The sequence below is a fragment of the Carassius auratus genome, chromosome 6, assembly GCF_003368295.1.
Source record: "Carassius auratus strain Wakin chromosome 6, ASM336829v1, whole genome shotgun sequence".
NCBI classification, from domain to species: Eukaryota; Metazoa; Chordata; class Actinopteri; order Cypriniformes; family Cyprinidae; genus Carassius; species Carassius auratus.
Window position 1 is genome coordinate 2,189,523 of NC_039248.1, and position 72,089 is coordinate 2,261,611.

At 36.6% G+C, this 72,089-nt stretch overlaps 1 protein-coding gene and 1 long non-coding RNA gene across 6 annotated transcripts; both read left to right on the forward strand.

The window, feature by feature from the left end:
- Positions 1-1,310: 1,310 nt before the first annotated feature.
- rtn4a (reticulon 4a) lies at positions 1,311-17,338 on the forward strand. 4 transcript variants are annotated; one of them, XM_026256291.1, is made up of 8 exons: positions 8,095-8,166; positions 8,730-8,755; positions 9,748-9,955; positions 11,948-12,086; positions 15,406-15,475; positions 15,594-15,640; positions 15,738-15,796; positions 16,378-17,338. In XM_026256291.1, the coding sequence occupies exons 2-8, from the start codon at positions 8,731-8,733 to the stop codon at positions 16,418-16,420; spliced, it is 591 nt and encodes a 196-aa protein (XP_026112076.1). In that variant the 5' UTR covers positions 8,095-8,166; position 8,730; the 3' UTR covers positions 16,421-17,338. The 4 variants fall into 4 exon arrangements, with proteins under 4 accessions (XP_026112061.1, XP_026112062.1, XP_026112066.1 ...); XM_026256276.1 differs by lacking the exons at positions 8,095-8,166; positions 8,730-8,755 and adding an exon at positions 1,311-1,874; XM_026256277.1 differs by lacking the exons at positions 8,095-8,166; positions 8,730-8,755 and adding an exon at positions 3,236-3,414.
- A 29,524-nt stretch (positions 17,339-46,862) lies between these two features.
- On the forward strand, positions 46,863-50,958 carry LOC113090499 (uncharacterized). Of its 2 annotated transcripts, none has more exons than XR_003287125.1 (5): positions 46,863-47,163; positions 48,000-48,047; positions 48,207-48,367; positions 48,888-49,030; positions 49,738-50,958. It is a non-coding gene; the product is annotated as an uncharacterized LOC113090499 (long non-coding RNA). The 2 variants fall into 2 exon arrangements; XR_003287131.1 differs by having other exon boundaries at positions 49,897-50,958.
- Positions 50,959-72,089: the final 21,131 nt, after the last annotated feature.

Here is a 72,089-nt window from a genome sequence, read left to right on the forward strand (position 1 = left end):
AGTCAATAAATAAAGAATAACTAAAAGAATGTAATTTATTGAACCTTTGGATGAAATCTAAAAAACATGATTTGTAGCCAATGTTTTTGGTTTGTTTAGTATTTTTCATTTCATAGCATTGTGCCGTAAAAGACATAAAAGGGAAAAAAACATCTCAGTTTTATTAAGAAATATTCAATTTGTCACTGTTATTTATATGACCAAAAAGTAGTGCAAATGTATGTGTATGTAAATCAATTAAATCCATATAACAGTATAACAGTTTCCACTCTGTAACTCTTAATCTACTGTAGTAAGATTATATTTAAATACTTAATTTTATAATCAAATCCCTGTAGTTTTCATTTTGGGAGGGCGAAACATATAATGCAGTGTAATGATTATGGAGAAAAAACCTATTAAAGTTCCACAACTGCCTTTTGTATCATATTAGATTATTAACATTTTAACACTTTGATATTTTATTTATTAATTTTCTATGTTGCATCAACTAACCTAAGTTGCTTCAGTCCACCAAATGTTTATTAGGGCCATATTAGGGCATACTAAGAATGTAAAAAATATTCTTATGTTTATTCAGATAAAAATCATCAGAAATTTCAATGTGAAAGACACATAATCTGAATGGGGAAATTTAATTAAAATTATAAAAGGCCTGTTACTTGCTAAAAAAGTATGAACCAACAATAAGAGGGCATAAGGCATTGAAAATGGTGTGAAATAAGTTTTATCAAATTAAAGTGATATGATGCAAAACACTTACTGTGACTCAGATTCATTTGATCACACAATACTACACAAAAGTCTTAGTTTATGTTTTAATACATCGACAAACAATGACTCATCTGAATAAATGTATTCTTAAAAATATTCAATGATTTCACAATCAACACACAAGATGTTATGCTTGTATCATGAATATAGCCAAGGGTTAGAGATTGTTGCTTGCATGGCATCAAATTTCTATTTGATTTCATTAAACAGATGGCTACATCTTGCAAATATTAAGCGCATTTAACTATTATTTACATATAAGAACAAAGGAAATCTACTAGTGCATTTTCAAACCACTGTGAATTTATAAACTGCTCGAAATGCATCACTCAGCCATTTTCCACATTTCTACTAGGGAAGAGAAAGCATTTGGGCGCGGCTACCCCGCCCCTTTCACCACTCACCCAATGAAATACTCAGAAACTTTCAAACTCCGCCCCTAATTAAGCGAGTAACCGTGCACGCAACGAGGTTTCACTGTTCAGCCAATAAAAGAGTTGGCAAAATTTGCATATACTTCCCCTAACTAAGCGTCTAAACAGTTGCGCCTATATTCTGCATTTTAGGTCCGTGTTTAACCAGGCGAACACTTGGTGAAGTTTTGAAAATATATTTTCTCAGACATTTAAGTCGGAAAGACTCCGTTTTTGAATAAGTCCTCTTACATAACGTTGTGAAATTATTCTTAACAATGGATGATCGGATGGATATTAGCTCCACGACACCATCGCATGGTTTTCAGCGTGAAGAAGAAGAATTATACCGAGCAGACAAACACAAGAACTCGTTGACGAATGAAGGAGCCGATTTCTTGGAAAGAGAGGCAGATGCTAATGTTCTAGAGGACGATGATATATTAGATCTGGCCGGAGGAGCGAAAGATGCGCTGGAGAGGCACAGGTCCACACTGCCACGTACCGAAGAACCTCCTCTGTTGGACTTTACAGATCCAGAACCATCATCCACCTCGAAACCAGAACCAGAAGCTGTCAAACCAGCACCGATCACTGCGTCTGGAGACGCAACAACAAAACCGACGAAATCAGAGGAAAAAGATGAGAAAATAGTTACGCCATTCAAATCGAAGTCTTGTTGTTCATGTAAGTAACGTTACATTATGTTTTTGTGATTTATAAATTGGATTTGAATCGATGATCTGTAAGTATTATCACTAACTAAATAACGTTAAGTATAATACACTTTTTTTCTTTCTTTTAATCCACCCAACATGTTACACCACATGACGTCAGATCCGTTTGAATTATTAATGTTACATGACCATGTTACTTTTTACCTAGCTTTTCAATTGCAGTAATACAGTTTGAGTTTTCGGATTTATATTTAACGTTGTCTCCGATTAATATTTGTTAGGCTTCTCAAATTTCTTAATCGATGCAGCATCAGTTAAAATAAAAGTAACTTTACAGTCTTGAAATTTCCATATAGTACTGACTCATCTAATGTGATCATATTGTTTGTCAACTACGTTACTGCTTCGTTTGAACAGCATTTTGTAATGATGATCATTGGGGAATTATAAAAAAAAACTTCAACGTCTTCTTGGTGGCTTTCCTTTACTGCCATCTGGTGGAGTATGTGTTACTGACACGAAAAATACAGAAACCAACTAAATTGTGCTAGCTGTCAAACTGTTTTTATTAGATTTTTTTATTTATGCGTCTGCTTGTATAAATCTGTTGTTAATTCAGCTCCACATGCTTAATGGTCACCTCCCTGTTGTGAGTAAAGGCTGGACAAAGGTCAGTTTAGATAAGTGACAGAGTTTACTCCACGTGTCTCTGACCGTTAGGAAAATGCAATGACCCATAGTCACAATGGATTTCATAAATCATTCATTAGACATTCACACTTCACTGAAAGCCAGTCATAATCATTTCAGAGTATATATGAACACTAACCTGTTTTTCTAATTTTTCGTAATGTCATATTAACCAAAACTTGGCACCCATCGGCTTCACAAGTGAATGGTAGCTAGGTCATGATGAAGGGTGCATTTTTCATTTATTCAAATAAAAGGCACTTATAAAAATATGTATGTTAAATAAGCATTATTGACATTTAAAATTAGCTTTAGTTTTTTTTCACTTTTAAGACAAATTAATTACACAATTAAGCAGAATTCCTTTTTATTTAATAATAAGAATCTTGCTGCTTATTGATTCTGTAAAGAAAACCTAAAAAATTGACACCGATTGTGCGCGATAGCTCATAGGAACACTGAGGACAGGCCAAATGGCATCCACGTCAAGTTATTTTTGATAATGCATTTTGAAGAATTAACTGTGACGGCCCCCGGATTGTAGAGCGACACAGCTGATGTTGTGCTGAAACCTCATGTTACTAGAACACGGCGTTCAACACCTTTGAATGTGGTCAGCTGACCTCAGCAGTGCTGGCCTTTGCAGAACCTGATCAGTCTGCTCTGCTAGTAGAGCCCTTGCGTCTCTCTCTAGCCTTCAGTCCTGTCCTGCCCCAGCCAGAGACTCGTGCCTCCTTCCTCACCCCCGACCTCCTCTTCTGAACACCTTTGATTGGAATGTATGACGATGGACGCCAATTCAGATAACACACCTTCTGTGACAACCTCAGGGATGGAGATAAAGCACTGGAAAGAACAGGGTACATGCTTGTTTTGCCCTTAAAAGCCTAACAATGGACTAAGTACAACGACCATTTTTTCTGCTTTCTTTGTCCATAACTGATATTGGGTAAAGCTGTGAGTAAGATTTGCTCAGTTTTGAGGTCTTGCTTGCAAAGGTGCTTGTGGGAGAGAATGTTCTAGTTGTGCTGAGTAAATGGTCAGGGGTGTCTTGATTACAAAGCATATTGCAACAGCAAGCATTTATCCCTCTGCCAGAGAATTCTCTTGGCCAACTGCCTGTTTGCGGCAAAGAATGTTGTACTGACTGCGTATTCGGAAATCAGTGCAGTTTTGAAAGAAGTTAAAGAATATATATGATTCAGTGTGTCATATATAGCGAGGGGGTGTAGATGCTCCAGACTTTTACATGGTGTGGAAATGAATGTGTCTTTATCTTAGCTGAAGGGAACGACAATACGATTGCAGATGAACAAACAAGCAAATATGACACACAAGCATATTCAAGAAAAAGCCTACATGTTTTAGTTCTGTGAAACGAAGCAAAACCAATGTTACTCCCCTTTCGACAAGAAACAAAGCGACCTCGGCGTCCGATCACAGGGCTTCCTGCTCCTTGAGTTCTCTCCAGCACTGGAAAGCTGATCCGCTGTTTACACGGATCCTACTTCTTGCCTTACCGTGAGCTGCCTTTTGTTCCGCAGACGTTTTCCTCTTGTTTTTTATCCACCATCTCTATCTTTCTGTTGTCGTTCGGCTCTGCTAATGTCCGCCCTGTGCACTAAGCGCTCTCTCGTCCCCATCATGAGTAGACACGCCCCTTACTGCTGATTGGCTACAAGTTTGTTTGGTACTCGTCCCGACTCCCGTTTTCTGAAGCGTTTTTGGAAAAATACATTCAATACTATTCATCACTGAATCCTGGCAGGGAAAAAAAATCAATTTCTACAAAAATATTAAGCAGCACAACTTTTTTTTTTTTTTTTCATCGACAATGAGAAATATTTTTTGAGCACAAATTAGCATATTATAATGATTTCTAAAATACCTTGTGTAAAATCCTGAAAATTTTGCATTGCCATCACAGGAATAAAAAGGGCTCCCACGGGTCCTTGAAATCCTTGAAAGTTTGTGATTTTTTTTTTCAAGGCCCTGGAAAGTTTTTGAAAATAAGCATACATTGAATCAAGAATCAGGTCCTTGAAAGTGCTTGAATTCATTTTCTGCAAGAAGTTTTCTGGAAAAAAATCCATATTATTCCCTCTGGTCCACTAATGTGTTATTTCGCCAACAATTCGTGGCCTCTGCCTAGAAGCTTGCTGAATTTACATTAGTTACGTTAAGTGTTTAGCGCGTGAGGTACTTTGTGTTCTATGTTGCCATGATTCTAGAGTGACCATATTTCCTCTTTTTCTCGGACATGCCCTTATTTTGGACCTAAAAAATTATTCTGGAAATACACTGAATAGAATATCAGACCCTGAATCAGCCAAAATGTTGGGAATTCGACATTTACTTTCTACAGTCGCCAGTGTGTTTTTGTATTAGAGCATTTTCTTAATCCCACTCCAACTGAATTTCGGACCATTATTGCCCGGTCCCGTGATTTTTGTGTCCAATCCACTGATCTAAACATTATAATATTAGGGATGCACCGAAATGAAATTCTTGGCCGAAGCCGAAGCCGAATAATAATGAAATGCTTGGCCGAAGGCCGAATACCGAACGCGGTGTTTCGCATTTTTTCCATTTATTTTGCCAATCTGTCACCTTTTTCAGTCCTTCTGAGTTTGCAGGTATGGACATGAGATGCAGCACTAAACAGTCTCTCACTGTTGGTTCTTGTGCATGGAGCAGACAAGTACCTGCAGAATAGTTGAAAATTTTATTGCAGTTTTCTGACAGTTGCTCATTTCAAAACGAACAATGTCTTCAAGATAATGAAATGGTTGAAACCCAGTGTAGGCCTACTATTTTACTACACTGAAAATAGTTCAGAATTTTCACAAAATACATATAAAATATAGGTAGTAACACTTTACAATGTTTGTTAACATTATTGCATTAACTAACAATGAGCAATACATTTGTTATGGTATTTATTAATCTTCATTAATGTAAGATAACAAAAAATATTTAGTTCATGTTAGTATAAGTGCATTAACAATTTTAACAAATAGGCCTACCACTTTTGATACTTTTTAATTCAGAAATTACAAATGTGATACTTAATTTTAATACTGTATTAGTAAATGTTAACATTAAGATTAATAAATGCTTTTAATAAGGGTTTTTCATTGTTAGTTAATGTTAAAAATAGAAACTACTTATAAAGTGTTACCATAATCCAAAATATAAATAAAATCTTAAATTAATTTCCCATACAAGGAGCCTACCTGCGTGCCATCTGCGCCAGGTCAGGAAAGCGGCCTTGATTTGTCTTCCAAAATTCGAGAGGGTTATTGCTCCTGGGGATGGGGACTTCTGAGAGATACCCATCTACAGTGTTGGGAAAGTTCACTTTCTACATGAACTAGATCAAAGTTCAATTCACAAATTTTAAAATGAACTAGTTCAGTTCATAGTTCAAACTACAAAATTTTGAACTAAGTTCACTAAGTTCCAAAAATGAACTAGTTCATAGTTCTTTTTTTCCATATGTTGCTGCAAGCTATTATTTTTCACAATTATTGCCACAGCCCATATAGAATCACAGACAGCAATTATTTTATCAGTTTTAACAATGAAGCTATGCTCAGATTTCATCTTCATATAATATCCAATTTTGAATCCTTATCCAACCAGGGTTTACATTAGGATTGAGGGGACAGCATTCCCCCATTGTTGCTTTAATGCTTTGTCTCCCATTCTCACCGACCTTGTCATAAACATCATAAAAAATTATTTTAAATGATCATACACCTTCTTGCTACATGCTGCTGTCGCCTTTTTTTTTTTTTTTGATGCGGCGGACGACTGTGCGCCACTGGTGGCTGGTGTTGCCAGATTGGGTGTTTTTTCGCTACATATTAAGACCCGTTTACGGTGTGTTTTAGCCGGGCTTTCGCCAGGAAGGCTCTATAGAAATCTGGCACCCTATTGAACGAAGTTAACCTGAGAGAGCGTGCCGTTCACAGACACCAGAATGAACGAGTTGACTAACGTTCATCGGGCATTAATTCAGCACGTTCAGTTCACGTTCGCCCAAAATATGAACGAGTTCATGAACTATCGTTCAATGAACGCGTTCAGGCACAACACTGCCCATCTAACTGTTGAGCAGTCGAGCTTGTCCTCTGTCTTGCAAATGGGTTATTCTCTTGGAGGATCTCATCGAACATGTCAGACAGCGAGACTGTGCGCGGCTCATCTGTAGTACGAGCCAGTTTACTCTCTGAGCTGTTTTCATCTCCTGCACTGTGCATCACCTGACAGTCTCCATCACCTAGCGGCTTTCCCAAATCCAGAACAATGTCTGCAAACGGCCGTTTTTGCATCTTTATCTGACACTTTTTAAAGTGTTTCCACACTGCTGACATGTTTGCTGCATAAAGCGCGCGCCTATCACTCTACGCGGGTTATTTGATTGCGTCATTAAAAACGTCATTGTTCGGCAAAATTTATTCGGCCTTTTTACTTATTCTTAGCTTTTTTGGCTATTTTCGGCCGAATAATTTCGGTTGCAGAACATTCGGTGCATCCCTATATAATATTGCATATTTTCCGCGCATCAGGGGCCGCTATCAATACGCAGAGTATTTAAATCTCTTCTGAATTTGCCATCTCTCTCTCAACACCCCATGAATCAGTCAGATCTGACTCCTGCAGCTTGTGTTGAATGCAGGGTTGCCAAGTCTCATTTTCTTCTATGGCTACTTTTAAACTGTTAATGGGTTGATTTCCCCCGTGACTTAAAGGTTTGAAATGTTGCTTAATTACATTTGACTAAAATGCTTGTATTGAACCATTTTGCTTTCTGCCCATGATAAAACTGTGCTAGATGTTAAGTTGTGTGAAGTAAGGCCAGTGGTAGGAAGCTTTTCAGCTGTGTTTATGATCAATATGCATAACAGTGACTTTAAAATGTGTATTTTAGGTATGGAAATGACAGATTTTTAGTTTTGATATTTGGGATATGGTTATTGCACTACTTTTACCACCAACCAACCACACCCCAGCCCCCCGGCCCGCCCACACCCACTTTCCTCTTTTTGGAAACATAAAATATGGTCACCCTACATGAAGTTAATCATCTGTGTACAAAAATATTTGGATGGTACCTCTGTTTCACAGACACTCCTGGAGTTTTATTTTGAATTGCTTTGCTTATTAAGATCATGTAAACCCATGAGGCAAGAAAAACGTCTGGTTACATGAGCCTAAACTAAATAAATGGAGAGACTTTTTTTTTTTTTTTTTTTTTTTTTTTACAAAAGCATTAAAAAATCTGGCCAACCGATGACTGTCTAGCAATCTGTGCTGGACATAAAATAAATAAATACATTTTAAGTAAAAAAAAAAAAAAAAAAAGGTCAGCTGGCCAAACGTGTTTGTTGTGGTTGTTTTCCTGATGGATGCCCGTTCACCAATATTTTTGTGGACCTTTATTTTGTATCTGTGCTTATCTGAATGTGCCGGATTACTGAAGGACTTTTGTTTTGAAATCATGCGATTTGACCGGAACTGTAATTTTTCATTGGTGCTGCCTGCTTCTCCTGTATTCTTGGCCCTGTCTGTCTGATCGCAGATGAGCGAGATGGATTCCAAACAAGGTTAGTTGGTGAATTAGACTGTTAAACGCTCTGTTATCGCATCCCTCCTCCAAGTATCACACCTGATTTATGCGCATTTACATTCCAATTAGTGTTAACACGCGTTGTCGATGATTTGGGATGAAATCATGATGATAAAATTCAGTTTTTATTGCGGGGGGTCTTGTGGAGGCCGCAGGATAGAACGTGTTTTCAGGCGTGCGTCATAACAGTACACATTAATATGAATATTTATGAGCAGATCTATATTAAGCATTAAGTGTTGGTTTGTGAAAATGTGATTCGTCAATACTTTGTGAACTGTTCAGTTTCGATAAGATTATGCAACGGTCTGTTGGCAAGAGTACAAGATGAAGGGCAGCATGTTCTGCTGAACGAACCCAAGTGTTTCTGAGTTACTGATTAAATTCATCGGATTTTTGGATGGATGAGATGCAGTGAGAAAAGATACCGCGTGCTTGTTTGCCATGAACTCTGATCAGACATATTGGCACATTTTGTAGATGAGGTTTAATTATTGAATGGTATTTGACTGACTCTGTCCTGTTTTTATCCTTCCTCAGCATGAACACACTAGATTTGCTGTCAGGTCTGAATTCATCTTGCTGGTGTCCTTATTTAGTGTGTGCATGAGTTATTTTCTGTTTCTGGAAGTTCTGGAGTTTTGATGTTCTGTGTGGTCACAAATAATTTGAATATTGAGATGATCTGTTCCATATGCTCATCTGGGAAGCCACCAGCAGACTTCCACACATGTATCCTTTTTCCAGTTCTGCAGCTTCTTAAAGGCTGAGCATGTTTTTACTTGCACATCACTTCGTGATTAAAATCTGTATTCTGTCTAAGCCTCTACGAAGAAAAAGTGTAATGCTCAGCAGCTATTAAAGCATTCCTGTGCAAACAACATTTCAAAATAAAAAAGCACAGGCCTTCACAGAGCATTATTTTGGCCATTCTGAGTCCATGATTAATATTTTTAGAGTATCAGAACTGGTTAAAAACGGCCTAATTGGACAATTTACTGAAGGACCAAAAAAAAAAAAAAACTTTTCTGCTTGCAATGAATATTATAATGAAAAAGAATTGTTAAAATACTGTGCAGAATTACTATGAAATAATAATTTTATGAATTAAATACTTTACAAGAATTTAATACTAGTGTTTAAATTCAGCAATGTTGTATATTCAGTAGTTTTTGACAGGTTTTATATAGAGGGTATATAAATTGTATATATATATTTTAGGAAACGACTGAATTTAAACATTTAAGACATATTTAAATATAGAAGTGTTGAATTTAAACTTTTTTTTTTTTTTTTTTTTTTTTTTTTTGTGTGTGCTGTTAATTTTTGTTTACAATATTGATGAATTGAAACACTTCAAGCAATATGTAAAAAAAAAAAAAAAGTTGTAGTAATTTTATGCATCAATGCAATTCAATTCTCATTCATCCACACTTTGAAAAAGAAAGGATGTTTATGTACTGGTACATGCAAAAAGTGTTCATTCCTTTTTTTCATTAGGGCAGAAGGCTGCATCATCTGACTGTTTGGGGCTGACGTAACTTTGTTTCTGTCGCAGTGGTGGACCTGCTGTATTGGCGAGATCTGCAGAGGACGGGGGTGGTGTTTGGAGCCAGTCTGCTTCTGCTGCTGTCCCTCAGCGTGTGCAGTATCATCAGCGTGATCTCTTACGTGGCCCTTGCCCTGCTGTCTGTCACCATCTCCTTCAGGATATACAAAGGCATTTTACAGGCTGTTCAGAAGTCAGAGGATGGACACCCCTTCAAGTGAGGACGCATATTGTAGTGACATCAGTCTCATGTATTTCCACACCATGTTTTGTTCACTTTGTGTTCCCTGAGTGTAAAACGTTTAGGATAATCCTGCTTTGATCAGTTTGTGTTCCAGTTTCTGTAAGGAGGCAGATCTGTGGAGCTTAGCTTCTGGGCTTACATGAGGTGCTTGGTTTTGATTCCCTGCCAAAATTTTAAGCCTGGCTTATGAAATGGAAAAAAATCCAGCCCCTTAAAGAATCTTAGAGTTGTTTTGGAAATAAAGTGGTTGCAGTATCTCTTGTATCTCTCAGAAAGCCTGTTTCAGGCTCTGTTCCAAACCTAGTGAGCTGGTTTGCTGTCTACTGCATAGTCAGCTACCTTCAAAGGCAACATCTTAATTGAAAGGAAACCTCTTAAGTAGTACATCTGAAATGCTCTGCATTGGCAGCAACTTTCTTGCTCTACACAAAAGAGGCTTCTTAAGCAAAGCGCACAGGAGTCCTGTCTCACAGTTCGATGTTAGCTTGTTTATTTTGAAAAAGCATATGGCTAATTGTTTTGATATGGCCAAAACATAGGCGGTTTGTCTGTTTTTTTTTTTTTGTTGTTGTTTAATGTGTAATAGTACAAATCTAATTGTAACAGCTTTTCTCTAAGAAAAGAGAGAATTATTTACAATGATGTTCACTCCAGGAAAATAGTGGTAAATAAAAAGATCTAAGTGATTTTGAACTCGCTCCACTGTCACAGCGCACTGCGTCACCAGTCAGAATGAACGATAAAGCAGAGCAGTTAGAAAAGTGTTTGTAATTTTTTATTTTATTTTACTTAATTTACTTCAGGAGATATAACTTTAAAACTGCGCGTGGGAAAGAAAATGCACAAGATGAGAACACAACAATCTGTTAAGTCTAAACACAAACATTTTGACTATTTATTAGATACATAATTTTAAATGTAGTGTATTTGAAAATAAAATTAATTACATTATATAATATACAACCCCATTGTTGCCTTTCTTTGAAGTTCCAAGGTGTTCCAAATGAGCGATTATTGTCAGTGAAGTCCACTTCACCGGATATCTTAGGGAGCAGGGGGCAGTAAACACTGCATATGGACCCTGTCAATCAGAACGCACCCAATGATTCAGTAGCCCTTAGAGAGCCATTTACTGAATTCTTGAATCAGCATTTGAACAAATCGACTCGAACGAAAAAGACATTTACTGTCATCAACTGGTAGTTTTAGATTCTACATCAGCATATCATTTCGTTAATTACAAATGAATAAAAAAACTGACCCTCATGTTGTTTCAAAACTGAATGACTCTTTCTTTTGCACAACTTAAAAGGTATTATTAATAGCCTGCTGGTGGTTTTCATGAACAAAAAAATGCATTGTTTCTCAAATTATTTTCTTTTATGTTCCATACTTTATTGCTAGCCCATTGTAACCTAAACATTCAACATGATAATAGCTTTGAATGTTCTTTTGGGGGTATTTTTACAACCAAATTAATTTGCAATTAATTAATCCCAGCACCCTGAAATTAATTGGATTAAAAAATGTAATCGACTGAGAGACTTTACAAATAAAGTGTCTTGTGTAATTACAGGGCTTGTATTGTTTGTTGGATAATCAAGCCAATAAGAGTTTAACTACAATTTAGTTTTTTTGTTATTATGCAAATGTCATTTAAAAAATGTCAAATACAAATTTGTAATACTGATCTGTGATCAGGTAAAAGCCACATAGAGACTAGTTCATCGGAGATTGCTTTCTAGCAGTCAATCATTGAAATTTTGCAAAGAAACGTTGTTACTGTAACCTTTTTACGTTTTACTAAATCATGCGATTTTTGGCAGTTTAATACATGCTTGATTGCTGGTTTAAAACTAAGTTTTACGAAGCAGTTTTTCAGAAGCGCCATCACTAGTTGCTAAGTCGGGAGGTTGGTGGAACAGGGCTGCAGTCTCATGCTAAACCCTCTTTCTCTTCCCACAGGATGTATCTGGATAAAGATATCGGGATCTCTTCGGAGTTGGTTCAGAAGTACAGTGACACGGCTCTGGCGCACATCAACTGTGTGATTAAGGAGCTGCGACGACTCTTTCTGGTGGAGGATCTGGTGGACTCGCTCAAGGTTTGTTCTTCCAGGAGACCAGAGGAAATGAAAACCTGAACCTGCTGTTTTCAGCTTAGCCTCTTTTATTTGATTTGGAGCTCCATAACTGCTCTCAGGGTGAAGATTGGAAAATAAATCTTGTTGTCTTGGTGTTTTTCATGAGGCTGGTGAACAATAATGCCTCTGTTAGCTGTACAGTTCATGCTAAATTTGATAAAAAGAGTTTTCTGAAGAAGTGGGCTAGAAATTGTCCTCTTGTGTACAAAACACAGAGCTCAATACAGATGTATATGAAAACAGTTCTGCTTATGACATGTTGGATTGACAGATATGCATTAATATTACAGTCCGGCCAATGTTGTGATATTTTAAAATGAATGAGCTAGCTTAAATTAAATGGACTGTTCAAAATCTGAAATCCTCTTAATTCCTTAATGCACATTTCTATTTTCTTGAGTAATTGAGTTACAATTGAGTTGCAATAAGAGACTTTTAACAACTTTACCATCTCCAAACATTAGCAAATGTTACTTCATATTATCAACTGTATTCTCTCCCATAGTTTAAAATGAGTTTTATCCTTAAAACATTAAGAAATAAGGTTTCCCATTTGTTCTTAGTTGGGTTGGTGGTCAGGTTTGGGGTGTTTGGTCACGTGATGCAGAAGCGGGTCATGAACGGTTCCACAAAGAAGCCTTTGTTGATCAGGCCGAGAGGATTTGGACTGAGCTCTGATGGGATAGAAATGGTGCCATAGAGACCTCTCTAGCTCTCTCTCTCGCCGCAGCCAGCAACTCTTTTTATTGGAGGTGGCGGGGTTAAAGTATCAGCTGTGATATAGCTTTGAGGAATTCCAGTCATGTGATGCTCTCTGTTTTTAATGCCGTCACATGACAAGGTTCTCTCCAAGGCTGAATGATCGTGAATGAATAGCTGGACTACACTTTCCACCCCACTGTGCATTGTTGCTCAAATGCCCACGCTGCCATGCTGAGGGCATTCCAGTTCTGATGAACTGGTCAAAAGCAAGACATTTAAATATTGATAATAATAATAATTATAGAAAATCAATAAATATACATAAAAAAAAAACACATTGAAGATATTACTTCAGAAAATTCACCCTGGCCCTGTAAGCCTGAAATTGTTGACAGGAGCAGAACTAGAGGTCACAAGTCATCTGGTTTACTAAAATACATGTTTGGATCCAGGGATAAGTGCTTCTTAATTATGCGTCAAAGCATCTGACATTTTAAGGAGTCGCTGTGTTCGTAGCACAGTTTGTGGTGTAATGGAAAAGAGCCTCTAACATCAATGTTAAATCAGCATTTCTTGGCGCAGCATTGACCCGCGTCTCAAACGCAGCGGATGCAAGCATCCGTGTAAGGAGATTTAGTGCCCTGTGAAGGGGGCGGTGGTTGTGGGCTGTGGATAGAGTTACAGTCATACCCCGCTGCCCTTTCAGCGCTCTGGAGGTCTTCCACAGCTGGACGGATAGATTCGTCCCAGCATTCAGTCTCTCTGTGGTCAGACGGCTATATTGAGTGACGTGTCCAGTTACGAGTGACCCTTTACATGCCGCTGGGTTTTAAACAGTCTCTGGCATTTGTTGGGTCAGCTTGCAAAAAAGTGGTCGGCCTTCTATTTTTGAGTTCAAGTGAAACATTTTTGAGCGTACAATGACAATCTTTGAAAAGTGTATTAAAAATACACTTTCAAAAGGCTAATGATACATTTATATAAATTATAATTAAACTTTCATTACAATTTTGACCATCTCTCTGGCTTTTGAGAGTTAAGGAAATTGTTCAACCAAAACACACAAATTTCAGTTTAATAGTGGTTTTTTTTTTAATTAATTAATTAATTTTTTTCTAAAGGTGTTTTTTCTTTTTTTAGTTTTTTTTTTTTTTTTTACACACTGGACGAGAAGAGTCGCGTTCGCATCGCTTGTAGGACAACTCTCAATATCGAATCAAGTTCTGAGCAGCAAGATGAATGAGCTTTAATTCATTTATTATGATTATTTAAAATATTATTTTAATTTTGAACGTTAATTAATGAAAAGAATCTGTGTTATAATTTAGTCTAGATTATCACCAGCATTCTAGATTCCCATTCATCAGTTGTTTTGTATTTATTAAGCAATTTCAACATTTCTAATGCTGTAGCTACTATTATTGATTTGTTTGCTCAATAAAAACAAAGAAGCTAAAACATTTTTATATAGGTATGCTCATTTCTTAACGTTTCTAATGACTCGCTGAACATTTTACCTCAGATTAAAAATTAGACTTTCCTACAAGAAAAGCCGATGTCGCACACGATTTTCCTCTGTTTATGACTTCCTCATGTTGTCTTTGAATAATCTATGGTTGGTTGCATATAATTCTGGGTATTTCCCTGCGTTGTTGATTAGTTTTTCATCTATTGCGGTCCACTACTCCACTATTTAAGTTACCTGAAGTATGTTGTGACCTGGTAAATCCAGTAGGTGTCTGGCGACGACATTGAATGTAATCACGACAGGCACATACTGTAATATTTTGCGTATGTAAAAATGTCTCAAGAGAAAAATAAAAGATTAAAAGTACTATGTTTATTATACATTTCATTATACATGTTTAGATTTTATTCAAGCCTTTTAACTAATGTATGTAGTATTTTGCAGCAGTGGTATCTTGGTATAATTTATGAACAATGATTTGAAACAAATATGATGTTATTTAATATAAAACTATGCAAATGGCGCTCTGTGGCACAGCAGGAATTTGAACGGCGTTCTGAGTCTGAGCCGAATGGCGCGGCTGGTGTGTGTACACAGTTTTACATAGAGAATAAGGTGTCAGAATTTTAAAGACTTGGTGTGGCACTACGCTTCTCATCCGGGGTGGGACCCCCTTAAGGGTGCATTTATCTAATAAAAGATTCAGACTAAGCAGTAATATTTTCTAAGATATTACAATTTAGAAGAACTGTTGATGTTGGATGTTAAGCAGTCAATATTTGATTATACAGAAATCATTCCACAAAGCTGATTTGGTCAAATATTTCTTGTCAGTGATGAGAAATATTAGGATTAAGGTTGCAGCTATATTTCTTGATTTACTTGATTGATTGAAACTGTTTTATTTTTTTTATTAGTAAGAACAGAGCACTTTTTTTTTATTTTTTACTGTCTATACTGTCAGTTTTCATCAATTTAATGCATCTATGAATAACTTTTTTGTTAATACTGCTACACCTTGCATAAGTTGTGAAAAGCATTTGTCACAGTGTTTCCTCTGGCTGGTTGTACTGTGGTTCTATGTTGACATGGTTTCCTCTCTTCTTCCAGTTTGCAGTTTTCATGTGGATCCTGACTTATGTTGGTGCCTTGTTCAATGGTCTGACTCTTCTTATTATGGGTAAGTCCATTTGGAACTCTAGTACTCTTAGTTTAAATCGAATTCATTTTTAGCAGTTAACTGGCACTTGTCAGAATTATAAGAATATGCCATAATTTTCAAAATGTTTTTTCTTTAGGTCTCATAGGTACTTTCAGTTGGCCAGTGATCTATGAAAAGCATCAGGTATGTTTGACATGTATATGCAGAGTCAGTAAACACTAGAATAAATCTATAATGTATACCTGAATGCCATAATTATTCTATTTCACTCCTAATGCAGGCACAAATTGACCATTACTATGGACTGGTGAACAAGCAAATCAAAGATGTTATGGGAAAGTAAGTCTGTTTATTTTGCAAAATATGACGCGTTTTCTTCAGTAAACCAGATGCAAAAATTGTGTTTTGCATATTTGAAATAACAGTAGTCAAAATAGGGTTATTTTATAATCCCTGATATGCTCTTTGTTTTTATTAATATTTGGTTTTATTTTAGTTTTCCATTTTAATTTTAAAAGTGTCATAATCTTGGGTGGTTGTCACTTTTATTTTTTTCTTTTGTCTGTGTGAAATAGTTTATAAATTTAAAGTTGAAGAAAAAAATGAAATCTATCTATATGGTTTCTATTAATATTTAATATAAAGTTAATTAAATGAAAATAAAACAATTCCTTGGCAAATAGCGTGTGTGTGTGTGTGTGTATTATGTGATTTTATTTATAAAAGTAACAACTTTTATATAGATAGATAGATATTATAGATACATAAACAGTACTGTGTATATATACAGTAGCATTTTAAGTTTTTGACCGTAGTATAAATTTACTACATAAATTACTTAACAAAACTACTACTAAAATGATATATTGATGGTTTTCCTGTTCCTTATGACACATTCTTTTGTTTATGTGTCATTCCAGGATCCAGGCCAAGATTCCCGGAGCAAAGCCTAAGACTGAGTGAAGAAAGTTAGGTAGTGTGTTATTTCCGTGCACGAGAAGTGATTGTGGAACAAGCGAAGATGGACAGAATCGTGTTTGGTTTGGACAAAGGCCTTCGACGATGCAATGTAAACTTTACCCCCCCCCCCCCCACAGTGTTTGAATTGCTAGCCTAACTGAGAATGAAATCTTTTTAAACCTCTTATCAGTTTCTCTCACAAGCAGAGTCATCAGTCTTTCACAGTAGATCTAGTTCTCCATGTTTGAAGTAAACGCAGCTATGTAACACCATTACAGAATGTAGTCTGAGGAACTGATAACTGAAAAGCAGGAATCAATGAGGTTTTTTCATTTACTATTCGGTCATTTTGATTAATTTCAGTATGATAAAGGGAGTGAATTGTTTTGGGTACGAAGTTCCTTCACAGCAAGTCTTTTGTTTTTAGACGTTTTTTTTTTCTTTTCGTTTGTACTTGGCATGCTAGGACACAGTGGTGTTGTGATGTAACTGTGTGAAAGTGGATGCAATTCAGTTGTGTTAGAGGTGAAGAGGCTTCTAGTCTTCTGTAGCAGAGTTTAAGAACAGTTTTATTTCACACTTGTCTTCAAAGGGATCTGTTACGGCATGTTGCACCCATCTATTCATTGTTTTTAGCCGTTTAGTTAAACACTTAAAAGCTAGAATGTATGCTTTGTTGGCCGATCACCTTCGTGTCATGTCAAAATCAACAACATGTTTGCAGAATTTGCCGTCTCCATCGTAGATCGAATACCTGAAACGGCACACGCTCTAAAAACTCGCAAACTTCAAGCACTGTTTCTTCATGCAGGTCATTTGTAAATGATAATTCAGTTTTGATGAAAATATGCTGAAGACTGTCTGTGAAATGCATTGTGAAAATAAGCCAATAAAGTACCAATAAAGCTTGTAGACAAACTATTTAGAGTTTGTGCCTAATTTGAAGCTTTGTTTGAGTTGTGTGTCACATGTACTTTGGCGCCATCCAGTGGTGATGTGTGGAAGTGTAGGATTTTATATGATTTTGTGCGTCAGTTTTATTCCTGGCATTAACAAGAAATTTGATCTATTTCAAATCTCAGATATACTGTAAAAGACATTCACCTTGTATAGTCCCTATGGAATGAGATATTTACATGGAAAAAGTAAGCAGGTTTTTCTGTGAACAGAAATCAGCATTGTTCTACCCTTACAACAGTCAGGCTCTTTAAATGAAAATCACAATTTCCTCTCACTTATTTCCTCATTTTCAACACATTATCTTTGGATAAAGGTAATTTCAGAAACTGAAGAAAAGAAAGAAAAGTGATGGTATATTCTGATTCTATTTATACGCACACATTTGACATTTGGCCATGTCTAAATACTTTTGAAAAAAAAAAAAAAAACATTAAAAGTTATGTAATATGTAAATATAAAAGAAAAAAAAACTTGTATGTTTTAGTTGAATTAAAACTATTATTTTCTCTCTTTCTCCACACAAACATCTATAAAAAATATACATATGCATATATATATATATATGTGTGTGTGTGTGTGTGTGTGTGTATACAGGGGCGCTGCACAAGATCCCAGTCCTAATGGACTGTGTGTGTGTATGAATGTGTTTGTGTATAATGAGGTTTTTGTTATTATTCAAAGTATGACATGTTACATCACTAAAAAATTAGATTTTATGTAATACTTAAAATAGAATGAGTTTCACCAATTTCAACATGTTCATGAAAAAAGATATAAAAGAAATAACCCCTGCAACAAGCAGTTTAAGCACTGATAAACCGCATAGGCCTATTTTCAGAAGTTCCCATTTTCTATCTCAAAAAGTGCTGTTCTTTTACCTCACTGGACTCAGTAACTCAGTCTTTCACTGGCGTCCAATCACTCTGTGTGTGCTAGAGAGAGAGTGATAAAGTATTGTCCGTGTTGTGCAGCCATTCATTTGAATGAAGATTAGGTCATCCTGTTGTGCTGGAAAGATCATTAGGGACAGGTGCGTGTGCAGCCAAACAGATTACCAGACTGCCTTTCTGAAATGAACTTTCTATTGATTGCTGTCCTTTTTTAGGGAGCAGGAGAGGAGAGGTAAGCCTTGTTTTTCTCTCGTCTCGGCTGAGCACAGATGCTTCCGTGCTGGGAAGATAATTTGCTGCACGGAGGGCCGCTTTCCTCTCATTGGCACGCGCCTCAAGCCTGCTCTTCATTCCATTCGCATTACGACTGCTATTTACTCAGGGATAAATTAGAAAGTTACATCAAATGAAAAATACCAGGGGGCTTAAAGAGTACATTCATATGGCACTTATAAAAATGGGACATAATCTTGTATTCTGGCTTTTCTTGTGTTTTTCCTGAGTTTTTTTTTTTTTTTCACCTGAGGCAAGAAATCAGAAGAATAAAAAAAAAAGGAAATAAACCAAAAAGAAAGACTAAAATAGGATGCAAGCAATGTGCTGTCAAAGTTGATTTTGATAGAGAATTGTCAAAATGATGCTGAATAATATTTCCATAGTGCTTTTCCAAATATGTGACCTTATGAACCTTGTATGTGCCCCTGTCAGAGCCGGTTAGCATCTCTCCAAATATGATGAAACGAATACAGACAGCAGCCGACCGACTTTGCACCCCCCACCCCCCCAATGCAAACACACTCTTGCAGTGTATGACAGCAAAACTATGACATTACTGAAGATTTCTGAAGTCACACCACCAACCCATAATTCTTGTAATAACAGTGTCTGCATATGTGTCCAAAAGGAACTTGAAGCAATAAATTAAATGAATTTGTGTCACAGGCTTCAGAAACCATACACATTTTAACACTAGTTTTGGTCCTGGCTCACACTTTCAAAAAGGCTTCCTACATGTAATAAGCGTGAGAAGAGAAGTCTATAACATCACATTACTGCTCTGTGGATATGTGGGCTTCAGACAGGCGCGGAGAGAGGAGTAGATTAAGGCTGTGCATTTGGAGCGGAAATTGGGTTCTTTTAATTTCCCTCTGACAATGCTGACAGATAATTGAAAATGATGCTAAGGTAATAGACTCACACACACATACACACTTTGTGTCACATTGAACCTCGGCTTCCAGGATAAAGGTATGTCATACATGAATGTTTTATGTGTGTGTGTGCATTTCAAAAGAGCATACTAGCATACTATTTCTCCAGTAGGCTGACATAAGTACACTATGCACAATGCAATTTTTATGTATGCATGGAATAAGCTCTGCAGTTATGTATTTTATTAGGCCAACCTGCGAGTTCATATCAATCTAGTTCCCTTTAGAAAAAAATAGTATTTTTCTTCTGGCTTTTAAATTTATTGAAGAAAATAACCTCCATGACCAACAGAAGTTTATGATTAACACGTTTTGTTCATCACAATCTCAACAAATGAGCACAATTCTCTGAAATTTAAGGCATATAGGCAACAATACATATACGTATACAAACATAAGCTATAAATAAACTACATCACTATAAAATCACTACCACAAAATTTCTTAAAATTTTCCCGAAAGTTTTCAATAGCGTGATTATAAACACACGCGATTATAAAGGCTGCTTCAAGTACTTTACTTGAGAATAAATGTTTCTGTTTACTTTTTCATCTCTATATTTTGAAAAGGAAATGAATACTTTTACATTGGAAACATTTCTTCAGACGCTTTCTTAACATTTGCTACTGTTGCAAACAGGTGGAAATGTAGACAACAACGTGTCGATACCTAAATCGCGAATGAATCAGTTGAGTCGAATCTTCGCTTAAATTCGATTCTTTTGAATCTGTCGAACCGGTTCGCAAAGAGTCTAATTAAACCGGAGTCACGAATCTGAGTTTAAATCTCAAGACAAACACGCCAAACAATCTGTGGATATCCATTAGGGAATCTAAAGATGATGCACCTGTAAGTTTTCATTTGTAATGAGTCTGAATTAATTTGATGCGTTTTAGCTTAATCATTTTGACTGTTGTGAAGTAGGCTACTGATGACGTTATGGAATTTATGGTGCATTTCTCTTGTTTCTCTGTGTTTTCCCAGCATTTTTTTTTTTTCTAAATGTTTTTTAAAATGTTTTTTTTTTTTTTTTTGGCAAGAATGTAGTTGTTCATACTTCAGATATGCAGTTTGTTAATAAATGTAATGCCTATTTTAATATTTGCGTTTTCGGAGAAGTGAGCTTCGGAGGGTGTGAGCAGCTGCTCATAAACCAACCGAGATCACCTCACCTCGGGCGGATCTTCTGGAATTTGCTGACAGCTCACATGTTTCTATTGTGGTTAAACATGAGAGATAATTTGTTTAGGGTAAATCTAACAGGCAGTCTTCGGTCTCATTGATCTGTTATTTGTCCCAGAGCAAAAAGTTTTGTCTGAGGGAAAGTCTCATAACAGTTTAATGCTGTATATCAGAGCACTGCCTATGTACTTTTGAAGAATGAATGCAGTAGCCTATAAGATGCAGGTAATCACATTCAATCTCTCTCTTATAATCTTCTATTTTACAAAATACAGCAAGCTTTTAATACAGTAATACAATAAACGTTTAAAGGGACACTGAGTAGGAATTACTCCCATCTAGTGGTGAAATTGTATTTTGCATTCAAACTAATTTTGCTCTCCAGCGCCTCGCTTTTTCAAATGCGCGTTGCATCTACGGTAGGCGATATGTACCAAAAAGCTTTGACAGGATGTCTTCTAATAGCACTTCGTCGAGTTTTCCTTCAGGTGAACAGGTGTGTTATCTCAAACAAACTGCAACATGACAACTAACAAACGAATGTTACAGTATGAATTACTGACTGTGGAAAACATTAAATATTGTAATTAGTAGTTATGTCTAATTTATTCGTTATATTTTCTGAATTATATGCATTGTTAGATATAAAAAAAATATTATAATATAGACTGTAACACTGACTTACCTGTCGAGAAGAAAACTGGCCACTTCAGCGTCTCTTTTGAAATCTTTATCCAGCATTAGCTCTTTCCACCTAGAAAAAGCTTCCCCGACATTAACTCTTGTTTTCTGTAATCTACAGTCACGTTTCCTTTTACGTTCTATTTTTGACTGTTTTGGCGACGATGTTTTCTTCTCCTGTGGCGAGGCGTATGGTCCATAATAAGAATGCAATCCAGACTTTTAAACTTGCTGGTGCAGTTTCAAGCGCCTCTCACTGCTCTGCACCTGCGTTTCTGGCTCTGACCGAAAACGCGCTGTGGAAACGCGTTGGCTTAGTACTTTTTGTCCCTCTCTGCTATTATAGTTTTGCAAGATGGCGGAACTACATGGAAGCCTCCATCAACCTACCCGTCCCATGTATATAAAGATAATAAATTCTTCATTTACAAGGATTAGTTTAAACATTGGCATAGGTATTTGTACACCATTGAGGGCATATTTATGAATAAAAATATTGATTTTAGATAATAAAATACCTAAAAAGTTACTTATTGTCCCTTTAATGAAGTAACTCAATGTTCAATCACTACTATCTTTGGCTCAGCTGTTAAACTGAGATTTGAATTTGTGAAGAAAGGAGGTTTTTTTTTAAAGACACTTTTTTCTTACTTATTTATACACTCATGCCATCAAACTGTTGTATAACTTCAATATCACACTCGTAGCAGTGCAATATGACTGTATATCAGCATACTGTGATTACCTACGGCTGAATCACGGTAATACTCATATACAGCCATATCAAAAGCCATCAGTTAATTTTTTAATGACTGTGTATAGTGTCTCTATCAGCTACATGCTGAGGCTATGATTAGTACAATTAAAGAAGCATTAAAATAATATGTCATTTGAGATTTTTGGGATAAAAATGCATCTCTCCAGCAGGTGGCAGTATAGACTGTGTGAATGGTAGTTGGCATGACGCCCTCAGGACTGGACCTCAGGTGAAAACACCTCACCGGGCTAAAGAGAGCGTGTCTGCTTCATCGCTCTGGTCCACCCTGTCATTTCAGATCTGTGCAGTGGTGAGACGACAGACAGACAAAAGGAAAAGAGAAATACATTCTGGTACTCTGATGGATGAGTGTATTATCTGTAGTGATTTTATTCGCATTTGAACCGAGAATAGAGATGGTGGAAATAGGTGGCCTGTGTCTGTGGTAAACATTTGTCCACTGCTGCTAATACATTTATTGCTATAGTTAAACAATCTCTTTTCCATCACCTCTATGAAACAAGCCTGTGTTTTTGTTAACATATACTCACCTTTATATTGTGATTACACAGTGCTGACATTTTACTTCTTAAACTTTTATTTTGACATATTTCACCAGCCTGTGTGATGTTTGTTTGTGTCTCGCTAAATAGCCAATCCCCACAGTGTCCAAGTCATTTTCTCATTCATTAAAAATAGACATCATGTTTTTTCCCATTTCCGTTCTTTTTTTTTTTTTTTGACTTTCCTTCCATGGGAAATTAAAATGTGGATTAAAGGTTGACTCCGTAATCCAGGGGAGACTTGTAGGAAGTGTCACTTGGCAGGAGTTAATTAGGAGACCACCTCTGGGGTACAATTACTAATACCACCCTGCAATGTAATAACAGGCAGGAAATTCATTTGTTCTCTCTTCCTGTCACAGATTCCCAACAAGAGAGAAAGAGCTGTCTCTGACTATCTCTGTGGTGGCATTGGGGGTTAAATTTATTCTTAAATAGAATTTCAAAAGTTCCCTGTAAGTATCCAGAAATGACCAATGCTCGTTTGAGTTGCTAAAGAGGATATTGAGATGGCAGATGGTGTTTTATGACAAGTTATTTTGGGAGGCTGATGAGAACAGAGAGAGGGACAGAGCAAACAGGCTTAAAAGAATGAATGGAGATTGACTTGAACAGTCTGGAGTTTAAACTCAATTATCCTGTTGGAATAGAGTGGAAGAGGTCGTTGTCTGACCCTAACACTTAAAAACTACCCAAACATTGGATTGTTACATTTGGACCCAGGAGCTGGGTAACACAAAAACTACCCAAATAAGAAAAATAAAAAATAACCCTAGTGTACCTAACAAACATGTCAAAGTAAAACAGAAAAATGTCGCTAGCATGAAATAAGTGAAAACCATTATTAAGAATTGCAAAACAAGGACTTTTTACTCTGTCTGGAAAAGTATGAAATGTTACTCTATCCATAGGGAAATACCTTATTCATTTAGCTTTTACAGTTCTAAGAAACACTGCCAAATGAAAGGAATATTCTGGATCAGTACAAGTTAAGCTCAATCAACAGCACTTCTGACCTAATGTTGATTACCAAGAATAAATTAACTTGCATGTGTTTCTTCTTTTACCAAAAAACAAACAAACATCTAAGCAGTGAGATTTATGGAAAGGTGTATGCTATAAATCTACCGTCAAAAATATGTGGACAATGATTCAGGTATTATGGGATGGCATATCTATTTTACAACTCATAACAAACTCAGAATTTCACAATTCTCAAAACTCACAATTTTAATAATATGATATCTGCCTTTTACCTTAAAATATACTGATAAGCACCATAATAATACAGCTGGAACAACATCATAAGAGGCCTTGTCCATAAAGCATGTCCAATGTACATATACTGTATAAACATTGCATACACACAGACAAAGCAGCATCAGCATAACACACAAACTTGAACTAAAATAATGCAATTAAAACCGACTAAATAACATCAAATATAAAACAAAACACTTTAATGTATGTTACTATTGACAAAAAAGTATATCAAATATGTGCATTGACTTCACCAAAAATGATAATTTTAAAATAATTTATCGTTTTTATCAGCAAAAAACAGGAATTTGATAGCATTTTAAATTAAAATGACATATATTGTGATGTTGTACTTTATATGGTAAGGTAACTTACAGTTAACCAATTATCATTTAGCATTTTTAGAACAAGTATTTAACAGTTCCACAGCAGTTTTTCACTTCCAAAAATGACAGTAAACCTGACAAGGACAATTTTACATCTCAAATAATACAGTATTGTCACACAATTGTATGTGCTAAATATAAAATGAATATGCTTTTGTAAAATTGTAAGCTTCAATTTTTTTTGCACATTCTTCCCAAACCCCCACCCCCCTTCTCTCTCTCTCTCTCTCTCTCTCTCTTTAAAGAAAATGGAGTCAAAACTATTTTGATTCCTCTTCTCATGTGCTCTTATCTCACTCTGAGATCTACAGTAAGACAGTTCTCTGCATTTAACCTTATGTGCAAGGTTGTTTAAAGGTCACACACAGTCCTTTCAGGGCTGTCCATTAATGTTAGAACTGGCAGCCTGCCTGTGTGCATGAATGTGTGTGTATGAGTTTTCGTTGATCCCTTATGTGTGTGTTTATGTGATCTGAATGCATTCCCATCATAGCCTCTGAGTGGGTCGGGTGTATGACACATTTCTCATCTGCTCCTGCTTGTCTGCCGCCTCTGCTGCAGTCCAGGGAGTGACCGGCTCTCTGGTAAATAAGCAACTCTCGTCTGCGTGACCTTTCTGAGTCCATCCAGTGTGGAGCAAGGAGAACCGAGCGGATAAATGGAGAGAGACAGAGTCAAGCCAGCACTACAGTGACACTGCTAAGAGGACAGGACAGAGGGGACACTGGCACAACAATGGAGAGAAGGAGAGAGAGAGAGACAGAGCGAGCTCAGAACAAGAAAGAGGGAAAGGGAGGGTCTCTCTCATAATATCTCCCTCCCTCGCTGTGTCTAGTCCATTTGAAATACGATACTAATTACATTTATTGCCTCCACAAACTCCATCTGAAATTACAGAGCAGGGAAAGGGGAGGGAGGGTGACGGAGGAAGATCACGGAAGAAGAGAGTGAAGGAGGAAGAAAGGTCAACAGGACGGGGTCTGAAATAGAAGGCGAGGCTTCCATTAAAAAGGCATAAAAACAAAATCCATACTTTTAAAGCCCTGAAATTAAAACGCAGTGACTCCTGTCAAAACAAGGTCAACACACGTCTTTTGAGAAATAGACTAACGCATTCAAGGTCATGCCTTTCTTTCATTATTTTTCTCTCTCCCAAATGCTTTTGAAAATGTATTCCTCTCTTCTGGTTCAGTTAAAAGATGATTCATTTGCTTTTCCCACAAGGAGGAGAAAAGGAGAAAATAAATCAAATGCCTTGAGACCAGAAAGAAGACGAAGAGTCCAGAAGTTGAAGCTTTTGTTTGGTCAAGCTTTTGTTAGCAGATAAAGGCTGGAATGAAACTCAGAATGAATTGCTTGTCTCGTCTCGCCTCGTCTCTTCTCTTTAGTTTTGTTCTCTTCCTCCTTAGTCTTCTAGCCTTGTCCCATCCCTTTGTTTCATTTTGGAAACTTTCTTTCAGTTTTTTTTTTCCTCGCCTCATATTCTCCTCTCTCTCGTTTTCTTGTTCTTGACTTCATTTTCATTTTGTATCATCCCTTCCATCATCTGTTCTTCTGCATCTTCTCATCTTTTTCTCATCCTTGTCTCATTACATCTCTCTTACCATCACTTTCTTGATTCATCTTTCTTGTCATCCCTTCTCTTCAACATTTTCCCAATCCCATCTCACTCCCTTCTTCTGTCTCGTCTCGTCCCATTCTTACACCTTTTGTCTCATCTTTACCCTTTTTCTTCTCAAGTTTTGTTGATGCTCATCTGGTCCTCATCTCTTCTTTTCCACATTCTTGTCTTCCGATCTTATCTTTGTATCATCTCCTCTGCATCTGATCTTCCTGTCTATCTTTTCATCTCATTTTGTCTCTTCCCTGTTCTTCTTCATCTTGTCTCTTCTCTTTGCTTCTCCTCCTTCGTCTTCACTTCTTGTTGCATTTTATCTAGTGCCTTTTCAGTCTTTCTCTTCCTCATCTTCCCTCTGCAATATCTTATTTATTCCCTCTTCAATGGCATCCTCTTATTTTAGTCTCTTCTTCATCTCTCCTCATCCTCATTTTCCATTCCTTCCACCTCTTGTCCTGTCTCTTCCTCATCTCTGTAAAACTCTTTTCTGTTTTTTAAATATATAACTCGCCAGGAAATTAGGCCTTCATTTTATGGTCTTTGAAATATGGCTTCACAGAAGATTAACCGAGCTTGATTTACACAGATACAGCGAGCATGATTATTCATATGACTTTATTTGGTGTGAGGCCTAACCTTTTGGGATCGCCTGTTGAAGGTCGCTTTTGATCAAATTACCGTGGACCCTCACTGAGAGTGTGTGTGTGCGCGTTAAATAAAAAAAGCACTGTCCCTCATGTGGCCGGCATACCAAGCAGCGTGTGTCACGTTAAGATGCATCCTGCATCTCTCCAACCTCCCCTAATGACCTAGCTTCTCTCTCTTCTCTCCTGTTGCACCAGAAGGATGATTAACTGAGTGTGTGCGCACCCTTCTTAGAGCAAAGTCATGAGAAGCCTAGTTTGATTGAAGGATTTTTGTGTAAAATGTGCAAGATGAGACCTTGAGCCATGGTACCTTGCCCTAAATGTCCCATATGAGAAAAAACCCTTTGCAGAATTTCAAAAACGAAGGCGATCTTGTAACTTTTGGTTAGGTTACTTCAGTGAAACATGCCTGAGGCTTTTCGTATTGGGTTCCTGCTTGCATTTATGTCAAGTGATACATTTATTTAGCCTCATAGCATTTCGGCGCTACCTATTCTGTCAAGAGGGAAAGGACCCATTAACATAACATCTGTCTCAGACTTTGAGTTCGTAAGAGTCTCTTATGCTCTGAAATTCTTTCAGGCTTTGTTCGGAATGGAATATAGTGCAGAGTGTATAGAGTGTGTACCGTTGTATGTACTGTTGTTTACAAATAGTATGTGCAACAGAATGTAGTACGCTACTACAAATGCTCCAAATCATTTAAATGCAGATTTGAAAGCAAAAGCAAGATCATTTGAATATATTTTGTCCTCCTATCTCATATTTTTCCCTTAGGGGCTCCACACATGACATGCAATATTTGTTAGCATTAATGACATTTGAAAGCTACTGCAGAGGAAAACGTCAGTGAATAACAACTTATATTTTAGACCCGTTCCACACAGGACATCATATGACCTCAAAGGACTTGGAGAGTTGCGCAGACTACTTCTAAGGTGCCTTTATGTTCCTTTGTTGTTCTTTTTAGAGCTTGATTGTCCTGGTCCACATTCATTTTTCGTGAGTAGTCAGGACATTGTACAACAAATTTCTTTTGTGGTTGCTTTGACAGAAGGATGAATAGAGTATGATAAAATATTACATTTTGAGTGAACCACAAGTTTAATACCAGTGCTATTTGCAATAGTAAAAATATTATTTGCATTAACATTATTTTTCAAAAAGAAAAAAAAAAATTTGTAATGATATTTCTCAGTATGATTGTTTTTACTGTATTTTGAACACATACAGCCTTGGTGAGCAGAAGACACACAACAAGCAAAAAAAACTTTTGAATGGTGATATATAACCCAATGTTGTGTAAAAATGTTTCAAGGTTTGCCAAAAGAATAACGTAAGTCATCAAAATCGTGGTTACAATGGAAATTGAAGTTGGAGTGCATTTTGGGATACAGTATTCTGTGCATTGCTCATATTTTGCATAGGCACACTGTTCACATCATACTGCATACTACTATCTTACTAAAATAGTAGGTAAGCAGATACAGTTATATGCATTGGGAGTGTTCTCATTTAGTTGCATCTCAGTGTTGGCTCATCTCTGTATAGTGTGTTTTAGCATAAGCATCTGCCTGTTTGCCCACTCCAGAAACAGTTTGTCTTTGTTTGAGGGCTCCCCTATTGCTTGTGACAGGTGTGTGTGTGTGTGTGTGTGACCTTAACTCATTATTTCGCAGGTACTGCTCATTACTGTCTGCGTGTGTAGAGCTTGATGTATCAGCTGAAGAAGCACGCGAAGAGTTATGAGCTCTAACTCCATCTCCTCTCCTCCTCTTCGATGTCTTTATCACCCATCACTACCGTAACAGCCGCAAAGAGTGTGTGTGTGTCTGTGTTTGTGGGCATATATGTGTGTGTGCATTTCAAGCCACACCTGACAAGTGGGCCATCCAGTCCCCTGGGTGTGCGGCACACCTGTCACTGAACCTGTGCTTTTTATTTATCGTCTGTGACTTTCAGAAGGTCACAGCAGCTGGGCAGTTGTGCCAAACCCTCGCTCGTGCCCTTTGTGCACACCTGACCGCTGATGATCTGTTCTGTTCAGTCTTTAGATTATCAGTATGAATGAACTGAACACAAGGCATTCATAAACATAAACTTGATCTATAATGATTTTGTGTTTGAGTGTGTGTGTGTGTGAGACAGTGACCTCTGGGTTCCTGTCCTTTGGGGTCTGATTGAAAGCGAAGCAAATAACAGACCCCTCTGGCATTATGTAATATTTTGTTATGTTGTCATTAGGGGACAGTGTTAAAAAGTCAAGCCTGTTAGCATTTTGTGCAGTGGACAGCTGATCATTAAAAACTGGATATTTGTAAAAAAATATCAGAATTCAGTTTAAAAGACACCTGTAGTGTCATGACCTTTAGCACAAGGCTTGCAATGTCAATTTAGACTGTACAATTTTCAAACCTGTTACATTTTTTAAGGCATACCTGTGTATAAACAGAGATCACACAAATGCAATTTATTAACCCTTATAGACATTCTTTGTCTAATGGCTGCATGATTTGGCGAAGAAAAATCAAATCACAATTTTAGTATGTTGTCTGATTACATAGCAGTAATTGTTTTATGCTAGTTACTATTATTGTTTTGGTGTACAGTAATAACCCTGGCTCCATCATCTGTATTACATTGCTTTCTCTGCTTCTGTTGTTTTGCATTCTGCTGTTTAATGTGACAGTACGCATGCATGTTTTGCGATTGCCTGCTCCATTGCTTCTCAGCGTATTTCTGGCCTCTGTTAATTTGCTCAGTCTCCTCTTTTTTTCTCTCAGTCTAAATGCGGCTTTCTTTCAATCATCCTTTCTTCTTTCTCTCCAGCTGCTGAAACCACCTGTCTCATTATAATTGTGACACCCTGTCTTTTATTTTTCGCTTATATTAATCTACACCCAGTCCCTTGGGTACCACAAGCACCCAGTTTCTCCAGTCTCTCTCTCTCTCTCTCTCTCTCTACATGATTGCATGTTGAATGTGTACAGTCGTCATTTCGGTCTGGGATGTAATAGGCTGTGTTAAACACTCATAATCGGTCTCACTTACAAGGCACTGAAGCAGCTCTGGAAAGGGTCATGCTCGGATCTTTACCTCTTATGACCGCACACACACACACACATACAGAGGCTGTGCCACACATACATTTTGTTGGAATTCACTCAAGTGTACGTTATACACTGTAGGCTGCAGTGGGCCTTGGGTATTGCTTTAGCAACCTGTCAGTGCTGATTTATTGAGACGGGAACGCACAGCTGGAAGTCACGATTGCTTGGGTGCAAAACAGAAATTAGATCAGGAGTCTGTACGAACCTCTATAAGACAGCTGTCGGATACATCATGTGCGTGTGTTCTGTAGGCTCCATGTACATGTTCACCTGTTTTGAGCATGATAAAGTCATATAGTATGAAGAGGGCATGCAGGGGTTGACATGGCATGTTGTGTTGTGTTTATCCTTGAACAGTATATTAATTAATTGCAATATAATACTATACAATTCAGATCAATATATTTCTTACCAAATTATTTGAGCAGTTTGTCTGCCCAATGACAAATGGACTAGTGCTTGGGAAACATATTCGAAAAGGTTTGCATTTTGCAATTGCTTTTTAACTCCGAGAGGAGCGTTTAACCATGTCTCAAACAGTTCTCAGATTTCCCAAGACACCAAAGTTTCTGCAATCAAAAGACACTGAAATTTCTCCAGAATCTAATATTCTGAGTTTCAATATCCATATTAATTTTACAGATTGTGTTAGATCTGAGCTATAACAGTTGTGTCGGTTTAGGTGCATTTTTGAGAAAACATTTGAGAGAAAGTTAAACACTTAGCATGCCTTGCCAACTTCTAACAGCAGTGCCCTTCATGACCACAGGGTGGCACTGTTGCTCTTTTGAAGTCCCACACCACTGGACCATGACGTCTCCCTGTATTATCACTAGTTGTCTCTTATCTACTCTGGATCCCTCCTATTGTTCTACTTTAAGATAAAGGCGGCGTGTGTCTGACGGCTATCATTCTCTAGCATCTCTCAGATATGCTCAGGGTTTGACAGTGTGAATGCTGTTAGCACACACAGAGAGAGAAAGAAAAACAGGAAGAGGAGGAAAGATTAACAGATGGCTTCATAACTGAGCTGTAATTGACCGGTGGCAACAAACCACCGCAGCTCTCCTTCTTTTCTCGGCAGGTAGCCTCTCGTTCACACTCCAGCCGCCTCTGTTACTCTGTGCACTGATACACGGATGTGGTGTACTGCGTCATTCTGTGATGACCTCTTCTCAACGCTTAGTCATGACAGAGGTATAAATTGAAACATGCTGTGATTATATCTGTGCCCACCTTGTCAGTTACAAAGATATATTTGCCTTTAGGTGTCTTTGTTGTGTCTCTTTTGTGGATTATGTTAGTAGGCGAGTGGGTGTCATAAACACTTTCCAAGGATTTGGTTTCATCATGGGTTTTAAAGCAATAGAGACACAATTTCCATGTTGTGAGAGATATTTATCTCACAGTACCTTCATAAATAAATTGTCATTGTCAGAAATACCATAACATAAGTAGCTTTAAACAGGACGGCATTTACCCAACACCATTTTCAACTAGAAAAGGAAAACTGTTAATTTACACAACAACAACATTTCGGGGGCCTAAAAATGAAAACATTTGAAAACTGGTTTCATAGTGTACGTTTTTGAAGACAATAGGGTTATTGTTTCCATGTAAAATACAAAAGCATGGATTGTGAAATGCCGACTTCATGTTTCAGTCTATCCACCTTTTTCCAAATTTTGGGAGCAACTTCCATTTACACTGTACAAAAAAATCAGCAAAAGTTTTGGTGTATGAACACAATAAGCAGCATTTTCTAAAACTTGCTACAATGAGGTGACATTATTTTACTCACCCTTCAAAAATCATTAAAATGAATTTTAAAGGGGGGGGGGGGTCACTCAATATCCTGTTAATCTTGAGTACCTATAGAGTAGTACTGCATCCTTCATAACTCCTAAAAGTCTTTAGTTTTATTATATTCATAAGAGAAAGATAGTCTGTACCGATTTTTCCCGGAAAAACACGAGCGGCTGGAGGCGTGACGTGTGGGCGGAGCTAAAGAATCACGAGCGCGAGTAGGCTTTTGCGTTGAGACCGTTTGGAAGCTGTGACTTTACCGTGAGGAAAGCAGTTTTACTCACCGCATGTGGTTCCAACACACGATGGTGACCCTTTTTCGTTGGGACTGCATTATCCTTAAGAAATAAACGATACGCAAATCCGTCGTCAAACTGGGCCTTGTTTGTAAAACAAGCATCTTCGAAATGCAGGAAACAAACACAAACACTTGCACAACTCCGTTGATGCTCTGTAAAAATAAACTCCATCCACTGGTCCCTTAATGCTGTTTTTTTTTTGGTAATCTGTGCAGGGTTGTCTTGCCCTGGCAACCAAAAACACGCTTCTTTTGTGACATTTCGCGACGCTCTCGCTCTGATCAGTGAACGTCTGTTGTGCTCTCAGTGCTCTGCTATACGGGAGCGCGCGCTCTTCCGGCAGAAGTGCCCTTAGCACCCATATAAGGAAATTCCGCTCCATCTAACGTCACACAGAGCCATACTCGAAAAAAAACTTTCCGAAACTTGTGACAAACCAGAACATGGATTCCCATGTTTAGCATGGGAATCCAACTCTTTAACAGTGTAAAAAACTCAGTATGCATGAAATAGCATTTCACCCCCCCTTTAAAGGTGTAAAAGCATTAACAAATTTATTTTAAAATACCATGGATAACCCCTAAAGATCCTCCTTCTATCTGCAGCAATATTACAGACGTGTTAAATATTACTATAATATATGTCCATATTTCGTAACATTTACATTTTACAACATCTGTGTGAAAACAAACCTGTAAAGAGAATTAAAGCGTCTTAGTGCCTTCCAGGGAATTATTCATGATTTATATCGTCGACCACGAATGCACAGTATATGTTGTCTTTTTTTTTTCATTTACTTACAGCGGAATACAGAGCAAACATGAAAATAACCAGGAGGAAAATAATGCAGCGGGTTGAAAAGAGCTATTCTATAGATATTGTTGCTTTATCAGATCACATTAATATACCAAAATCTAATGTCATTTATCTTATGAAAATAGAAAATTAATAAAAATGTACAGCCCATTCAGTCAAAATGATGGATAAGGATTATTATTAGCGCGATATTATGATTTGAAATGATTTGTTGGAGTCTTTTTGTTTGGAACTTCCCCAAACCATAAGTGGACATCACCAACTACTGACCTGGCCTGGCATGCATAATACAGTGGTTTTAGTTGTTTTCATTGATCCATGTGAACGGGGATCATTTTGACAACTGTGTTATCTGTACTTGAAGCTTTTTAAAAAATGCAGAGTATATCTCGTGTAAACATACTCTAGGTCTGTTCTAGGGCTGCATGATAAATCACATGCGATATTTAATGTGCATCTTGTCTGTAAAGCTGGTTGTTTTTCTGTCATTTTCTTTTTTGATCTTCATTGGAATGGTACGAAACTTGGTGACTTTTATAGGATTTGGAATGTGAACACACAACAAAACTGTTGACATGATTCGAGCAGACTAAGTGGTCATAAAAAAATAGTCACACACTTGTGGTCTTCGGTCAAAAATGACAGACCATAGGAAATTAATGGGAAAGCGACAAAAACATAAATTCTGAGAATTTTTGTGTGTACAATCTACAAATCTGACACAATGCAGAAAAGAAGTACACCGCAATGATAGGGTGAAACTCTAAAACATCAAGATTGCAAACATCCACTCACTTTTTATAGAATTTTAATATTTTGTGAAACAAATTGCTTTCTCTGTGTTCAGGTTTGATTGTAGTAGTAATAATTCAAAAACTGACACTTCAAATCAACATAAAAAAAAAAAAAATTCTAAACTTTTACAAAATGTTGTCTTTGAGAATGTATACACATCCAGTATATCTAAACTCACAACTCAATAAAAATAAGAATTTATGTCTAAAAACTAGGGCTATATATGAATCTGTGGTCTGAACCATGGAATTGCAGATGTTTTTATATTATTTTACTCCCATCAGATAGCAATAATCTTCAAAAATTAGATTAATTAAAAAAGATTTCAAACTACATTTAGACATGCCCCAATGCTTGGGTAAACATTATGCAAAATATTTTTTGCACTTTAGACACCTCATCCAACTTGACCTGTGTTGAAAAATATTGTTTTTTTGTTTTGTTTTTTCAGATCCAGGTCCTAGTTTGTACCCTATTCATGGAAAGTGTCCATAATTCATAAAGGCAAAGCAGGGCCCTTTTGTGACACACACGCACACGCTCGGTGCCAGCCAAGGCAAAATCCATCAACACTAGACTTTGCCCTTCGCTTAACATTGCTGCTGGCCAAGAAAAAAAGGGCAGGTAAAATATTTGTTTGTAGATTAGGACTTAAATCAATAACCTTTAGGACTCAGAGCTTGACTGCTGTAATGGAAACTGACAGCATGGGAATTAGAATTTGATAATGACAACCTGATATTTCCTCCGTCGGTGGAAGAGCCCCCATGTCGGATGTGTGTGTGTGTGTGTGTGTGTGTGTGGCTTTTCCCCTCAGCTTCCCCCAGGCGTTTCTTGCTTCCTGTAAATCTCATCACATACTCAAAAAAGATTCTCCGAAAGCCTCCAGGCCGTGAGAGGAGTAAAGCTCAAACCACAACAGCAAATAAAGTAAAAATTTGTCTGCTCATAAAGCCCTTTACATCGGCCTCTATGAAGTGCGTAAAACTTTTACTGAGCATGTGTGATGCATAGATCAATAGTTTGAAGTGCACCATTCAGGTCCTGCATTCAGCATTATAAAGCATTCATTCATTATTCTATTTTTGGAAATGTTGATTTTGTTTAGTAAGCATATTTGTATCATTTACCCACCTTCTTACAGTTTGAAACACAAATGAGATTATTTTTGTGTGGCGTGTAAAAGATAATAGGTAGAACATTCATGCTGATCTTTTTCATGCAATATAAGTGAAGGATCAGGAGGCTGCCAAGGGGCTTGAGGGTCCAAGAACACTATAAATGTATATATATAAAAAGGTCCCTATGATTTTTATCCTTCTTAAGCAACACAGTGTCTATCTGTGAGAGCATTTTTTTTATAGGTCAGACAGTAACAATAACTTAACTATAGTAATATAGGAATACACATATCTACATATAACATACATTAAGTCAGATTAAGAATGAAGAAAAGACTAGGCATGCATAGTTACACATTCAAATAAATAAATAAAGACAAAGACAGAAAGAAAAAAAAATTATATAATGAACAGAGCAAATTTTTAATTACTTCTGTAGCTATGAAGTTTCATTTGTACCTTTGTAACAGTTGTTGAGAGACAACCAAACTTATGTGAAAATTTCAATCACATCAAGCCTGACATGGTTTTAAGACAAGATTCAGCTTATTTAAAATACATTTCTTATATTCTTACATTTTAATAAATATACTTTTTTTTTTTTACATTATAAAAATATACACTCCCCTAAAGGATTATTAGGAACACCTGTTCAATTTCTCATTTATGCAATTATCTAATCAACCAATCACATGGCAGTTGCTTCAATGCATTTAGGGGTATGGTCCTGGTCAAGACAATCTCCTGAACCACAAACTGAATGTCAGAATGGGAAAGAAAGGTGATTTAAGCAATTTTGAGCGTGGCATGGTTGTTGGTCCCAGACGGGCGGGTCTGAGTATTTCACAATTTGCTCAGTTACTGGGATTTTCACGGGCAACCCTAAGGTTTACAAAGAATGGTGTGAAAAGGGAAAAACATCCAGTATGCGGCAGTCCTGTGGGTGAAAATGCCTTGTTGATGCTAGAGGTCAGAGGAGAATGGGCCAACTGATTCAAGCTGATAGAAGAGCAACTTTGACTGAAATAACCACTCGTTACAACCGAGGTATGCAGCAAAGCATTTGTGAAGCCACAACACGCACAACCTTGAGGCGGATGCGCTACAACAGCAGAAGACCCCAACGGGTACCACTCATCTCCACTACAAATAGGGAAAAGAGGCTACAATTTGCACAAGCTCACCAAAATTGGACAGTTGAAGACTGGAAAAATGTAGCCTGGTCTGATGAGTCTCGATTTCTGTTGAGACATTCAGATGGTAGAGTCTTGTTACCACTGTGCAGGCTGGTGGTGGTGGTGTAATGGTGTGGGGGATGTTTTCTTGGCACACTTTAGGCCCCTTAGTGCCAATTGGGCATCGTTTAAATGCCACGGCCTACCTGACCATTGCTTCTGACCATGTCCATCCTTTTATGACCAACATGTACCTATCCTCTGATGGCTACTTCCAGCAGGATAATGCACCATGTCACAAAGCTCGAATCATTTCAAACTGGTTTCTTGAACATGACAATGAGTTCACTGTACTAAAATAGCCCCACAGTCACCAGATTTCAACCCAATAGAGCTTCTTTGGGATGTGGTGGAACAAGAGCATCGTGCCCTGGATGTGCATCCCACAAATCTTCAATCAACCGCAAGATGCTATCCTATCAATATGGGCCAACATTTCTAAAGAATGCTTTCAGCACCTTGTTGAATCAATGTGTAGAATCAAGGCAGTTCTGAAGGCCAAATTGTGTCAAACACAATATTAGTATGGGGTTCCTAATAATCCTTTAGGTGAGTGTACTGTATATCTTAAATTTCTTAAATGATGTAAAATGTCATCTCTACCTGACTTTGCGTTGCCAACCCTTTGTGATTCTGTAATGTGATGCATTTCCAATTGAAAAGGGATATTTAACAAGAAAAGGCAAGTTGTTTCAGAGTAATGCAAGTGTGAAAGATTACTTTTTTCAATCTTTTTTTTAAATGGGCAACACTAAATTGTATAAAATAAGTGTTTCATATCATAAACCAGCACTCTCAAAAATAAAGGTGACAAAAGAGGGGTTTCACAGTGATACCATATAAGAACCATCTAGGCTTCTCTTTTTCTTAGTTTCAAGAACGTTTTAATAATTTAGAGAACATTTTTTTTCACTGTAAATTCTTCATCTAATCATTGATGCCAATGAAGAATCTTTATTTTTAATGAGGGTTTTGTGAGGGTTTTAATTTAATAAATGGACCGTCATTCTCTGGTTTGAATATTAAGACAAGATCCAGATCTGTAGATTTTGAGATTTATGATAGGATTTTTGTCAGTCCTGTCTTGAGTTGAGATGTGATCCCATCATGCCTCTGTCATCACCATGGAATCATTGCATTCCCAAGTCTCCATGGTTACCATGTGTTAACTGGATGGCTATCATCAAGTCGCCAAACTGAGATGTCCATCCACACATTTCCACCTCAATGGAACACACCGTACTCAGTATCTCACTTTCTCTCTGCTTTATTCCCTCTCTGTCTTTCCCCCACAGGCTTCACATGAGGCACATTCTGAAAAATTAAACTACTCCCACACCTTCCTCCGTCCTTCCACTGTTGATGGCCCTCTGCTTGCTTTTTTACATTCATTTTCTCATTCTGTCCTTTCTCTTCTGAGGTGCATCCAGATTCCCCCTCGGGCAACATGCACCACCAAAGGTCAGCGCTGGTGAAGGCAATAAAGTATCTGAAGATACTTCTCTAGTGACTGTTAGAATGGGCCCTTCAGACAGGGGAAGGATTTATGGGCCTTCAGGCCTGAGAGAGAGGAGAAGCCTGGGACTCAGGTAATTACCCACCCTGACCGCGACTGCCATCCAGAGAGCCATAGCTGGAGTGCAGTGGTCAGGAGAAACGTATCTGTAGGGGGACAACTGAGTTTGGCAGGTGTGTGCATGTATGCGGTCATTTATGCATCCACTGTGAATTAAATGCACAAGATACAGAAGAGATCATATATGTCATATTTCCAAAGTAGTCATTATTTTGTATGCAGTTTTCCATTCTTTCTCTGATCAAACACCTAACAAGAAGCATAATGTCATTAAATGTTTTTCCCAGTTTAAATATCTAAAACTCCAAACAATGAAAACTTAGCAATCACACAAAAAGGAACAAACCCTCTTGTGTGTGACCAAGTTCAGAATGAGTTTACAGCTTAGATTAAGTGTTATTTTCTCATTGAGGAGGAAGTTTTGTGTTATAAAGCTTACAGTATGTTTTCCTAGTACAATGAAATGTTGATTCTCAAAAGATCAAGAAAAAAATAATTGTATCCTCATCCTTTACTCAAGTCTTTCTTTCCATGCCACAACACAGTCTTTTCTTTTTTGAGGGGCGTTTCCAGCAGCACCGACCCCCTTCTGTGTTGTTTTGTGAGTTTGTGTCATTTCCGTGTTGTGTTTACTCCCCACCTGCCACATCGAAACCCTCCCCCCCGCAGAGAGACGACACCTCGGCCCAAAATACCAGTCACTTCTCACTGCTCATCAAAACTCTGCCCCACCTCCTCACCACGCTGACCTGCCTCTGAACTGTACACATCTCTGCATGTCTCCTCTCTTCACACCACACTCGCTCTCTCTACGTTCTCCAGCGAGTCTCTTTATCCCCGTCTGGTCCTCCCACGCAGCTCTGAACTCACCTTGGTCATCCATTCTCTTTGTTTGGTTCATTACCTAAAGAAGAAGCGCCCTCACATCACGATGATCATCTAAAGCATGCGTTAACAGACTCTAATGACATGCAAGAAGTTTTCTTAAAGCCCATAAATACAGGAACACTGCTATCAAAGCTTTAAAGAGCAGAGGTATCCCTGCTGCTGACTGTATCGTTACGGAGGCTATTAAATTAGCATTGCTGATGTGGAGATGTAACATGTACTGAACATTTTGCTGTCATACAGAATACATACACACCTTTCATTCTTTACTGTTTTACTCTAAAATCCTGGATTTAGAAAAAAACAACTTTATGTCAAATGTAAATTATGAGGGATCTAAATTGTGCAGCTTTTCAAAGATAGGTGTGCGTATAAACAATCCATTCAACATTTTTTTTTTTTTTATATTTCTGAAAGTATTCTCTTTTTATAATTTCTTAATTAACTTCTTAATAACTTTTCTATTTGGATATATTTTAAAATGCAATCTATTTTGGTGATGCAAAGCTGAATATTCAGCATCATTACTCCAGTCTTCAGTGTCACATGATCCTTCAGAAATCATTCTGATATCTGATATGCTCTCAGTTTTAGCTACAATTTTTGAGTCGTTGGTTAGTGATCAGTTGAAGGACTTCTTAATAGTAAATAATATTCTTATTCCTTTTCAATCAGGTTTTAGGAAAGGGTATAGCACCATCACAGCAGCCACAAAGGTAGTTGATGATATTGTTAGTGCTATTGACTGTAAAGAATCTTGTGCAGCATTATTTATTGATCTTTCAAAAGCTTTTGATACGGTTGATCATGCTATTTTGTTAAAATGTCTGTCTAAAATCGGGATGTCTGATAATGCTATTGAATGGTTTAAAAACTATATGTCTAGTAGATATCAGTGTGTCACTTGTGAAGGCATTATATCAGGGGAGGCAGAATTAATGGTTGGAGTCCCTCAAGGTTCCATATTAGGGCCTTTGTTGTTTACGATCTACATAAATGATATTTGTACAAATGTAGATGTAGCTGCACATCTCTATGCAGAAGATACTATTATATACAGTACTGCTAGATCTCAGTATGATGCATTAAATAAATTGCAGGATGCTTTTACAGTTTTACAAAAAAATCTACTTAAATTAAATTTGGTACTAAACTCTAAAAAGACCAAATTTATGTTATTTACTCATTCTAGGAATGTACAGGATTTGCCTCAAATTATTACTCTATATGACCAGAAAATTGAAAGAGTGTCATGTTATAATTATCTGGGTTTTTTATTAGATGAAAAGCTCACTTTTAATCCCCATGTAGATAAATTGGTAAAAAAGCTGAGAGTTAAATTAAGATTTTTTTTATGGAAATAAGGCTTGTTTTAATTTAAAGGCAAGAAAGGAACTTGTTGCTGCTACCTTTTTATCTGTTATAGACTATGGAGATGTTCTGTACATGCATGCAGCAAAGTCTGTTTTACGGTCATTGGATTCTGTATACCATTCTGCTCTACGCTTTGTCATTAAAGCAGAGTATTTTACACATCATTTTAGTTTGTATAGTTTATCAGGTTGGCCTCCACTCTCAATCCGTAGACAGCATCACTGGCTTATTTTTATTTATAAAGCAGTGTTAGGACTATTGCCTTCTTATTTATCAGTTTTCTATTTTGTAGAAAACAATAGATACAATCTTAGGTCTAATAATAGCATTCTTTTTACTACACCTGCTGTAAAAACCGCCTTCCGTTACAATGCTCCTTCAACATGGAATGCTTTGCAGAAACAGTTGAAGATAAGCACTATTATCCCACTTAATGATTTAAAATTATATGTCACAGAAACCTTCAGCTATAAGTATGGACCTATAACCTTCTTGTATGGAGCTTCGACTTTTGTCTTTGTTATGTGTTGTGGTATGGTTTATGTGGTGTTGATATGTTATTGTGTAATTTGGTATGCTTTGTTTGTTTTAGATGAGTTTTTTTTTTGTGTATTTTCTTTTCTTCTTTTTACATTTTTAAGTGCTGCCTTTCTTGGCCAGGGACCATTTGAAAAAGAGACTATCGTCTCAATATGATTTCCCCTGGTTAAATAAAGGAATAATAATAAAAAAATAATAATAATTTGCTGCTCAAGAAACATTTCTCATTACTATCAATAAACATAAACTTTAAAACATTTTTAGGATTATTTGATGACTAGAAGAAAAGCATTTATTAGAAATAGTTAGAGTGTAAAAAAGCTTTATTGTTTTCCTTGCTGAATAAAATATTGAATTATTAAAAATAAATGATTTGTAAAAAATCTTATTTTTGAATGGAAAGTGATTGGAGATTCAGTGTTGGCCTGGCAGATGCCAAAACGTGGATGTAATAAGCCATGTTAACTCTATGTACTGTATTTTTTGGACTATAAGTCGCACCTGAGTATAAGTCGCATCAGTCCAAAAATACGTCATGATGAGGAAAAAAAACATATATAAGTCGCAGTGGACTATAAGTTGCATTTATTTAGAACCAAGAACCGAGAGAAAACATTACCGTCTATAGCCGCAAGAGATAATGCTCAGTGCTCCTGTAGTCTACACTGAAAACAGAGCGCCCTCTTGTGGCTGGAGAAGGTAATGTTTTCTCTTGGTTCATGTCTCTTGGTTAATTTCTCTTGGTTCATGTCAAATTAATTTTGATAAATAAGTCGCACCTGACTATAAGTTGCAGGACCAGCCAAACTATGAAAAAAAGTGTGACTTATAGTCCGGAAATATAATATCTATATATAATATAATAATATAATAATATATAATAAAAATAATATCATATTTATCATGTTTACCCCAAACATACACTAATGCAATTCTATTCACTATTCTAATTCTATTCTTTAAAAAATCTAAATACCTTTCTAATCTTTTTGTATTCTATTTTCTTTTCATTTATTATGCAATTGTATATGTATGTGTGTGTGTATGTGTAAAGACCTCTATCTAGCTTGCTCTATTCTTTTATTTATTCTATCTGTTTTCTTTTTATTTATTATATTAGTTAAAATCCCATGCTACGTGTACTGTGTTAACCTAACTGAGACTTGTTATAGCACTTATATATCATTGCTCTTTTTGTTGTTTTTGATTGCTTCCACTGTCTTCATCTGTAAGTCGCTTTGGATAAAAGCGTCTGCTAAATGAATAAATGTAATGTAATGTAATCATATAGATTTGGGATGGAATCTGAAAGAATGTACCCACAAAGTAACCAATCAGAGCACCTTAGCAACCATCTCGCACCCACCTTAGCAACCGTCCCTAGCTTCACAGCATTGAGCTTCCACACATGAAGTGTTATTTTCCCACACTAGCTCTGTTGTTTTGACCCCCTCCTCTAGAGGGCACTATTGATGGAGGTTTTTTTTTTATTGACGGATTGTTTGTCTTTCGTTCTGCCCACTCGGGATCTCTCTCCAACCCACTCGCTGTCTCCAACACCAAGGAGATGTCTCAGGAGACTGCATGGTTCCAGCCATGCATAAACTATGCAGTTGCTCAGTGTTTGAAAAGAGAGTGAAAAAATCTTCCTCAACTTCAGCCGTAACTGTTATGGACAGAACTTCAATAATGAGGAGTTCACACAATAGTTTTACAGATCGCCTGATGTACATTGCACTAAATGAGAAACGCTTTCTCAAAACGGCAAGCTACAATGTTACTGAATAGCAAGTGAATGATATTTGTGAATACAACTGTCTATTCCTATTTTATTTAACTGTTTCAGTTGGAATATTATTGAAATGTTTTTAAGCCAGATATTAAAATTATTATTGCTATTATTATCTGAAATTCAATCAATCAACCAACCAGCCAACCAACCAATTCTCTTTCTCTATATGGTTAAAAATAGTAAAATTGCTAAATATTATTACAATATAAACCAACTGTTTTATAGTTTAATATATTTTAAAATGAAATTTATCCCTGTGATGCAAAGCTGAATTTTCAGCATCATTATTCCATTCTTCAATGTCACATGATCCTCCATTTATCTAATAATCTGATTTGCTGCTCAAGAATTATTTCTTTTTATATCAATGTTGAAAACAGAAACCATGTTTCCTCAGGATTCTATGATGAATAGAAAGTAAAAAATCTTACATATGTCTGACTGAAACCAAGTTTGTTCAACTTGTGTCATGAGGCAGGCCTCTGAATCTGTGGTGAAATCCTTGCCATGAAGCATTGATACTGCTCTGAAGTGTTTATATATCTTACAATGTCTGTGTCCAAAGCCAACCTGTGGAGCAGTCAGAAGAAATGAAAGATAAAAACGTCTCTGTGAACACATTTCACCCGAAATTGACACATCAGTCCCTGGAGCCTGACTCTATCACCTCTCAGTGTTCACGCTGCCCTAACTCTCAATGCAAACTCAAGGTCAGAGCTTTAGGACTGACTGATAACAAAATGTTCATACTTGCCATGATCACGCTCGAGATAAAGTAGTGCTTTTTTTTTCTGTGACGCTTTCATCAGGAGCATCGTCGTGGCTGGCTGCGTCTCTTTTGTCTGATATGGGTATTTGTCCTCCAGAGGTGCGGGGCCACAGTCAGCAGTCGCTGGGTGAAGGCAGATATTTACTGTGATAAAAAAGAGCAGGGGGGGGGCTGTATCTCTAGTAACTGCCATAATACTGAGCAGGAGAGTGTAGAGGATAATTCAGTCACACGGCCCTTGAAATGACAGGCTGATGAGTGAGTGGAAGAGGGGAATTGCAGTTTGATGGCACCCTCTTAAGCAAAGGAGGAGAAAATCACTACTGCCTCCCTTTAGCTGAAGAGGAGAAAGAGAATTTACAGTGTTGATTATGTTGCTGAAAAATTGTCCAATCTTTTAAATGAAAGTAATCCAAGTATATATTATGAAAAACAAGTGCGTTTTAGTCTTCACACCCATGTCTGCATTAAAAAAAAAAATTGAATAAAATTGTTATTAAAGGATCAGATCAACCAGAATAAATGATACATTTTTCACCTTTATGTCACCTTCAAGGACATCTTAGAAGCTTCGGTTTTCATTCAGGAAGTATGAATGTATGAATGTCTTCCTGATGTACACTGTGAATCTGAATGAAGTTTATCTGGGCGTCCAGGTTCCTGGCTGTCCTGGATGTCCCTAAAAACTCACATTACCATGCCAGACCAGGAGTTGGTGATATTGTGGCATGAAGTTTTGTGTATTGGCATACTCTCTGAAATCACATACTGTACTCTCTTGAGTAGGTACTTAAAGTAGTTTGAATAAGTAATGACTTTGACAGCTAAACATATAGGATCTATATATTAGGAATGTAATCCGAGGGGTACAGCATTGGCCATGCTTTGATTGTCACAATTTTTCTCCCATGGCATCATGGAAAAGTAAAGTGTCTATCGTGTGCACACTTCATAATCTTGCCAGAAACAGTAGGTCATCTGGGAACTTTTTGCTTGTAAGAATACTATGACTTTTTATGATTTAAATCACATTTGTCTTTCTGTCCATATGCTTTATGGAGAGCTAATAATAGAAATAGGCTGACTTTCTCTGTTTTGTCAAACATTGTAACTTTGTTCATTCCTGAAGTTAACTTTTAAATAAACTATTTTGGACTGCTGTTTTGAATTGGGTCTAATATCTGTGTTTTGTTCTAGAATCTGCAGCGTGTGACGGCATTACATTCTTAAACGTGTGTTCTTGAATGTGTGCATTTTTCTAATGTATTTACTTTAACTTCTTACGTAATACCAATGATATGACATATTTCAGATGCATCTGAAATTAGAAAAAAAGTATACATATATTAACATTTTTAATCAAAATTATTGTTAGGGAAAATTTGGTAGTCACTGGATATTAGTAGGGACATGTCCCCAAGTCCCCCCCCCCCAATTCTATGCTCCTGCACCAATGTTGTCCACCGAATGAGTGAATGAAAATATGAAAATGAGTGAGTGAATTAGGACACGAGTGAACAGAAATTCAATGATTGCGACATTAACAATAAATGGGTATTTTCTAGCAACTAGTCGTTTAGTGTACATCATTAAATACTCATTATAATGGGACTAAATGAGCACACTTGATAATTTCCACTATACATTGAACATGACTACAAATGGCTGTCTCATCAAATAGTACTCTATATAGGAGTGTAAAAAGTTCAATGTCGGGCAATATGTCAATTATGTTCTGTATTCACCTTGAGCAGTGAGCACTATTTGTATAGAAAGTGATTTGACCTCCTCAAAGTGACTGTTGTCTGGTATAAACAGCCTTGAAGGACTTTCAGGAAGGGAAATTCACTTTAGTTTGGAAAGATGCCATGAAGATGCTTTCCACGGAAGCTTTCAAGGGTACAAAAATACCATTTAGAAGTCACCAGCCATAATTGAAATAGCATACTACTACTACATATCCTATATCTTTACATGTAGACACAGTAAAAGAAGTCTGCTACATTGACTTCACCCTTAAACACACAAACAGGAAATGATAAAAGTAGATTATTTTAATCATTGGGCTACCACTCATTACTCTTATTTAGGAGAGGGGGACCTCTGGAGGTGTGGAGGCAGTCTTAGGCCCCGTCCACACGGAGACGTGTTTCTGTGAATACGCACAAATTTTTTATAGGATAGGCGTTTCGTCCACACGCATCCGACGTTTTCGTAAGGTGAAACCGCTATTTTTTGAAACCGGGTCCCAAAGTGGATACATTTGAAAACGCCGTCTTTGCGTTTTCGTCTGGACGGCTAATCCGTATATTTTCAGAAACGATGACGTCATCAACCCACGTCTCCCCACTAGTCAGACACCTCTACGTCACGTAACAGCAACAAAAACATTAACAAACACTGAACGATTGTCTTTTTATTAACTAACATTAACACAGATTAATAAATGTATTATTCCATGTTTGATTGTGGATCATGCAAGGTTTATGAGCATAGTCCAAGTCTTCTTCTCTGTTTTTAGTGTATCTCTGTGTCAGAATTACAGCGCCACATACTGGTCTGGCATGTATACTACATCATTTTGCGGTTTCGTGTGGAAGCGGATATTTCTTGAGACGAGGAAAAAAAAGATTGGATTGGGGTAAGCTCCTTCTCCGTGTGGACGGGGCCTTAATGTTACTAAAGTTGCATGAAATGGATGTGAAATGGGTTCTTAAATGAGGGGAAAAATAGAATTGATTGGATTGTTTTGGTCATGAGAGATTGGAGGAATTGATGTGTTCTGCACATATTTATTTATTTAATTATTATTATTACATATAACATTTCCAGTCTGATCTCAAATGCGAAATTTGCTGGGTGACCCAAAAATGTTAAACTTGGCCCTGCTCTCCCCACATGCATTAAAAACTCCAAAAAGCCTTTCTGTTCTTTTCACCTCAGTGTTTCATTCGTCAAAAGTGTTTTCAATTAAGAAAGAAAGCAAACCAACAACAACAACAAAAATGTAGAATGAGTCTGTCCATCTGGCTGTAATTAGCATTTAGTTCAAAATGCCATTTGAATGAATATTAATGTAGCTAAATGGTTATAAGCTAATTAAATTTTTCAGAGCCTCTCAGAAATGGAGATATAGAGTATCTGGTGGGCATTGAAGAGCTCTGGAGAATGCCAAAACAGTGTAGCACTCGAACGCGCCAACCACTGCACCAGAGCTCACAAAGGGTCCAGTTTCTCATCTTACCTTCAGGTGTATCTCATTTCCTCTCAGTTTAAGCAGCATTCAGTACTTCAGGATCTGAGTTTGAGTTCTCGTCTGTCACAGAGGTGGAGATTATTCAAATCTGGTCATTATTTCACATCCTAGAATCACAGACAGCATTATTATTACAGTTAGACCAACTCTTGCATTTGAGAAGAATTAATTACCTGCTTGCTGCAATTATTTATGAGTCATTAAAATCTGTGTGGAGGTTTGATTTGTGTTGCCTGCACTATAAAAATATTTTGTCAGTTAAACTGAATGCGAATGCATCTAAATTAACTGGGTTTATTCAAGTCAAATGTGTTTTTTAAATTAAGTGAATTTTTTTCCTAGACTTGTTAAGTGTCAGATGAGGAAGAAATAGCTCCTTAATGTAACAATTTAAAAACAATGGAGCGATTTTTATTTATTTAGTGTAATTTGAGTTCTGCATTTGGTCAGTCTGCTGCTGATACACCCATATAGACTTAATCATTATTTCAAGTGGCTTGAACTAATTTTGCATTCAGATGAAATGCCTGATGAAGTCAAGGTGTTAAAGGGATACTCCACCCCAAAATGAAAATTTTGTCATTAATCACTTACCCCCATGTCATTCCAAACCCGTAAAAGCTTTTTTCATCTTCAGAACACAATTTAAGATACTTTGAAAGAAGACCAGGAGGCTTGAGACTGTCTCATAGACTGCGAAGTAAATAACACTGTCAAAGTCCAAAAATAATATGAAAGACATCATCAGAACACTCCATCTGTCATCAGTGGTTCAACAGTAACGTTATGAAGCGACGAAAATAGTTTTTGTAAGCGAAGAAAACAAAAATAACAACTTAATTCAACAATTCCTTTGTCAACAGTCTCCTCTGTGTCTCTCCAGATCAACGTACACTCTTAGAAATGAAGCATGGGTGTAGTTAAATTTAAATACTAGTTTTATGGTAAAATTACTGAAAGTATTATGTTTATATAGTAAAAATAAGAAAGTTTCATTGCATTAAATTAATAGTATAATATTTCAAGTCTACAAAATGTCACAGATTTAAACCAACTTAACCAGATCATTTTAAACCTACTAGCAGTTGAAGATTGTCCCAAAGCGCTTTCCGTACTTGCAATTTCGCACATGCACGGGAGGAAGCAAGAAGCATCCATTTTCCATCTGCCCTTGGCCAATTTTTTTAAATCCGTTATCATCCATAAATTATTTGGTAAGTATAACGTTTTTTTAGTAATATATTTTACAATTGCACATTTGTGAAATGTTTTTGTGTGCTTAGATGTATACTTTGTTGATAGTTTAAAACGATTTCTTGCTAGCTTAATTAACACAGAATTAGCCTGTATCCTTGTCATAGTTAAGTGTTAGAAGTGGTCATTAAATTACCGAAATATTAGAATTATGTGTAGTTATTTTAGTTTAGTTTAGTTGTGTTGTAATTTAGCTTTAAACAATGCGCTTTATCTTTTTATTGATAATTAACATTAGCCTTATATAGCACATGGCATAGCCATGTTCTTTTTTTAATGTTTTTTTTTTTTTTTAGCTACAGTTTTAAACTAGTATTGTTCTTGTTTTGTTTTTTAAACTCCATTATATTATTAAATTAGTGCTGCAATGCGCATCTCGTCAGTAAAGCCAGTAAAGGTTTTCTAATCAGCCTTTAATTCCATCAAGTGCCTGATTTCACATAGATCAGCTGTTACTAAACAAAGTCGTTGTTAACTGAGAAGATGCGCAAATCCACGTTCATTTTCAGCGTTTATTGGCGCATCTTCTCAGTTAACGACACTGTGTAGTAACTACTGCTCTATGTGAAATCACGCACCTGATGGAATTAACCCCTGATTAGAGAACCGGCTTTACTGAGGAGATGTGCATTAACTATAGGCTGATCGTGATCTGAGCAGCCTTACTGTCTGTTATTAAGGCGGGCATACACTGTACCCATCATGAGATGAGCCAATCAGTGGCTCAAATATAATTGCTATAGATTTGGAAGGGATTCTATATCATTAACACTTTCATGTCTTTTTTTTTTTTTAGGCTCTGAATGTGGAGGTGCAAGCAGTGTCCTGAAAGTGAATCTACAAGGTACCAATTACTAAAACACTATAAATTAATCCATGGCCATTAGGGTCAGGGACACTCCAGATATCCATGCACATATTATGAATGCCCATGCTCATTCAAAACATGGAATGCACTTAAAACTTATTTGAGTTGATGTCATGTTGATGTTTTACATTTAAGGACTACAGAACAAGTAATATTGAAAAAGAAGAAAAACCAACAGGTAATCAAAAGTAAAATGGAAGGAACCTTTGCCTATAGAAGACAGGAAGTTGTTGGAAGATATGCCCTTCATAGCAGAGTTCAAAAACAGATGGCCAGGCCTGTTTTCTGAGAGCCAGGTAAAGTATTATTCATCATCTGTATTTAATTTAAATACGTGGAATTAATGTCTAAATAATGTATTTGGGTATAAAACAAATGAGCACATATTCAATTGACAAAGGTTTGGAGGCAATGTGGTAAGAATCCATGCATGTGGTTGTTCTACTCTATATTACAATGCACATTACACATACATCCATATAAATTGGTTACAGATACATTGAACCACCAACTAAAAACATTTAGCCAAAAGCAAACTCATGTTCCCTCTACACCAGGGGTGTCACACTCAAGTTTCAGAGAGGGCAAAAATTAAGAAATGGTACTGAGTGCCAAACAGTCTCATAGTGCTGTCTTAATATTATTATTATGAACACCCCAGCTCCACTTTTAAGGCAAACTGGATATAATTGTACCACGGCCAGATGTAGCCCACAGAGTTTGAGTTTGACATGCCTTATCTACACCATATGTGATCATTTTAAATATATTTGTTTTAACTTAAGAGACTCATAGTGAATTTGTGTTTTAATACAGGTAAATGCAGAATTCACCCTCATCACCACTAAACCCTTATGTCCCGACTGGATCATTACTATAGCCAGCTATTGAGGGTATTTAAAAAGAAGTGGGGAACAGCAAGACGTGATATCGACGTAATCATCGCAGAAATGGACATGGTATGTGTTTTGGGTGTATTGGGCTCTGACCCCTGGGGGTTTAACATTTACTCTAAACATAATTATGCTTTTTTTTTATTTTATTTTTTTTTATGGTCTTTAACCTTTCTATGGAAAGATAAATTATTTGCGAATACAAATACTATACTATTTACAAATATGATTTGCTATCCACGAATACAAAATTCTATGATTTGTACAAACAGATATAGTTCTGTAAATGTTTTTAATTTATAAAAAGGATACTTTATATTTTGTGCACATTTATCATGAAATGTCAGTTGAACTTCTGCAACTCTGCTTGTGAATTGTTGAATCTGCTTTTCTGAATTGCCTGATGCAATTTCTCATTCGTCCATTCAATTACGTTTATTTTAGTTCAAACTGAACAGTATTGCCTCCTTCAAGGTGTCAATGGTATAAGCTTGAGAAACACTTGAGCTATTTATGTAAAATGTGGCTCGCTAAACAGTGAAATTATTTTCTCAAAATGATGTCCTTAAAAGGAATGAGTGTGTGTCAGGCAATTGACAAATGCAGATTCAACACCACAAACTGAACTGCAGATTTACAACTGACATTTCATGAAAATTGCACAAATCAATTAATTAAAAGCATGGTAGAATAAGGTCATAATAGATTTGTCAATGTGATAATGGCAGTTTCCTCAAATAAAATGTTCAAAATCAGTTGTTGGTTTCCCACAGAATCCCAGTGTTGAAGTATGACGGACATGCATCCTAAAGGCGTTGTGCGTCTACTTAATTGAAAAGCCTGTGTTCTCTAATTGTAAACTTAACATCTTTTGGGTTTGTTTCTAGTGTCATAGATGCATAATTAATAATGGGTCTCTTTCTTTGTCATAGGCTACTGAGGATATTGGTATTGATGCAATGATGGAAATGGAGAGACTGGCTTTGGGTGTCTACATTGTTCGATATGATGGAGCAGATGCTTCAGATCCACCTGAGGATGTTGGCGTCGTCATTGAAGGCTGCACAGTGCTGCGAGATCTGAGAGAGGTTGCAAATGGATGTGCAGTCCTGTTTGGCTTGATTCTGTTTAAACTGAGCTATCCAAAGGAGCTGCAATAAACATTCGAATTTCTTAAGAAAGTGTTTATGGAATTGGATGGGAACAAGCTCTCCACTAAAGTGCAAGGTCCTCAAAAACAAACTGCATGAGTAAAATCACCTGCACCAGACAAGACTGGACCCGGCTTTGGACACTTTAGTTGTGTTTACTGTTACTTTATTTTTGGACTGCTGCTTGACAAAATAAAGCTATAATCAATGATGGTTTGTAATAAGCAGACAGGACTGCAGTTGGTCATCGACTTGCTTGGGGAGGCTCAGTTCTTTGGATTTTGGACTGCTGCTAGACAAAACATCTAGCAATCTAAAGACAATGTTGGTTGTTGTAATTGGCATTTAAACTTCTCTTGTTTCTGATTTCTTCAGAATCAAAAGATGTGAAATACAACAAACACTGGTTATAATGAAACCATCTCAAACAATTTAAGGTGAAGATTGTTTTTTTGTTACGTAAACATTGCTGATTTTCTATTTCTCCTTTTAATGCAAACTATAAACCTTGTATTTTTCATAAAAATGTTCTTGATAAGTCAGCAGGTATGTAAAGTCTGAACATAGTATGTTCTAACGGTGAAGTGAGAATTTTTCTGCAGCATAAATCCTCTTGATTTTAAACTTCAGTTAATTTAACCTCCCTCCATATAGAAAACAAGGATTTGCCTCTTTAGTTTTAATTTCAGTAGGCAACACCTGTTAGACATTGTTGACGTCAAAGTTCCAATTTACTATAAAGCTATATTGGGATTGAACATTATCAGATGGTGAAGATTCACAAACAAGTTTTATATTTTTGAATTATTATTTATATTGGTCTATTTGCATTTTATACGTGGATTTATGTTGGTGTCTTCAATTGTATTTTTACACTTTGTATTTGTATGTAAGTTTTGCTTACGTATTTGTAATAATTTTATCAGTCATGATAATCCCAGATATATTAATGTACCTTGAAGGTCAACATTACTTTGACTTATACTTCAAAACCAAAGGTGAATAAAGTTAATTAAAGTGACTTGAGTAGTTTTCTTTTTAAACCGAGCAAGTATAATCAACACAAATGGATAACATTAGCTTATTTCTGTTTAATAGATAGAACTTAATCAGGTAATGTTAGTTCAAGCTATAGTCATTAAATTCAAGACAATAATTTACATTTATTCAAAATAATTGTGTAATGTACCATTTAATTAACACCGTTATGAACGATTTACTTAAAACATTATGTTACAATTAATTGTATATTACCTTTTCCATTTAAGCAACTAAGTTTTGTGGGACCGGTTGACATAACTTTATTAATTAAATACAACATTTCATTTCTTAGAGTGTATGCTCTTCTGTATCAGCTACACCACAAGGATGCGCTGTTTCTACGTGTATTTAGCTTTGATTTGAAAGAAAACAGCTCGTCCTTGTGGTGCGGTTGATACAGAAGAGCACATGGTGAACTGGAGAGACACAGAGGAGACTGTTGACAAAGGAATTGTTGAATTAAGTCATTATTTGACTGTTAACAAAGGAATTGTTGAATTAAGTCATTATTTGACTTAACTTTATTCTTCGCTTACAAACAGTATTATCGTCGCTTCATAATGATATACAGTATTGTTCAAAATAATAGCAGTACAATGTGACTAACCAGAATAATCAAGGTTTTTCGTATATTTTTTTATTGCTACGTGGCAAACAAGTTACCAGTAGGTTCAGTAGATTCTCAGAAAACAAATGAGACCCAGCATTCATGATATGCACGCTCTTAAGGCTATGCAATTGGGCAATTAGTTGAATTAGTTGAAAGGGGTGTGTTCAAAAAAATAGCAGTGTGGCATTCAATCACCGAGGTCATCAATTTTGTGAAGAAACAGGTGTGAATCAGGTGGCCCCTATTTAAGGATGAAGCCAACACTTGTTGAACATGCATTTGAAAGCTGAGGAAAATGGGTCGTTCAAGACATTGTTCAGAAGAACAGCGTACTTTGATTAAAAAGTTGATTAGAGAGGGGAAAACCTATAAAGAGGTGCAAAAAATGATAGGCTGTTCAGCTAAAATGATCTCCAATGCCTTAAAATGGAGAGCAAAACCAGAGAGACGTGGAAGAAAACGGAAGACAACCATCAAAATGGATAGAAGAATAACCAGAATGGCAAAGGCTCAGCCAATGATCACCTCCAGGATGATCAAAGACAGTCTGGAGTTACCTGTAAGTACTGTGACAGTTAGAAGACGTCTGTGTGAAGCTAATCTATTTTCAAGAATCCCCCGCAAAGTCCCTCTGTTAAAAAAAAGGCATGTGCAGAAGAGGTTACAATTTGCCAAAGAACACATCAACTGGCCTAAAGAGAAATGGAGGAACATTTTGTGGACTGATGAGAGTAAAATTGTTCTTTTTGGGTCCAAGGGCCACAGGCAGTTTGTGAGACGACCCCCAAACTCTGAATTCAAGCCACAGTACACAGTGAAGACAGTGAAGCATGGAGGTGCAAGCATCATGATATGGGCATGTTTCTCCTACTATGGTGTTGGGCCTATTTATCGCATACCAGGGATCATGGATCAGTTTGCATATGTTAAAATACTTGAAGAGGTCATGTTGCCCTATGCTGAAGAGGACATGCCCTTGAAATGGTTGTTTCAACAAGACATTGACCCAAAACACACTAGTAAACGGGCAAAGTCTTGGTTCCAAACCAACAAAATTTATGTTATGGAGTGGCCAGCCCAATCTCCAGACCTTAATCCAATTGAGAACTTGTGGGGTGATATCAAAAATGCTGTTTCTGAAGCAAAACCAAGAAATGTGAATGAATTGTGGAATGTTGTTAAAGAATCATGGAGTGGAATAACAGCTGAGAGGTGCCACAAGTTGGTTGACTCCATGCCACACAGATGTCAAGCAGTTTTAAAAAACTGTGGTCATACAACTAAATATTAGTTTAGTGATTCACAGGATTGCTAAATCCCAGAAAAAAAAAAAAAAATGTTTGTACAAAATAGTTTTGAGTTTGTACAGTCAAAGGTAGACATTGCTATTTTTTTGAACACACCCCTTTCAACTAATTGCCCAATTGCACAGCCTTAAGAGCGTGCATATCATGAATGCTGGGTCTTGTTTGTTTTCTGACAATCTACTGAACCTACTGGTAACTTGTTTGCCACGTAGCAATAAAAAATATACTAAAAACCTTGATTATTCTGGTTAGTCACATTGTACTGCTATTATTTTGAACAATACTGTAGTTGAACTACTGATGGCAGATGGACTATTCTGATTATGTCTTTCATACTTTTCTGGACTTTGACAGTGTTATTTACTTGGCAGTCTATGGGACAGTCTCAAACCTCCCGGTTTTCATCCAAAATATCTTAAATTGTGTTCCGAAGATGAAGCTTTTACGGGTTTGGAACGACATGGGTGTATGCGATTAATGACAAATTAATTAAAATTATAACATTTTGGGGTGGAGTATCCCTTTAAAATATACTGATTATAAACCCCAAAAGTTTGACCAGAACACATTCCACATTAATTTTTGTCACCATACCTGTCACCAAACAAGTCTAAATAATACAAAAACACAGGCAGCATGTCCTCACTTCAGTTTAACAGCCTGTGGTCAGAAGACATCTGGTTACTTAGCAATGGACGACAGAGACGGTATGATGAACAGATTAGCAGTAAATCAGCAAGAAAGACAAAGATGAGACAGATAAGGAGAGCGAGACCTTATACAGAGAGAAGGAGTTAAATAGAGAAAGCACAGAAATGCTTTCCGTTTGACAGAGAGAGTCAACAACAACTGCAGCAAAGGAGAAAAAAGAAACAGAGGATGATTAAGAAGTGACTGAGGGTGTCTTTCCAAGGAGGACAAAAGCTCGAAAAAGCTTCAAACATTAATCAAGAGCCGTTTTCACACAACAGAGAATGAACCTGTCAAAATGCTACTGACTCTGACAGAAGTCCCTGCAGTGCAACGAATAAGATATGTGCTGCCAGGTTTATTTTTTATCTTATTTTATTTTTAAACAAAGTTCTGGGAAAATGCAGGCAAGCCCGGATTAAACTAGTTAAAATGTTTCATCTGATGCACTTTAAAACGGCTGCTGCTGTGTCACTCCGTATTTGTCTTCATAACTCTCAGTGGGAAATTCAATTTTATGTATCAACATAGTATTCTATTTCCCTCTGTTATCTTTGTTCTCTGATGTTGCGAAATAAAGGCAATCATTTATCAGGGGTTTTTGGAGGGAATGACTCACTGCTCATGACGATGCTGTTAAATCTTTAATAAGCTTACTGTAACGGCTGAGTGAACGGGCCAGCCTCTTCCCCACTCTTTAAATGTCACCCCCACCCTGAGCTTGTAATTAATAGCTTGCATTAGCCCCGGTGACTTAAACCTTGGATATGCCATTTGACAAGTGCATAGACGTCAGATCGTATGCTTATGAATGTATGCTGGTGTCTGCGTGTGTCCTTGCCAACCTTGATGATGCGTCTCATGTTCAATTGAATCTTATAGTCATGATTGGACTTCTGAAGTCTTGTTCTGTGCCTAGAAATGAGAAAACTGCAGTTCATAAAAACTCAAAGCAAGATATTGGCATTAAAAGTAGTTATAAAAATACATTTAGATAACAGATAAAAATATATCACAGCTAAGTGTATTAACAAGTAGCATATGTCATCTTAAAGTCAATATGGAACAACATTTGCAAATCATTTGACAAGCTTACAGATGTCTAACAAGATTATTATTTTTTCTTTTACTATTGTTTAAAGTTTGGGGTTGGCATGGTTTTTACATTTTTGTGAAAAAAAAAATAAAAATAAAATTATGTTCACCAAGTCTGAATTTATAAAAAAATAAAATAATATATATATACACACACACATACAGTTATACTGTATGCTGAAATATCATTACAGTTTAAAATAGGTTTTCTATTTTAATATAAAATGCAGACATTCAGCTTTGCCATCATAGGACTAAATTACAGTGTCACATGATCCTTCAGAAATTATTCTAATATGCTGATTTGCTGCTCAATAAATTATTTTTATTAATATTATTTAGTTTATACAAAAAAATACTCCTTAAGACTCTGCTTAATAATCTTGTGGAAACTGTGATGCTTTACCTATGATTCTTTGATGATTAGAAAGTTATATACATTTGCAGTAAAAATCTTTTTATCTATTTGATGCATCCTTGCTGAATAAAAGTATAAGTTTCTGTCCAATTCTTTCTGAAAATCTTGCTAAACATTAGTCTATAAACAACTGTTATTTTAAAATGACAAAAAGGTATAAAAGGTACACCAGGCAGTGCAACAATAAACCCAGTTTTCAGCAAATTTCTGAATAAAATAAATAGTCAGAAAAAAACAAAACAAAAACATAATAGCACAATTAAACAGTAGGAAATTTGCTCCGTATTATTTTTTCCAAGAAAAAAAATATGAATGGGGTACAATAGCAATAAGAAATCTTAAAAATGACTCATTATTCCAACAGAGAGAATCACACAACATTATGTCTTAAAAGTGCATGAAAAACACATGATTGTTATGAAAATAATAAGATATTAGAAGCATAAAATAAATGGATCAATCTACCCTGAAATGTTCAAGTATTATCATTTTAATTAAAAAGTTCTCTGATGAACTAAAACAAACTAAAACACTATGAAAAAGACATTTGTAGTACTTATAATAAAAATGTGAAATAATCATGAATAAATCTAAGTTAAATAAAAGGGCATTTGCAAACTGTGACATACGTGACATTTCCAGGTGAAACAGAATATTCAGTAATAAAAAAACGTATCGGACATTAGCCCAATTGATATCATTTTTCTGACCTTTGACAAACAAGGGCAGTGTAACAGGCATTATTTTGCAGTTCTATCTGAATCTGGTGGCACAGAAATTCCACAGTTCAACTTTAACACATAAAAAACATTCTTCATGGTCTTGTGTAAAAAAAAAAAAAAACTCTGGCCTTGCTTTTTATCCTATTCACTAGCTTGCTTTTGCACATCTGAGCTCATGAATCAATCTAGATTGAAAGACAAAATACCTTGAAGAGCCTTGCCTGTAAAACCTTTTCATTCTTTGTCTCTCTGAATGCTTGTTCAGGGCAATCTTTAGAAGTTCACCACTGCGCTGACATTCACCGATACAACAGTACAAAAGCTGGACATTTTCTTTTTTTTTTCTGTTTTGAGAGCTGTTAGAGTAGAGAGTAGTGGATTTGTAAAAGTGCAGATGAAGAACTAAAGTTGAATTATAAAAGGCTCAACCTGTCCCTCTTGACTCAAGTTTATTTCAACCACCCTGGTGCACAGGTGAGTGTGTGTTTGTGTGTGTGTGCACTCTCAAAAAAACACAGATCTGTGTGCACAAATCATTTCCCGGAAAATCTCTCCATTACTCTGTACTGGGCCAGTAAATTTTCCTCCCAAATTAGCGTGCTGGAAATGTGGCGAGAATGAGTGTGATCTGCTTTATTCACTTGCATTCAGAACAGAGAGAATTGACTGATGAAAGATTCATGTGTTTTGGTGGAGTGATGAGGCCTGGAAACACACAAACAAACCTCCACAGAGTTCCCTACAGCCCCCCGTGTCTCTCTCTTCCGCTCTTTTCCTCTCTTAACCCTGATTATTTTTGATTGCAAGTGAGCTTGCAAGTTAATAGTCACTTTGGTAGAATGTTGGCGCAAATCTGATGTCAGATGTTTGACGTCAAAGTTCTGTTCGTTTAATTGATGTGAAATAGATATTCTGAACTTGGGTGCACAATAAGGAACACTTTCCAAAAATGCTACAATTAGAAAAAAAATAAATTACAAACATTACAAGTCTTCTGAGACCTAATGATTTCTTTGTGAAAGATTGTAGAAATTTTTTTTGTAGACAGTTTTTGGCCAGTTTCTGTGACATTTGTTAAACATGTCTTGATCTGACGTTTAAAGCAATCAACTCAAAGCAATGTTCCTAGTTCCTAGTTCATCTATATAGTGAAAACTGGGTACCTTTATGTGATGCTTCAGCCTTTGTGTGATCCTTCAGTTTTTGACGCCTTGGGAGTAATAATGGCTTGGTCATTTCTACCCTAAATGACCCTTTTAGGGGCATATATGGTAAAGATGCAGTATATCTTTGACAAGATGCGGTACCCTAAAGGTAGATATTTTCATGCCATATTGACCAACATCAAGGTGTAGTTTCATTTGGACTAAAGCAATCATTTTTCTTTTTAAAATACCACATAAAAGCTTCCATCTGACTGAAATCATCCAGTTTTTTATTTTTATTTGGACTACATACCTACATAGATCATAGCTCATTATAGATCATCATAGATCATTCCTACTATTTGGATCTATTTTCTAAACGCACGTTATTGATCGTTTTGTGACTGATTTGCATGCTCTGCCTATATCCAGTCAACATGTGATAGATAGAAGCCAGTTGTGAAAGTGAATGTGTCGTGCTCTGCATTTAACCCATCCAAAGTGCACACACAGCAGTGAACACACACACCATGAACACACACCCAGAGCAGTGGGCAAGCCTCTATGCTGCAGCGCCGGGGAGCAGTTGGCGGTTCGGTGTCTTGCTCAAGGGCACTTCAGTCGTGGTATTGAAGGTGGAGAGAGAACTGTACATTCACTCCCCTGCCTACAATTCCTGCCGGCCCAAGAGTCAAACTCACAACCTTTGGATATCGAGTCTGAATCTCTAACCATTAGGCCACGACTTCCCAAAGTTTATACATATAGTATATCTTTTTCTTTGTAACTTATTTGCCTCTATTTTTTCTATTTGTTTGATGAACTCACGTTTCTCTGTTTGACCACATAACCAGAATACATATAGTGGCGGATTATGTGTTGTGGGTTGTGATGGGGTGGTACAGTTCCCATAGGGCTGGTTTTTAGTCTCAGTCCTGGCCTACGGTTTGGTGGATGAAGTGGTCTACTTTCCTATGACTCTGCCCAAGCTGATCCAGCTAAGCGGGCAGCTCTGCAGCGGGCAGACCGAGTGCACAGAGCTCTTCGATGCTGCTAAACCTGGTTTATCCCCTGCTACTGCTCCCTCCTTCTCTCCACATGGTCTGTCAAGGGTTTCAGGGGCAAGGCTGGTGTGTGCAAGCAATTCATGTGTGTTTGATGTGCGAATTTGATCAGAGACAGGAAATTGCTAAAGATGTCTTTTCTCAGTGCCTGAGGCACTTTTAGAGATGGACAGGATGGAGGTGAAGGGGCAGAAGATGATGAGAAGGAGAAAGCGGTGAAGAAAGCGAAGGGGTTGGAAGTGTGGAGAGAATACACATTGGAATAAAGCAATATGACCAAGACCTTGATTTTAACATGTGATCGTATATTCAAATCCCCACAAGACTGCACTGAATATTTCATGCTAGCTAGATATTTTTCTGATTAATCTGTGATTCCCAGTCCTTGACATTAAGAAATTTAACTACGCCATCTAGCAATAGCACATTTCAGTAATTTTTTCTAGTAATGCCGCCTTTGGAGTAATGATTTTGTAGCATTTGCTTCTGTGCGCTGCTGCATCTCTCAGCAGGTGGGTGTTAACGGCTTCACAGACTGAACTCCTCGCAGAGATAATGGCCTTGCTGACTCTAACACAATGTCCAACTAGTCTAAAATAATCGAAGGTAGGCTCTGGGATGGCCTTGGCCAACGAATGAGCTGCTTCTCACACTGAAGAACCGACTTCTGCTCGAGTTTGATCCAAACTTTCATTCCTAATTGGTAAGCGTAACGAACCTCAGTCAGAAGAGGGCAAGATTTCAGCAAACAATGTGAAATGCGACATCCTCGAAAAATGAATTAGACATTTGGGATTCGAGACAAACTCTGCAGTATGGAGGCCTTCCAAGATTTAGACACCACTGCGATTGTGACTTACAATTGATAGCAGTTTAATTCAGTTAATATTTTGTAATGCTGGTTTCCAAACAAAGCAGACTTATAGAAGGAAAACTGAGCCTTCACAATAAATCGTCAATTTGAATACAAACTCAAAGTGATACATTTGAATGCTGTTAGAATTATTTATTTAATAGTTAAAAGTTTGTCATTTGTTTTCATCTATAATGTGGCTTTTCATCATACAGTGCGTTCAATGGATTGTACTGTATTTGAACAATGGCATGAGGGTGAGTAAAGAAAAGATTTTAAATTTTTGAGTGAACTATCCCATTAAGTTAAAGGGATATTCTGCCCCCAAATACATTTTGTCATTAATCACTTACCACCATGTCATTCCAAACCTGTAGAAGCTTCATTCGTCTTCGGAACACAATTTAAGATATTTTAGATGAAAAACCAGGAGGCTTGTGACTGTCCCATAGACTGCCAAGTAAAAATACACTGTCAAGATCCGGAAAAGTATGAAAAGCATCGTCAGAAAAGTCAGTGGTTAAACTGAAATATTATTATATAAAAATATTATTGAGAATTTAAAAAATTAGACTGAAAGACAGGGTCATAAAAACATTTGCAACAATGAAGGAGCAGAAGATGGACAAACAGAGAGATATTGATTTTTATATTGTTAATATAGAATGGATGCTTATATATTTGTTCTGTCTAAATAAATTTAGATAAATAAGGAGCATATTTGTGAGGTATCCAAATAAATATTTACTGGCTTCTGCCTTCCTTCTTCAGAACTCTTCTACAGTATCCTTTTTCTATTCAAGACCACCCTTAGCAGCCCAATATGGAATCCATTTTTTTCTTCCATAAAAGTACCTACTTTTTGCTTTTAGAGCTTTTTACTGTTTTCTACACTGGCCTTGTGTGTGTGAAGCTGAAAGCCTTTCACTGTATGAGGACTCCGTAGTCGAAGTCCTCCATTTTCTATTTTCCCCCAGACACTTTGACAGAGGCAGTGAAGTTAAAGCCCAGCTTGTAGCACGAGCAAAACAGGCCACCTTCTTTGGAGAGGAGGATGAAAAAAGAGAAAGAAAGCCATGCAATGCGGTGAAAGATCAGAGGCAAGCTTTTCACTAAATTGTGTTAAGTGCTCCAAGGCTTTGGGGATATCTAGCCCGATCACAATCATTTTTATCCATCATACCCTCTGTTATATTACATGCTGCTGTTTGCTTTGTTCATAAAATATGTACGTCACATCTTACAAGAATGATTTCTCATTCTTTACAAATCTGCCAGTTCTTGGCATTAAAAATCCATAATAGTGCACCATTAAGAATACACAGACACTTCAGAATCTTCTTCTTCTTTTTTTTTTTTTTTTTACTGTAAACTGAACTTCTTTCAGATATATCTCCCTTAAAGTTGATGAATTCTGCCTAAATGAAAGCTGATTTGAGTTTGTTATTTTGGCAGTTCGGTGTAGTTGTAATCGAACATGTTTGGCGATGCAGAGGTAATGCTAAAGTAACTCCTGTGCATGTGTGGAAGTCAGGGGAAATTGAAATCCAACAACCAAACACTGTAGACGTTTCTCTGAAATGACTTATTGAACAGGACACTCTGATGTTCTGGATAGCCATTAACTAAAGCTACAAAGGAGTGAGAAAACAAGCCATGGCTGATTTTCTCTCTGGGTGATTCTGTACATTCGAAAACAAGGATGATATTAAAGCTCCGGAGTGCTCATTGAATGCAAAATAGAGACAATAATTGAATGATGGAATGAAGTAGGAAAACAAAGAGCTGCAACTGTAGTTCTAGTGCTGCAAAAGAGCCTCTAAGGTTTGATGGTTGGCTGAATTGATAGGAATTTGAAATGAAAGATGCATTATGGATGTGAAGAGGTGCATTAGATGGATTATAGATGGATTATGCATGGTGAACCGGATTTCTGTTTCAGGTTATCCAGGCTGTTATGGTGCATATTGCTGGCTATTGCTAAGTGGCTTTTGGGAAGAAAGACATAAAGAAAATACAGATCTATTTTCATGAGACGAGTTATGTCAAAACTTAGTAAACTTTTCTTGCAACGTTTTGAGTATTTCATTGAGTGGACTATGCAGCTGCGAAGTGTATTAGTATATCTGTAAATAACCCCTGCCAGTGCTGTTACTCACTGCATGCGCTCGCCATCTCTTATTTATCACAAACATGGGAAAAACATGCAGTTTCCTTCAGATCTGCAAAAACACAAACCACAGAAGAGACTAGTGCGTGTGTGTGTGTGTGTGTGTAAAAGTGTAGTTCTAGCACAAATATATTTTTGCACATCTAAAGAGACACTGATACAATATCTATACATTGACAGCATCTTAAATGTAAACACTTATGTGTAGTATATGAACAACTTTTGAACAACTTATTTGAAGGCTAATCAAATTCACAACAATTATGAGTTGATTTTATTGAGAAGCATTAAGCTTAACACTCCACATTTAATGCAGTATTTACCTAATTAGACATTTAATGGCTTCATTATGTTTTTTTTTTTAGACTCGTTCTAACTATTGTGTCGATACACACATGCACAAATCAGTAAATGAGTGTAATTATGCAGAAATTATACTCTGGTGTTATCAGTTCCCACAGTCAGTCAAGACTAACACATTTTAGAGCTTGGTGTTGGCTGGTTGTTATTATTATTTTTTTTTTTGTGATCCCAGGATCACTTTTCTGCCATGAAAAGTGAATACCCTGCCACTGAAAAAAATCCTGCTGTGATTTTGCTAGGCATTATTACTGCTTTGCTAAATGTATATGAATTAGCTATTTTGCATTTGTATGTTTCAAGTGGCAAACTTGTTTATTTTAATTTCAGATCTTATCATTAAATTTAGTTGCCCAACCCACGTGAACTCACCCAGGTTATGTGTGGACGTGAATTTCTGTAATCAGTTTAATCAGGTAAAGGCTAATAGTTTGCAATAATGCCAAATGCCTGATAAGGGAGTTCAGATACAGAACATGGACACAGAGTAGAGCAATGACTGAAGGCAAAAAGGAACAGAGAAACAGACAAAGAGTGTGCGAGAGAGAGAAAGAGAGATATTGGGACGCCATATGGCTGGAAAAACATCTGGTCGCCCTGGGGGCATTAGAGACTGATGGAGCCGCGTTACTGCAAAAGGAAAATGTATTATTACGATTGAATAAATAAATAAAGTTTGAAGCCATTTAAAGTCATTTGATGCACTAAAAGGTTTGGGAGGCTGGCAAGCACATCTGTCCCCGCAAACGGCCCCAGTTTTGGGGCGAGTAGGTGGTGGGAAACTGATTGGATAATTGTGGATAATGGAGAAGGAGGATTTAGGATGTGAAATGGAAGGCAGAAAAAGCAACAAAATACACTGTGGTTTTGCGGAACAGCCTAGTCGGCTGCTAAATTAACGACTTTCTCTCTTTTTTTTTTCAAAAGAGGATGTTCTGAATTGACATTTAAAGGATGTTATAGCCCCGTATTTATGTGATCGTCTATGCAAATCAAGCTTTTACTAAACAGAAGCAACTCTGAATCCACTTATTTGCGGTTGTCTCTGCATTCGAATAATTACAAATAATCTTTAGCCTGTTAACTTCCATTACTCAGATAATGGAAGGTAAGGTGATAAGGCAGCAACGTTACTGCCACCACCACGTAATGATGGTGTTATGCGTCCAGAGTGCTTTTTGCAACTTTCTATGAATTCTTTTAAATTTCTTTCTCTGGGTTATCAGTCTTTTGTCAGTTTGCCAGAGTACCATCGTCACTGCCAAAGCGAAAAAAAAAGTACTTCATTGTATTTCAAGTATATTTATATTTCCGATAGTATGTTGAAAATGTACTTACACAAATTGTACTTTTTGTAAATATATAAAAAGTATACTGGCATCACACTTTCACGCTAACACTTTTAACACACTTTAAAATAATTAAACTATATTACACTTTATAGAAATATATTATACTAAAATATACTTTAAGTTATATTTAGCTTTAGCTACCACTTTAGCACATAAAAGGACACTAAATACACTTCAAGTTGAGCTTTTCTACAATTTAATTACGATTAAAATATATTTAGTACAAAATTAGTTGTTCCAAAATAGCATGCTTCAAGTTAACTAATCATGAACACACTTGAAGTATAATGAGGATTAGTGTGGCCACAAGTACACAAAAGTATGCTAAATTTTACTACACTTAGCACATTTATTTTTTAGCTGGGTGTGCAGGTGAAACCTTTAAGGAACAGTCCTTAAGTACTCTAAAATCGGTTTGACTTTCTTTCTTTTAGTTTGATGTTTTGAAGAATCTTGTTTGTTTTCCAGTGACACAGAAACATAAAAGTATTGCATATGACTTGCATGTTATATTCTATGTCATCTAAAATAATATAATATGTAATTTTTTTGTGAGGATGGACTCGTTTTTAAAATATTCACTGGTAATCTTCAGTGAATTGAGAATTCCTGCAGATGGATTCTGTGAGTTGATTCCTGAATGAATCAGTCTGTTTTGCGAATGAAGCATTCAGTGAATCATTTGCAAACCAATGAAAAGTGCTGACTCAAGAGAATGATTCGTCCACTGATTCTGTGTCAGTTCCCTTTTCATGTGATTTTTTTTTTGAATGTCTTCATAATGTTCATATACAGGTTTGGAAACTAGTTAAGTGTGAGTAAATAATGACAGTATAGTAATGTTTGACTGAATGATCCCTTTAGGTGTCCAGATTCTTTTTTGAGGTCAATATATATATATTGGCCTATATATTCCATCTACTCTTCCTAGCTGTGTAATGTAAGCTTGGATTTCTTTCTCACTTGCAAACACATACTGAAAAGGCAAGCTTGCCACTGATTTCCATACAGCAGACCTGTAGATAGAGCCTAAACATCCAGATCCTCAATAGTAGATTGTGAAGCGTTTTCAGAGGGGAGCATATTTTATCGAGTAGCTTGGGTTAGCAAAGAGTAATTTATACTCTAGTGGTTTTAGCCTGATAAACATAATGTAAGAGGACAGTGGTGAGCAGTGGATTCTGCCACTCTCATAGACTCGCCGAGACCCAGCTGTGCTCTGTTTCCTTATGATAAAACACACAACAAAGACGCAACAAAACAACAAACAATAGAGGGGAATTCAGGCTTCAGAGATAACGGAATAGTAGTGTTCCTATCAGCATGAGGAGACCTGTATGGTGTTTGTAGCTGAGAGACGCCGAGAGTCACATTTGTGTGTATATGTGGTTCATGAGATAACTTAAAGCTTTGCGCCTGCTAATAGAATGAGGAAACAAAAAGATAAATGGAAAGGTGTTAGTATACGTTAGTGCTCGTTTGAAGATAAAAGAACAACTTCTGTCATCATGTACTCAACTCACCCTAATGTGGTTTCAAACAAGTATGACTTACTTTCTTCTGTGGGACATGACATACTTTGCAAAATATTTTAGCTCTTTTCCATAAAATGAAAATAAATGGAAATCGGAGCTGTCAAGCTCCAAAATGACAAACAAGCACTATTAAAAGTGTGATAAAAATATGGCTTCACTCTGAAACATGAAGGTTCTTTTCTGCATGAAGAGCCTCTTACATCCACTGAACCTTTTAACTGCACAAAAGATTCTTTATAATAAAAAAAGTTTCCATGATTATTAAAATGTTCACCAATCTAAGAAAAGCATGGTTCTTTTTGGAACCGTTCACTGAAAGGTTACGGAACCCCAAATTATTGTTCTTGGGCATTGTTGTGAAAGTGCATATTTCAAGTCATCTGAAGAAGAACAGACACGTTCTGCTTTCAACTTTGTGTATTATGAAACAAGAAAGCCAAGGGGTTTGAAAAGACATGACGGTAAATAATCACATACTTTTCTTTTGTGTTGATCTATTGTTTTAAGCCAGAAAATGTTATGGGGAACATTTTACGTAGAAGGAAATCTCCTTCATAAATGAGCTTTGTGTCTCCTACAGAGAACATTTTGAACATCAAGCCCTAAAATAAGAAACAAAACGGTGAACAATAGAAGGAGAAAGGCAATGGATAATATTACAAAACATGTTTTGCTGCAAAACTTCTATTTCATACCAGCTAATTCAAGAAGTTAAGTAATGAGGGTTGGATATCTTGTTAGCTGTGTTTTCATTGAGCGTGCTTTGGCACCAAGCACAGAAAGCCAATGCAGATATTTTAATTAAGCAGCAGAAAAAAACAGGAAGCCTAACTTGGGTCCAAATCTGTGACAGCAAAACAACATCGCAAGTTATTTTTTGCAAAGTTTTCAAACATCGAGACTAGACCCCCAGCCCCTCCTTCTCAAGCCGAAGCTTGTTCTTCTATGCATATGTATAGATTGGAGTTGTTTGAATTTTCCAATGCGTTTATTTTTAAATCTTTTTTTATCTTTAATCATGATTTTGTGTTACTCCACAGTAGATTGTCTTGATGTTCCAAATTATAATGAGATTTATGTTTCTAGGACACCATCAGAAACGAGGCTGTATTCTCTGTGGGATACTCCAAAGTATTTCCTCTCAGTTTTTTTTTTACCTCTTCTTCTTCTTCTTCTTCTTTTCTTCTCCTTTCTTTCTCTACTTGTTTTAAATTCAATAACAAGGCAGTGAGTGACAGACAGACGGCGGAGAAACAAAAGGAGCAGAGAGAGGCCCCATCAGTGTAGTTACACATCCTAACGAGTGAGTCAGATGGCTCGTACTCCAACTGCGAGCGGTGCACACAACACCAAACAAGCCCTGGTGGGCTCCACACACAACATGCCCTCCGTTGTTTAGAGAACGTGATCAGGGGAACATGAACTCTGTGTTGGGCTTTCTCCTATTTATGAAAAAAAGAAAAGAAAACAAAGACAATGGATTAGAATATGAAATGATTTACATACCATTTTTATAAATACAGTGTCAGTTTATCATGAACTCATATCAACTCTAAAATAACTTGTGTATGGTATTCCATGTCTTCTAAATCCATAAAATAGACATGAAAATGGTAAGTCGATATTCATTGATCATCTTCCTCTCATACGACTCCAAACTGACATGGTAGCTCCATCTCAGGTCTATGAAAAACAATAATAAATTGTTTAATAAGTAAGGAGAGAAACCTCAAATAATAATAATATTATTACAAATATTAATATGGTAATTGCATGCCCTTGGACTTCCCGTGTCCTGTGTCTTGTGTTTTTCCTGTATATCTTGTTTATTCCCTCGTTTAGTTCTAGTATTTAAGCCCTGTGTTTTCATGAGTCCTGCGTCCAGTCTAAACTTCAACTTCTTTTTGCGATTTGTGTTCCTTTGTGTGAGTCTTTAGACAGACTGTTTTTTAAATTTTAAAAAGAGTACTTGGTATGGAACTAATACATTTTAAATGAACAGAAGTGCAAAATGTGATGTTTTTGGGTTAGGTAAGAGATAATCAATACTTTGCCGTGCATTAAAGGATTTTAAATGCACAACATGGAGTCAAAGAACCACCCGAAACAAAGCAAACTCCCATGGTCATTTGTAAAGTTATAGACAAGTTAAACTCGTACTGCTTTTTATAGTGCAATATTTGATTGAATTGGTAAAAATTACAGTTATTTTTGTCAGTTAGCTCTAGGATTCTTCCCGCTTCAAATCAGAAATTAAATATTGCGGTAAGATTACATTCTTTGAATTAATTAGCATTTATTTCAATTAATGAGAGAGAGAGAGAGAGAAAGAGAGAGACAGAGAGATGACAGCTGTGTCTGCCTAAAGTTACCTGTGTGCTGTGAGTTTCTCTCTAAAAGCAATTAATTACTTCAAAAACAGTGATTTTTACCACCTCGCTGCTGAGGAATACTATAGCGAACTAGTATCAAGGCTATATTATTAATAATAATCACAGAGAAGCATTGACAAGTTTATGTGATGTGCTCAGTGCAATCTGCGATCGCTGGCTCTTCTGTCTTTGAAATATTCTGCCGAATATACTGACAAGCATTTATGGTAAATGCAATTCACATTTGCATTGATGAAGTTGCAATTTATTGCATTATATTATATGCAACTTTTTTTTTTAAATACTGAATTATACACTACAGTTAAAGCTATAACCAAGTACTTTATATGTGCTTTAGGAAGTTATTCAACAAATCAAAATAAATGTGCTTGACAAGGTTTTTTTTTTTTGTTAAAACCTAAAGGTTTAAAATATACATTAATTACAAAAAGGAAGTTAACCTAAATATAAATGAAGGTTTTTTTTTTTGTTTTTTTTTTGAGTGTATACATGAACAGACTGGGCAACACTTTAGTTTAGGGACCAGTTCTCACTATTAACTAGTTGCTTATTAGCATGCATATTAATAGCATATTGACTGTTTATTAGTACTTATAAAACAAATATTAATGACTTAATCTACATGACCATATTTTAGATTTCAATCCTACTGAAATAAAAAATCTTTTATAATGTTTGTTATATTGATGAGAGTTCTTTGTCAATTGTTGTCTTTCATTATTAATGTTACTACTAGCTTTTTTTCTTTTAAAATAAATATATCTTACCATGAAAATACATGTATAAATTACAAATAAATTAGACATTACAAAAGGCACTTATTCTAAAAGTGTACTAAAGTGTGTTAGGAATCAGTCATGAAAGTGTACACTCTAAGTTGCCTTTAGTTTTATTAATGTTATATTATGTGCAAGTACAGCTTTAAACATTTAAAGTACACTACAAGTGCACATTTATTACAATTAAGTGCACTTATTTTTCACAAAAGGGTTGATCTTGTATTTCACAAATACATGCAGTTGCTAATAAACATTACATATTTTATCTCATGAAAATGAGTTAGGTTGCAGATGTACAGTAAATTGAATGACATTAACAACAGTTAACTGTAAAGGTGTAAAACATATTTTTTTATAGTTATTTTATATTATAAGATTTAAAATGCACCTGCTCTGAGCTAACAGGTAGTGCCGTTTCGTTCAGCAGAAAAAGGGTCACAAAATTCAACCATTTAGTTGCTGTTTAGAGCGACTTTAATTAATTAATTAACATTTATTTTTTACTGCGTATAGGTTTAAATCAAAACAAGGATGAGTAATAATGACAGAACTTTCATTTTCAAGTGAACTATTGCTTTAAATCTCACCACTGCAACAAATGCACATCATCTGTCAAGCAATCATGATCCAGACCTTATTTCAACAACCCCATCTATCCAGCCTAGATCTTCTCCATGGGGCATCCAGCTTTACCAAAGCAAAGCTTCAGGGAGACTTTCATCCTTGGCCTGAAGGTGCACCATATAGCAGGTTAATAAAGAATGCATCTTACACTAAATTATGCAGTGGTAAAGGCTCGAAATGAATTCAGCAGGAAGAAGAGAGAGCTGAAATGGGAATTTATGCTTCGCAACTTTAGAGTTTGTGAACCTCTGCATGCAGGCTTTGATTACAGCTTGATGTACACTGCATTACAATATCTCAAACTTACAAGGGCATATGTGGACACAATGGACACATGCTGTATCTGTGAAGCCTTTCAGTTATTATCTGATCAGTGTCTACTTTCTTAATCTGATTCTAGTATTTAATACTTTTTGTATAGCAGGATTTAATGATCACCAAAGCCCAACATATGCACCAAAAGAACAATATGGTTAAAAGTGATATGATTATTTTTAAAGCTATATATTTTATTATATAATGCACATTTACATTGAGTTCAGTGCTCGCGTTTCCCATTTTTTGAAGCAGTTTGAAATATACAATACACATTTATGTACCTCTGTCTTCATAAATGCAGGTACAGTATATTCCACTAAATCTGTCAATTAAGATATATATACCTTATTGCTCTGTTTTATTCGCACATCACATCATATTTCATCTCAAGCATGCCTTTCATTAACACTTTTGTCTCCTTGGTAACCAAGTATATTAACTTTAAGTATATTAGCTTTATGATTATTGTACATTAATGCATTAGGTAAGTGAATTAATCCAAAGCAAAGCTTACATCCAGTTATATATTTATTTTTTATTTACAGTTAATGGATTTTATGGCCTTGGTGAATATTTGAGCTACAGTAATAAATAAATTCTTTATATTTTCATAGATTGTAAAATAAAATGACATTTTTAAGATTTCATGTTTTCGGAAAGTTGAAAGGCCAGGTGTGGGAAAAAACAAAATCTATACGAAAATGGCATCACAGATAGCATGCGGATGTGGGCCACTTGAGGCAATAATATCTCACTACTGGCCTTTTTATGCCCTGGACAAAATGGATGTAAGCCTGAAGTGGCCCATATGTAGAACAGCAAAAATGGCCAAAAAATATCAAATCACATGATGGTCTCTGAAGGTAAAGATCTGGTGTTGATGACAATGTGTAATCTGAATGTGACCCGAAAGAGGCCCTTGTGGTAAACTGTGATTATGGCCCAAATAGTGCCAACCAAATGTGGGCCAACGTTGGCAGAAATTTGATATTATTGACAAAGGCTAATCAGGGTGTAAACCACATATGTTTCAGCAAATGTGGCCCAGGTTCATTCCACATATTATGCCACAAATGTGGCCCAGTTATCCTAAAGCGTATCTGGGCCAGTTTTGGCAAAGATATGGCACAGTGAGCACTGGCTAACGCAGCTGTGAGTCTTAAGTGTCCCGCATATGATGCCAAAAATGTTGTCCAGTTATGTTTAATTCTCAGTAAGATTTGGCTAATGTGGCTGTGAGCCTACCCAGACAGGCCCACACCTGGCCTGCATGCATTTGTGCATGGATCTGGCCCAAATTTGGCAAACCGGAATGGACCACACAAAAGCCATCATTCTACATAGAATGTGAGCCAAAACAAGGTGTTGGATCTGGGCCATATCTGGGCTAGAATTAAAATAAATGTTGCCCAGATTTGGGCCAGCTCTGATTTATTTTATTTATTTATTTTCATGGCTTGTGTCCCAAATTTGTCAAACAGGAACGGACCGCCCAAGTGCCATCATTCTTCACAGTATGTAGGTCTGGGCAAAGTGTTGGAACTGGGCCGAAGCTGGGCCAGAATTAAAATCAATGTGGCCCAGATTGGGGCCAGTTCTGCTTTATTTGATTTATTCATGGCTGACATTGGGTCTTCCTTTGGCTTGCTTGTTGCCAAAAGTTGGCAAACAGGTGTGGACCGCCCAGGTGCCATCATTCTTCACAATATGTGGCCAAAGCAGGGTGTTGATTCTTGGCCAGAATTAAAATCAATGTGGCTCAGATTTGGGACATTTCTGCTTATTTGGTTTATTTATGGCTGACATTGGGCCTTCTTTTGGCTTGCTTGTGGCCCAAAGTAGGCAAACATGTGTGGACTGCCCAAGTACCATCATTTTTCCACAGTATGTGGACTGGAGCAAGGTGATGGATCTGGGACAGAATTCAAATCAATGTGGCCCAGATTTGGGCCAGTTCTGTTTTGTTTGGTTTATTCATGGCTGACATTGGGCCTTCTTTTGGCTTGCTTGTGGCTCAAATCTGACTAAACAATAGCCGACCGCCCAATTGCCATCATTCCACGCGTTATGTGGGCCAGATGAAAGTGTCAGGTGTGGGCCTGATCTGGGCCTCGGAAATTTTGTTATCTTGGAAGTTGTAAAAACTAACAAATTTATATTTTTAACCTTATTAATACAATCAAATTGCTAGTAGCTAAAGAAACACAGTATTTTTGTAATAAAAAAGAAATCTTAATCATTATTAATCATTAATTATTGATTACCTTAGCCTTATTTCTTCAATTGCCCAAGGGTGTTTATTTGTTGCCTAAAGTTTTGATTCAGTATTGACAGATACCAGAGGCTGGTACCATACAGAATCTGTAATACTGTACAAACAAATAAATTCAACATCAAGTTCAGTCTTTGGTGTGCATTTTTAAAAGTTCTGCTCTGTTGATGCTGTTTACGGTACATTTATGCACTCAAACAAACTCCCTTGAATGTCTGGGCTTTGAGGGGCCAAGCTTTATTGTATTTTTTTATACTTAAATTAAAGTTGCTTATTACAACTTCAGATCATCCCTCCCCACAAATGCTGTGAAAGCTCTTCTAATTGATAGCAGGAACAAAATGCAGCAACCTGGCTTTTACCAACAGAGTAATCTTTGGGGAAAAGCAACATTTTCCCCCAAGAGAACAGGGCTCTGGATTGGAGAGAGCCCAAGGGGAAACGCTGAAATGCACATACTATAGGTGGCAACTGTGCTGCGTATATAAAACTGTGATGATGTGCAGTTTTGTTCACCTTCTGTACACCTGTTCATTAACAAGCACTGTTTGATCATCATCAATCGACAAAGGATAGTTAGTAGTGGTGCTAAAGCTTGCTATTGCTCATATACTGTATAAGTTCTATATTGTAATTGTATATGTTGGATCATATATTGATGCTTGAAGCTGTGCTGTTTATGACCATATTATTATATTGGTACTGTACATATAAAGAAAACAATTAAATATTCTTATGTTTATTTAGTTACATTCAGTTTGGACAAGATGCCTTGATTATTTTAAACTAAATTGGATTTGTGTTTAGCTTTTTACCATAAGCACTCTAAATCTACTTGGCACCCATGCTGGTTTGGTTGAAGTTTTCTTTCTCTGATTCTATAAATAACCCAGAGCCAGTGCGAATACATAAATATTGAGATATCTGCAAAAGTCTGAAAAGTATTGAAATACATTTTTTTAGCTATATTGCCCATCTCTTCTTCATAACGTTGTTTTTTTGTGGGGATAACCTTTAAACAGGGATGTCTTTTTTCTACGGCTGAGGGCAGACTGTGAGCTTGAAAGATCAGGTCAGAGAAGAAATCATGAAGCTGAAGAGCAAGAGGGTAGTTCCCATCACCGCATGCACTTAAGCAATCAAACGGAAGAATCCAGAGTGGCTACTTTATTCTGCCATTAATGACCTCTTGGCTCAGCACTAAAATGGAGAAACTTATGGTGCTT

What these genes read in the sequence shown, in the direction of transcription:
- rtn4a (XM_026256276.1), top strand. Translation starts at nt 1,466, where the DNA reads ATGGATGATCGGATGGATATTAGCTCCACGACACCATCGCATGGTTTT. An exon ending in TCTGACTCTTCTTATTATGG is followed by an intron (nt 15,476 to 15,593) that starts GTAAGTCCATTT and finishes TTTTTTCTTTAG; the next exon opens with GTCTCATAGGTACTTTCAGT. An exon ending in TGATCTATGAAAAGCATCAG is followed by an intron (nt 15,641 to 15,737) that starts GTATGTTTGACA and finishes CTCCTAATGCAG; the next exon opens with GCACAAATTGACCATTACTA.